The sequence below is a fragment of the Mya arenaria genome, chromosome 9 (assembly GCF_026914265.1).
Source record: "Mya arenaria isolate MELC-2E11 chromosome 9, ASM2691426v1".
Classification (NCBI taxonomy): Eukaryota; Metazoa; Mollusca; class Bivalvia; order Myida; family Myidae; genus Mya; species Mya arenaria.
The window spans coordinates 62,190,536-62,253,396 of record NC_069130.1 but is presented as its reverse complement, the minus strand read 5'-3'; the positions used below and the strand labels follow the sequence as shown (position 1 = coordinate 62,253,396).

At 35.0% G+C, this 62,861-nt stretch overlaps 1 protein-coding gene and 1 long non-coding RNA gene across 2 annotated transcripts; one reads left to right on the top strand and one right to left on the bottom strand.

Moving 5' to 3' along the window:
- Positions 1-32,839: 32,839 nt before the first annotated feature.
- Positions 32,840-40,840, bottom strand: LOC128203245 (uncharacterized). The gene is given in 10 exon segments (XM_052904564.1): positions 32,840-33,557; positions 33,933-34,212; positions 34,215-34,618; positions 34,871-34,919; positions 35,233-35,372; positions 35,596-35,916; positions 36,146-37,691; positions 38,588-38,666; positions 39,077-39,141; positions 40,720-40,840. Coding segments are annotated over 9 exon segments (3,060 nt in total). The 5' UTR covers positions 39,100-39,141; positions 40,720-40,840; the 3' UTR covers positions 32,840-33,339.
- A 2,266-nt stretch (positions 40,841-43,106) lies between these two features.
- LOC128203460 (uncharacterized) lies at positions 43,107-48,406 on the top strand. Its single transcript, XR_008255949.1, has 4 exons — positions 43,107-44,695; positions 45,660-45,726; positions 46,511-46,681; positions 47,983-48,406. It is a non-coding gene; the product is annotated as an uncharacterized LOC128203460 (long non-coding RNA).
- Positions 48,407-62,861: the final 14,455 nt, after the last annotated feature.

Sequence of the window (62,861 nt, the reverse complement as noted above, 5' to 3'; positions counted from 1 at the left end):
GGCGTAAAAAAAAGTTCTTTGTTTCCACTAACCCGACCGACCCTAAATTTTTTCCTCCCGACCATACACTTTTTTGCGTGTTTTGATCGGTATTTTCTGCGCTTTCAGGCAAAATTACGATGAATGCAGCACGTTTCGGTATTTTAGTCGTGTCATTTTCATCTGGGTGAATAGGCGCTTTAAAATATAAGTTGTAAAAAGCGTCTAGTATACAAGCGCTTTAAATACAAGCGTCTATTAACACAGACCTCAAAACAAACGAGGATGGCGTCAGTGTTGGGAATCAAACTTTTTAAAATGTAGACTCGTTCGTTTTAACGTCATATAGTAACTGTACATCGATTACACACATTTTTTTACAAGTTCATCCATGCAAAACGTCCAGTGATAAACAGAAAATTGAAGTGAAAGTGAGAGGTTCGTCCTCGGAAGATGGAGGAGAATTTGAAATTGATTGGCAAGGAGACAGATGAATCTGATCGGCCACCGTTGAAACCTATAGTAGCTTCCACTAGGACAAAAAAATAAGCGACCTCATAGCCCCGACGCTGAGGAAGTGAATGCAACAATTACAGACCAGCATCACAAGGTATGCATTCCCTTAAATTAAGATATGGTAATATTAAATTAAGATTTTTTTTTTTAATTTACAAAAATGTGTGTTAGAACAATCAATTTTAATCACATTTAAATTTCTTGTTCTTATTTCAATATCTTATTTGAATATTATTGATAATGTTTGGTATTGAAACATATTAATTGTTGTTGTGTTAGCTGTGTTTAAGTTTGTTTTTCTTTATATAAAGGATCAAGGCAAAATAGCACAAGATTGTTTACCTTTTTCGTTATTTTGTTTTCAGCGAGCTGAACAACTTGCTATTCCAGATGATGTTGATATTGACCAAGCCAGCAGCAAAAGTGCCACTGACCAACCTGTTCATGACCATGCTGGTGATTTATATGGTAAGAAAATAGCCTACTTTATATTTAATTTCTAAAAATCTGCCTCATTCAACTTAAACAAAAATTAATGCGTAAAGGACGAGGGGAGAGACTAAGAGGGTAGATAGCTTACTCAGATATCACTATTCACTGCAGAGTTATGATCCTCTTGAATTGTTTAAAATTGGCAAATATGGATATAAAGGGTATTTCAAGCATATTGCTTCTTCAGTTGTTTGCGGGGGTTATACTTTAATATTCCGTGTTTCAGAGGTTTCATCTGCTGTGTTGTTGGACAGACCAATCCAGCTGCAGAGGGCTTTACCATACTAGCGGAAGGACCGAGCCAGAGGCAACCAGCTGTAGGACATAGCTTGAGGGAACCAACCTTCTCAATGACATCTCAAACAGCACGAGGACTCGTTCACTGCTGTAAATGTAATAAACCTCGACTCTACTACAGTCGCACCAAGTTGCCCATCCTTCTTACTTGAGTTTAAGAGGTGTAGTATGAAGAAAACTTACTTGTGGCAACCGATAGAAGTTTGTTTCTATGCAAGTAAATTGAGCAACAGAGTGGATATGTGTTGTCATTATGGGGACACTGGCGGTGTGATTGATACCACTTTGAAAGTCAAATTCAAATCTTTGTTACCCATTTGTGAGAACTCCCCGGATAATGGAAAACATCCAATAACCCAACGCCCATATGGAAAATAATTCCTGTTGAACACAATTGGAACATTCATATACATTATATGTGGAAATGACACCGAGAATAGAAATGTGATATTCTTTTCTTTTATTTTCTGTGATAACATTGTTAATTGATTGAAAGAGAAAAACCGATACAAAATCCGACTTCCGTGTGTTTATATCTGAAGAAAAATACGTACTATTTTGAATTTTAAAGAAAGCATTAGACATTTATGTATAATATTGTAACTGATAATTTGTGTTGATGTCTAAAGGAAATATTTGTGCCTAAATAAATGTGAATTTATTCATGTGAACATGTTAAGATTTGACCATTTTATATTCATTTTTTTTTTACAATAGTGATATACTCTGATATAGGTCTTGGGGTTTGGTACAGAATGCCAGTTCTCAAAAAAAAAAAAAAAATAGAATTTTTTTTTATGCCTACCTACCTACCCTATTTCTTTTGGAGATGTTAACGGAAACAAACAATTTTATTTTTTTGGCCTTGGTTAAACCACATGCTAATAGTTTTGCAGCACATTAATTTGGAAAAAAATGCTGAATCGTTTCACCGCAACACAAACAAAATAATTCATGGTAAATTACATTTTCTGATGAAATATTAGATGTTAAAATCAATCGTGTTAATGCCATTATTAAAATGACAACGCAAATAACTAAATTGATTCTTTAAAAGCTACAGACGACAATCATCACAAATTATACAAACATACACGTATAGATTATACTTATGTTACAGTCATTTAAGTATATTTTTTCTACAGCCCCAGTTGAGCATCTTTATGTGTTCATGCTCAAAACCATTATCACGAGCGTCGTCCTCCTTCCATCGACGGCGTCACTGTCGCCATGACCATCGCTGACATCGTCTTGATCCGGAAGCTGCAGGCTAGGTCATACATCTTTGAAACGCTGCAGATTTTAGATCTTCCTTCGTTGACGAATGTCTAGAAAACCTTGATTGAAATGGCTTTGTATTTTGATAATCTGATATGAAAAAAACCTCGTTGCAGTGAATTTTCCTTCAATTAAAAAGGGAAGGAATCTTTCGCGAAGTTACTTTAATGAATTTTTAGAGTTGTCTTTTATCTGATTTATCTTTCGAGCAATTATTATAAATGAGAAAATAGCAAACATCTTAACAATCAAGCAAGGAGCAAATTTGTCGAAAGGTGTCCTTTATACACTTACTGGCGCATATTCTAGTTTGGTGAGCAAAATTATCGATTTCTAAAAAGCATATTTTGCCCATTATTTTACATAAGGCACTATGCAATACCAACGAACATTCAACACTGACATGCTAATGTGATTCATTACTACAATTGAAACCAGCAGACTTTATCGTAGTTATAAATAAGAAAGTAATATCAAAAAGTGCTGAGAATCCCCTATGAAATAATTAAAGGCTTTCTCGAACAGTATGTCATTTAATTAGTATCAATATCAATTCAGTGGGCGCATCGTTGATTCAAGTATAAGTGATTATGCGTACCAGTGCGCTGACATGTTTGCACTTATCATCCTGTATGATATTTATTTAAATTAGACAGTATTATAATGATATCAAATGCAGCATCATTGTCATTGTGTCTTCCTTTAATATTTATAAGAAATACATTGTATAACAATCGAAATGTGGATGTAGGGTTGGAATCCCTAACTTTTTAAATATATGATACTGCGTAATAATCATTTGACTTCATCACATGTTGATATGTCTTCTTGTATATGTAACACTAACCTCGTTTTACCTAGAGTAACATTAAATATCTAGATAAATGAAGTTATCACAGAAGGCAGTTCATTTAACCAGTTTGAAAGTAAAGTGCGCAAAAAGTTATCATCATCATCATCATCATCATCATCATCATCATCATCACCATAGCCATCATGATCATCATGATCATCATGATCATCATCATCATGATCATCATCATCATCATCATCATCATCATCATCATCATCATCATCATCATCATCATCATCATCATCATCATCATCATCATTATCATCATCACCATCATCATCATCATCATCATGGTAATCGACAAATCCCACATATACAAGTTCCCCGTGCAGACGACGCAAAAAACTGCGCGATATGAACTTTTACTTTAAAGTATTAATGGTACTTTCTCTTAATACCTTAATAATAATAAAAGCATGAATCTCGTTTGTTTGGCGGTACAAGGTATTAAAAAGTGCCGCTCATTCCGTCTCTGCAAACCAGATCTTTTAGTGAATAAACATACAACACCCAGTACCACCTGCCGGTCTTACGGCAGAAAGACGTTACCTGAGGATGCACGTGCGCATGTATGAGCGACCAGCTTACTGCTATTCTACGTGTCCCAAAAGACTCTGACAGAATGATTGATTTAAAGGAAAGGTACTTTGTAACGATGACGGGTTGCGCCTGTTTGTAAATAACACTTTTTAATTGATGTTTTATCATGACTTGTTTAGTTTAAGCCGTCGTATGTGATAATGTTAACATTGCAAACGTCATTGCAACGTATTCACACTCGCTTCTCGTCGATGAGTATAAATGAAAAACAATGAGCTTCAAATCTTTATATCTCGCTTGATTTGTCTTTTATTTAAAAAATGGAATGCGTATACGTTTTAAGAATTAATTGCTTTCTAAATCATACAAAAACTCATATATACAAAAAAGTCCGAACGCCGAACATTCCACGTCGCGGCTCATATATTTGTATGAGCTGCGTTATTTCAAGGGAAATAACTGTTAAATGAAGTTGCACTTAAAATATGCAGTGATCTCCCACGATACGAAAATACAATTTAAGGAAATACGCTTGCGCTATTTCCGTTTTTTTCAGCTGAATGCTACTTTCATGACCTTTCATTACCTTCTATTATTTCATGGACAGTTTGACTTTGTTAATTCGGATACAGAGGACTTCGTTTGAAAATGATAAAACGTTATAATTGTGTTTAGAAATATAAAACCATGTCAATATATTTTAGATTATAACCTACATTTTCAGCCAATGAAAGGACAACTTTAAGACCTACCACCTTAAAACGTTACCAAAGTTGACTTAAATGCTTCTTTGGATGAATTGTTTGCTTAAAATGTGAAGCTTGACTTAATGATATTGTGATCTGCAATGATGATATTTAAGCAGATGTCTTCTAAAATGAATTAAAATGTGAAGGTTAAGTTGGATGTTATCTGTTTTGGGTTTCCATCGTCTTCTTTATTAACATTGTGTAGGCTTGGCCATGTCTATAAACGTGCAGAATAGCACGAAATGTACTTTAATGCATTATTTAAGCTAGATAGAAAAATAATTTGTTTACAATTATCTCGTCCTGTTAACATGTTGATGTCATGTAGGTTTAAGCAAGGAAATAAACGTCGTAAATGGTATTTGGCTGATTAAAATCAACAAGGATCAAGGCACAGACGCACATAAGTAAACTGGTGTGCTACAATAAAACTACGCATATTCCATTGCGCAGTAGATTGTTCCGCGGCTTCAGACGCATCAAACATAAGCACCAGAAGGAAACGTATTGACTTTTCCATGCATATGTTGGGAGATATATAGATACATACTTAGTGATTGATCGAGTTCAAGTTTTCCTTCATCGCATGCGTCTTTTATAGAAATAATGAAGCAACACAAATTGTTTAAAGCCATGACCTCCATTAAGTCCATTGAAACGGGATTACTCTCATCTCGCTATATTTGTTTTGTAATAATTGTGGAATTTTTACATTATTGACAGGTTTTGGACAATAAAATGATGTTATCACGATTAGGTAATATTTAAGTGAAATCAAGATTGAAAACGAAATGTGAATTAATTAAATAAGCTACTTAAGCTTTTTTTGTCTTTTGCACTTTCGAGAAATGGGTGCCAGTATGCTGGATGTAAATAATATATTACGAGGATGTCAAACTCGTATAAGTTTAAGGTTCTGACATTGAATAAATGTCCTTCGCACTCATGCCTGTGGTTTATCATTCGTGTCTAGTTTGAACTCATCATGGCTAGCCTCTCGAGCAATACGTAGAAAACACCCAGTCGTTTGAAGTACATACACAACAAGATCAAGTTAAAGCACTTAACAAATCGGTCATTTGTATACGTTGCATTACCAATTGTTTGTCTTTGGTCTAACGTTCAGTTTGCTAATGTTAGCAACTGGTAATCTTAACCAAACCTCGGACTTGTTTACCCGATATCAGAACAATAGCATAACAAATGAGAACTTCTACGAAGCATTCTTAAGTAACACAAACACGCACATTTAGGTTTGGACCTTTTTTGCTTTGTATTACAAAAGAAACAATTCTCCACTTTTGAAATCGTTTCTGTTATTGAAGGTCATGATGTTTAAAGCGGTTTCGAACATTATTCTGTTCATATAGATTCGTTTGTAACATTGCCGTCCTTGTGAACGTTATTAAAAACTTAAAATCTACAATATGATTTTAGATCAATGCAAACTGTACATGTATGGATGTTTTACAGGCGCTGCAAATACAGCCTGTTTTTTCATTCAATCAAATAAAATGGACGCAATCTTTGGTGCGAGTTTTGTTAGTATTCTAGATCCATGCACCCGAACAATAATGCCTCACACAATAGCACATCTAGATATAATAAAGCTAGATCCAAGTATTCTATCAGCATACATTAAAGCATATTGATATGACAGTGCTGTTTGAAGACTTTCATCTACTGTTATTATGCACACGGGACAGTCTGAACTCCCTCATGCCGAGTAAGGAATCTCTATGAAGGGCACTCAAAATAGCCACTTTACGCTTATCATTTTTGACATTTCCGTCAGTGTATATCCTTAAGTTAAATATAAATAGCCGCTTTTGCGTTTTGTACTGGTACTCGCGTTCTTTATATCTACCTGTTTCAAGGCGCATGGTTTTACGATAATCAGTACTAAAGTAAACAAGTCAATAAGTACAAATAGTTCGTTTCGAATTATAAGGTTCTGGAATTTCAGAAAGACACTGCCAAGACATTTATTTATAGTTCTTTAGTTGCGTGTACTATATACTTATTAACTTAAGCACGACTGTTGGACAACTGCACATTGATATGAAATGTCTCTTCCGGCTCGCGGGTAGAAAACTGTACTGTCATGTTTACAGGAGGAAAAATAAAATTCAGCCTGTTTGGTCTCGAAGCCACGACATCATGGGCAAGAGACGAATCTTAACCTTGAAAGTGGTGAACTGCCTTCGTGGAAACATGTTAAGACCAATTGCGATTGGTATTATGCAGGAAAGAACACAACAACAAAAACAATTAATTGATAAATTGGAATTCCGTTAACGTAAAATAATACCACAATTCCACAGCGACAAGCCCGGTAGCCATGCAATTTACGATGACTCTTATGCATGTACATATGTGGTAGACCAACTTGAGTGCATCAATGTTTTAAGCTGAAATCTATTTCGGGTTCCAATAACTGGTTATGTGTCATGTCCACAGCTACGCCCACCTCATGACTTCAAATCTGGTTGAACTCGCTTACAAAAAGAGACACATTGCTTTTTGATAATGAAAAATCTCTTTCTTTAAACACGCAAAGGATTCATCTTTAGAGTCAAAGCATTTTCTTCGATAGTTAATCATAATATAAGATGATGCAGACTAATTTGTTTAATTTTATTGCTTTATCATGTTTAACCTATTTGACTTTAATTATAAAAAAAACACGTATGATTTGTGAACAGGTAAAATATATACAGGAAGCCTTTATAAATCTTTTATTTAAATTATGAGCTACGTGGCCATGTATTCTCTATTCTTTTAAATAAACGACAACATACTGCTATTTAGCCTTAACTATCACAAACACACACAACATGTTTGTCCTCTGTTTTTTGTAACACAAATGCCATAACTCTTCATGCGTTAAAGATAAAAGTTATTGAAGTTCTTGCTGTTTATCTGATGAAGCGATTACCAGTTAAGATTAGGAATAAGGTTGTTAAATTCGGTGAACGCTCAGGGGATTCCCCAAAATGGTAACCGGGTTGTCTAGAAGCCGATTATCCTAACTGATACCATGTTTCAATTGACAGTCAGTTATTGTGTGATAATCTAGTATTCCAAATATCTTTTATATCCATAATGTTAAGATCCCAGCACTTATTCTTCTTAAGTCATTTCACGGTTATCCAATTGTTTATATTTATCCATGACATTGACATTATCATCTAGACCACTGTTACAATAATAGATATGCAGGATAATACTCATGTTGGAATCCCATAGATATTTATATAACATGTGCATGTTTATTTTCCTGCTTGGGTTTCGCGAATTGCTTGCTCCTTACATTTAATTGTAAAACAAGTTTGCTAAAGGTTTATGGCAAACATACAGGTGTGAAACAAATACAACCCAAATACCGACCAGCAAAAGTTATATGGTGTGTATTTGTCGTTGATATTCAGATTTCTAAACATGTGTGTCTTCTGGTGCGTGTTCGTTTTTTTCTTTCAATCCCGTTCGAGTTTACCTGCAAGTATGCTCCTAGAAACTCATGGCTAATTGTCTATTACATACTAAGATTTTACGCCAGTATAAAACATTTTCTTGTCCAAAATCGAGCATAACTTGTTTTGATCATCATTTCGGAAAGTTACTGATCTATTGCGTTATAGATTTTTACACACATGGTAAAATAAATACATGTATTCAAACTACAACCATGGCTGCTCGAAATTTATCTTCATAATATATATTCAACCTTCCCATAGTGTTTTACTCGATATTTAACGACAGGACTGATAAAAGCTTTTGTCCTATTTTTCACATCTAATAGCTTATATTACCTGATTTAATTCACTTTAGCCTGTTATATAGTAAAATGCTTTAATATTGATAAGTTACTTAAGTATTGTTGTTAATATATTGAAGCCTGATTATTGCGAATACATGTTTAGATAACGTGTTGATGGGTTTCGCTAGATGTCTGAGTTTGCTGTAAGAAACTTTACGTGGACATTTAGCCGTATGATGGATACTTTAGCGTTACAACTTTAAGGCACGCTGTACTGTTTCTAATCGGCCAGGCAGAGTAAGGATTCTGTTTAAAGGACGCTCCAAATATCCGCAGGTATTTCCATTTCCGTCTCCGTATTTGCTCTTCATTTGGTTCAAGTGCCGCATTTTATTTTAATTACAATGATGACTAAATATAAATTGCGTCTGCTTCTTGCACTGGTCTTGGTAATCTTTCAATATCCATGTTTTAAGTTGAAGAAAAAGATAAGTATGCATTATTTAGTGTTGAATCAGCTGATAAATGTAATTCAATCAATGCCAAAATAAAACAAAAACATACGGTTATTGGTTTTAGCTGTACTAGTCTTCAGTCCATAAAAAGATTTACATGCTGAGTTAAGCATAGACGATTGATTGAAGAAACGTATCATGTGTGTTTTGATCTGACAAATGGTTTTCATTCATTGCCAAAATACACATTATACGGTATTTGGATTCGTTGTAGGAGGCTTCAGTCCATATAAAGAGTAAAATGCTGATATAAGCATAGACAATTGATCGAAGGAAAGGATCATGTGTCAGGCCTTTACTTCTTTTAAACGTTGTATGAGATCCTCAAAACAAAAACATTATCATTTGAATCAAGGAAAAAAAAAGTCCAACGGAGTCTACAATTATGCTAATATGTATTCTTTACTATCGACAAGGCTTCTTAAACATGACATTGAAACGTTTAGTCCATAAATACTGGTGGAATTCCAATTCAGATATTTAATTCATCATTTCAATAAAACTCCGTAATATTTGAAACTGAAATAACACTGTGTTGTTAATTTAAAATTATTTCAAACAGTAAATACGGGTTTTTATGGTCGCAACTATTTCAATGTCACAAATTTGTGACATTCCATTTTGCTCTTTTGAAAATCGCTACAATTTTGACCGAATTTAATTGAACGATTAGTCTGATTTGCCGTAGAAATGATTGTGAAACCAGAGAACCGATTGATACTTACATGATTGTATTCTTAACGACCCTTTTATCATAAATTTGACTTTATAAGTTTTATAAGGACAGTCATCTTAAATGAGATGTTATCTATATAGACAATTCATAAGTACACAGATAGCGTGAAAATGGACTGTGTAAGCAAAAGATCGGTGCTTTTCTAGAGCCGATCCTTCCTGCAGAAGAGAAATCATCAATTGTAACAATATACATTCGTCGCTATTTCTTTGACGAGTAAATTGCTATAATATATGATATTGACACAAACGGTGCTCATTTGCTTTAAAATGAGTTTATAAATGTATATTTGTTTGTACAATGTATATGTTATATGAAATGCAAGTCTGTGTGTAGCATATCAGTGTAAATTATAATTAGTTGAATATCGTGCCATGTACATAAGTTTCTTTCAAGATTCTCTTATACATGGAGAAATTCTGTCATTCTTTAGATTTTTTGTGCATACAAAGCAAATTATCTTGATGATTATCACGATTAACCTATTTGTATCTAGTTAACCAAGAATTAGTTAGAAATGTGGCTTAATGAATTAAGCAATTCTGGGAATTTGAGGCCAGTATTCTGGACTTAATTAATATGTTATGAGTTGAAAAAAAAGAGTATAAAATTCAGATATTGAATAAATGTCATTGTATACACCCCCACCCCCTGTGGTTTATGATTCACGTCTCTAAGCCTAGCTCGAACGTATCATTGTTAGCCCTTATCTATTTTGGAGCAACACACGAATGAAACCCAGTCGTTTGTATTACATACACAACATGATAAAGTGTTAGTTTAAACCAATTAGTACATAGTAAACGCAGCTTTAAAAGAGAACTCAAAGTCTCTTCCGTGGCGAAATAGTGTTAAGCATTACTAGAACCGTTTAATTCAAAATTGCTTCTGGCATCCTGCGGTACTCGCGCAAACAAAAATGCAAGATTGTTCAAACCAGATGCCATGCTGTATATTCCAGCACACCATATGTTAACTTCGAAACCAAAAGTCGATAACGAGTGATGATGATGATGATGATGATGATGATGATGATGATGATGATGTACATTTAATGATGATGATGATGATGATGATGTACATTTAATGTGATGTCCTGCATTTAACTGCGACATTAAGTATATGTCTACAACTAAATGATTAATACGTGTTTTGGTTGGCTTCTGCGTGAAGCCTATGAATTATTAAAATCATTCTCTTTTGGCAATTGAATAGGTCTATCATCTGAATCTAATTTAAGAATCCAAATCATATGTTTCTATTATGATACTGATAATCCGGTATATCTTAAAAAACATCATGTTATTGCTATTTAATTATTGAACATAAAAACTAATAACTCACAAACACGATCCTGAATACAAATCCCGATATACTAAATAAAACACTTAGTACAAGCCCCGTGTACCAAATATTTACCAAATACAAGTATTGGTACAAGTCCCCATACTCCAAATACAAGTATTGGTACAAGTCACCGTACTCCAAATACAAGTATTGGTATTAGTCCCCGTATACCAAATACAAGTATTGGTACAAGTCCCCGTACTCCAAATACAAGTATTGGTACAAGTCACCGTATACCAAATACAAGTATTGGTACAAGTCCCCGTATTCCAAATACAAGTATGAGTACAAGTCCCCGTATTCAAAATACTACTCTTAGTACAAATCCTCATGTACTTAATGCAGTTCTAAGTAATAGTCCCCGTAAACCAAATACAATCCTTGGTACAAGTTTCCGTACACCAAATACAATCATTGATACAAGTCCCCGTATACCAAATACAAGTATTGGTACAAGTCCCCGTAAACCAAATACAATCCTTGGTACAAGTCCCCGTTTACCTAAAACAATCCTTGGTACAAGTCCCCGTATACCAAATAAAATCATTGGTACAAGTCCCCGTATACCAAATACAAGTATTGGTACAAGTCCCCCCGTATACCAAATACAAGTATTGGTACAAGTCCCCGTATACCAAATACAAGTATTGGTACAAGTCCCCGTATACCAAATACAAGTTTTGGTACAAGTTCCCGTAAACCAAATACAATCCTTGGTACAAGTCCCCGTATACCAAATACAATCCTTGGTACAAGCCCCTTATACCAAATACAATCCTTGGTACAAGCCCCCGTGTACCAAATACAATCCTTTGTACAAGCCCTCAACCCCCCGTATACCAAATACAATCATTGATACAGGTCCCCCCGTATACCAAATACAATCCTTGGTACAAACGTTCGTTTACCAAATACAATCCTTGGTACAAGCCCCCGTTTACCAAATACAATCCTTGGTACAAGCCCCCGTTTACCAAATACAATCCTTGGTACAAGCCCCCGTTTACCAAATACAATCCTTGGTACAAGCCCCCGTTTACCAAAAACAATCCTTGGTACAAGCCCCCGTTTACCAAATACAATCCTTGGTACAAGCCCCCGTGTACGAAATACAATCCTTGGTACAAGCCCCCGTGTACCAAATACAATCCTTGGTACAAGCCCCCAACCCCCCGTATACCAAATACAATCATTGGTACAGGTCCCCCCGTATACCAAATACAATCATTGGTACAAGCGTCCGTTTACCAAATACAATCCTTGGTACAAGCCCCATTTTACCAAATACAATCCTTGGTACAAGCCCCCGTTTACCAAATACAATCCTTGGTACAAGCCCCCGTTTACCAAATACAATCCTTGGTACAAGCCCCCGTTTACCAAATACAATCCTTGGTACAAGCCCCCGTGTACCAAATACAATCCTTGGTACAAGCCCCCGTTTAACAAATACAATCCTTGGTACAAGCCCCCGTTTACCTAATACAATCCTTTGTACAAGCCCCCGTTTACCAAATACAATCCTTGGTACAAGCCCCCGTTTACCTAATACAATCCTTGGTACAAGCCCCCGTTTACCAAATACAATCCTTTGTACAAGCCCCCGTTTACCAAATACAATCCTTGGTACAAGCCCCCGTTTACCTAATACAATCCTTGGACCAAGCCCCCGTTTACCAAATACAATCCTTGGTACAAGCCCCCGTTTACCAAATACAATCCTTTGTACAAGCCCCCGTTTACCAAATACAATCCTTTGTACAATCCCCCGTTTACCTAATACAATCATTTGTACAAGCCCCCGTTTACCTAATACAATCCTTGGCACAAGTCCCCGTATATCAAATACAATCCTTGGACCAAGCCCCCGTTTACCTAATACAATCCTTGGTACAAGCCCCCGTTTACCAAATACAATCCTTGGTACAAGCCCCCGTTTACCTAATACAATCCTTGGTACAAGCCCCCGTTTACCAAATACAATCCTTGGTACAAGCCCCCGTTTACCTAATACAATCCTTTGTACAAGCGTCCGTTTACCTAATACAATCCTTGGTACAAGCGTCCGTTCACCAAATACAATCCTTGGTACAAGCCCCCGTTTACCTTATAAAACCCTTGGTACAAGCGTCCGTTTACCTCATACAATCCTTGGTACAAGCCCCCGTTTACCAAATACAATCCTTGGTACAAGCGTCCGTTTACTTCATACAATCCTTGGTACAAGCCCCCGTTTACCAAATACAATCCTTGGAACAAGCCCCCGTTTACCTAATACAATCCTTGGTACAAGCCCCCGTTTACCAAATACAATCCTTGGTACAAGCCCCATTGTACCAAATACAATCCTTGGTACAAGCCCCCGTTTACCTAATACAATCCTTGGTACAAGCCCCCTTTTACCAAATACAATCCTTGGTACAAGCCCCCGCCGTGTACCAAATACAATCCTTGGTACAAGCGTCCGTTTTCCAAATACAATCCTTGGAACAAGCCCCCGTTTACCAAATACAATACTCGGTACACGCCCCGCGTACCAAATACAATCCTTGGTACAAGCCCCCGTGTACCAAATACAATCCTTGGTACAAGCCCCCGTGTACCAAATACAATCCTTTGTACAAGCCCCCGTTTACCAAATACAATCCTTTGTACAAGCCCCCGTTTACCAAATACAATCCTTGGTACAAGCCCCCGTTTACCAAATACAATCCTTGGTACAAGCCCCCGTTTACCAAATACAATCCTTGGACCAAGCCCCCGTTTACCTAATACAATCCTTGGTACAAGCCCCCGTATACCAAATACAATTTTTGGACCAAGCCCCTATTTACCTTATACAATCCTTGGTACAAGCGTCCGTTTACCTCATACAATCCTTGGTACAAGCCCCCGTTTACCAAATACAATCCTTTGTACAAGCCCCCGTGTACCAAATACAATCCTTGGTACAAGCCCCCGTTTGCCTAATACAATCCTCGATACAAGCGTCCGTTTACCTAATACAATCCTTGGTACAAGCGTCCGTTTACCAAATACAATCCTTGGTACAAGCCCCCGTTTACCTTATAAAATAATTGGTACAAGCGTCCGTTTACCTCATACAATCCTTGGTACAAGCCCCCGTTTACCAAATACAATCCTTGGTACAAGCGTCCGTTTACTTCATACAATCCTTGGTACAAGCCCCCGTTTACCTAATACAATCCTTGGTACAAGCCCCCGTTTACCTTATAAAACCCTTGGTACAAGCGTCCGTTTACCTCATACAATCCTTGGTACAAGCCCCCGTTTACCAAATACAATCCTTGGTACAAGCGTCCGTTTACTTCATACAATCCTTGGTACAAGCCCCCGTTTACCAAATACAATCCTTGGAACAAGCCCCCGTTTACCTAATACAATCCTTGGTGTAAGCCCCCGTTTACCAAATACAATCCTTGGTACAAGCCCCATTGTACCAAATACAATCCTTGGTACAAGCCCCAGTTTACCTAATACAATCCTTGTTACAAGCCCCCTTTTACCAAATACAATCCTTGGTACAAGCCCCCGTGTACCAAATAAATCCTTGGTACAAGCGTCCGTTTACCAAATACAATCCTTGGAACAAGCCGCCGTTTACCAAATACAATACTCGGTACAAGCCCCGCGTACCAAATACAATCCTTGGTACAAGCCCCCGTGTACCAAATACAATCCTTGGTACAAGCCCCCGTTTACCAAATACAATCCTTGGTACAAGCCCCCGTTTACCAAATACAATCCTTGGTACAAGCCCCCGTTTACCAAATACAATCCTTGGACCAAGCCCCCGTTTACCTAATACAATCCTTGGTACAAGCCCCCGTATACAAAATACAATTTTTGGACCAAGCCCCTATTTACCTTATACAATCCTTGGAACAAGCCCCCGTTTACCAAATACAATCCTTGGACCAAGCCCCCGTTTACCTAATACAATCCTTGGTACAAGCCCCCGTTTACCAAATACAATCCTTGGTACAAGCCCCCGTGTACCATATACAATCCTTGGTACAAGCCCCCGTTTACCAAATACAATCCTTGGTACAAGCCCCCGTTTACCTAATACAATCCTTGGTACAAGCCCCCGTGTACCAAATACAATCCTTGGTACAAGCCCCCGTGTACCAAATACAATCCTTTGTTCAAGCCCCCGTTTACCAAATACAATCCTTGGTACAAGCCCCCGTTTACCAAATACAATCCTTGGACCAAGCCCCCGTTTACCTAATACAATCCTTGGTACAAGCCCCCGTATACAAAATACAATTTTTGGACCAAGCCCCTATTTACCATATACAATCCTTGGTACAAGCCCCCGTTTACCAAATACAATCCTTGGACCAAGCCCCCGTTTACCTAATACAATCCTTGGTACAAGCCCCCGTTTACCAAATACAATCCTTGGTACAAGCCCCCGTGTACCAAATACAATCCTTGGTACAAGCCCCCGTTTACCAAATACAATCCTTGGTACAAGCCCACGTTTACCTAATACAATCCTTGGTACAAGCGTCCGTTTACCTAATACAATCCTTGGTACAAGCCCCCGTTTACCAAATACAATCCTTTGTACAAGCCCCCGTGTACCAAATACAATCCTTGGTACAAGCCCCCGTTTGCCTAATACAATCCTCGATACAAGCGTCCGTTTACCTAATACAATCCTTGGTACAAGCGTCCGTTTACCAAATACAATCCTTGGTACAAGCCCCCGTTTACCTTATAAAACCCTTGGTACAAGCGTCCGTTTACCTCATACAATCCTTGGTACAAGCCCCCGTTTACCAAATACAATCCTTGGTACAAGCGTCCGTTTACTTCATACAATCCTTGGTACAAGCCCCCGTTTACCAAATACAATCCTTGGAACAAGCCCCCGTTTACCTAATACAATCCTTGGTACAAGCCCCCGTTTACCAAATACAATCCTTGGTACAAGCCCCATTGTACCAAATACAATCCTTGGTACAAGCCCCCGTTTACATAATACAATCCTTGGTACAAGCCCCCTTTTACCAAATACAATCCTTGGTACAAGCCCCCGTGTACCAAATACAATCCTTGGTACAAGCGTCCGTTTACCAAATACAATCCTTGGAACAAGCCCCCGTTTACCAAATACAATACTTGGTACAAGCCCCCGTGTACCAAATACAATCCTTGGTACAAGCCCCCGTGTACCAAATACAATCCTTGGTACAAGCCCCCGTGTACCAAATACAATCCTTTGTACAAGCCCCCGTGGACCAAAAACAATCCTTTGTACAAGCCCCCGTTTACCAAATACAATCCTTTGTACAAGCCCCCGTTTACCAAATACAATCCTTGGTACAAGCCCCCGTTTACCAAATACAATCCTTGGACCAAGCCCCCGTTTACCTAATACAATCCTTGGTACAAGCCCCCGTATACCAAATACAATTTTTGGACCAAGCCCCTATTTACCTAATACAATCCTTGGTACAAGCCCCCGTTTACCAAATACAATCCTTGGACCAAGCCCCCGTTTACCTAATACAATCCTTGGAACAAGCCCCCGTTTACCAAATACAATCCTTGGTACAAGCCCCCGTTTACCAAATACAATCCTTGGTACAAGCCCCCGTTTACCAAATACAGTCCTTGGACCAAGCCCCCGTTTACCTAATACAATCCTTGGTACAAGCGTCCGTTTACCTCATACAATCCTTGGTACAAGCCCCCGTTTACCAAATACAATCCTTTGTACAAGCCCCCGTGTACCAAATACAATCCTTGGTACAAGCCCCCGTTTGCCTAATACAATCCTCGATACAAGCGTCCGTTTACCTAATACAATCCTTGGTACAAGCGTCCGTTTACCAAATACAATCCTTGGTACAAGCCCCCGTTTACCTTATACAATCCTTGGTACAAGCGTCCGTTTACCTCATACAATCCTTGGTACAAGCCCCCGTTTACCAAATACAATCCTTGGTACAAGCGTCCGTTTACTTCATACAATCCTTGGTACAAGCCCCCGTTTACCAAATACAATCCTTGGAACAAGCCCCCGTTTACCTAATACAATCCTTGGTACAAGCCCCCGTTTACCAAATACAATCCTTGGTACAAGCCCCATTGTACCAAATACAATCCTTGGTACAAGCCCCCGTTTACCTAATACAATCCTTGGTACAAGCCCCCTTTTACCAAATACAATCCTTGGTACAAGCCCCCGTGTACCAAATACAATCCTTGGTACAAGCGTCCGTTTACCAAATACAATCCTTGGTACAAGCCCCCGTTTACCAAATACAATACTTGGTACAAGCCCCCGTTTACCAAATACAATCCTTGGTACAAGCCCCCGTGTACCAAATACAATCCTTGGTACAAGCCCCCGTGTACCAAATACAATCCTTTGTACAAGCCCCCGTGGACCAAAAACAATCCTTTGTACAAGCCCCCGTTTACCAAATACAATCCTTTGTACAAGCCCCCGTTTACCAAATACAATCCTTGGTACAAGCCCCCGTTTACCAAATACAATCCTTGGACCAAGCCCCCGTTTACCTAATACAATCCTTGGTACAAGCCCCCGTATACCAAATACAATTTTTAGACCAAGCCCCTATTTACCTTATACAATCCTTGGTACAAGCCCCCGTTTACCAAATACAATCCTTGGACCAAGCCCCCGTTTACCTAATACAATCCTTGGTACAAGCCCCCGTTTACCAAATACAATCCTTGGTACAAGCCCCCGTTTACCAAATACAATCCTTGGTACAAGCCCCCGTTTACCAAATACAGTCCTTGGACCAAGCCCCCGTTTACCTAATACAATCCTTGGTACAAGCGTCCGTTTACCTAATACAATCCTTGGTACAAGCCCCCGTTTACCAAATACAATCCTTTGTACAAGCCCCCGTGTACCAAATACAATCCTTGGTACAAGCCCCCGTTTGCCTAATACAATCCTCGGTACAAGCGTCCGTTTACCTCATACAATCCTTGGTACAAGCCCCCGTTTACCAAATACAATCCTTGGTACAAGCGTCCGTTTACCTCATACAATCCTTGGTACAAGCCCCCGTGTACCAAATACAATCCTTGGTACAAGCCCCCGTTTACCTCATACAGTCTTTGGTACAAGCCCCAGTGTACCAAATACAATCCTTGGTACAAGCCCCCGTTTACCTAATACAATCCTTGGTACAAGCCCCCGTCTACCAAATACAATCCTTGTTACAAGCCCCCTTGTACCAAATACAATCCTTGGAACAAGCCCCCGTATACCAAATACAATCCTTGGTACAAGCCCCCGTGGACCAAATACAATCCTTGGTACAAGCCCCCGTTAACCTAATACAATCCTTGGTACAAGCCCCCGTGTACCAAATACAATCCTTGGTACAAGCCCCCGTTTACCAAATACAATCCTTGGTACAAGCCCCCGTTTACCTAATACAATCATTTGTACAAGCCCCCGTTTACCAAATACAATCCTTGGTCCAACCCTTCGTGTACCAAAAAAAATTAAAAAGTTGTAAGATTTAGAAAGCGATTTGTAGTTTAAAGAGGTTTACACTTAAACGGCCTTCTAGATTACATGGAATGGGATCCCAACATCTATTATGATTCAGTTATGGGGATTTCTAGCTGGAATTCCAGCTTTTCGAATCAGATCAATGTCGCTAGATGTACAATACCGTTGGTTAAAATCTATAACCCAGTTGATATTAACTTCAAGGACATCGTGTTTATGTAGTGCATAATTAATTTGTTTGTCAGCTAGATTTTGGACAGTGTCGGGTGTTCAAACGGTGTTAAACCTTAGTTTGACATTGATCTTTTATGTAGATACGTGAACATGCAGTTTGGATCGATTGCAGTGTTTAAAACAATTCTTTAAAAATGTTAGATATCAATGATGAAGCGTGTTACCAAGGTAATCATAAATTTATCTGTTGTCACAAACATCTTTCAGCATTGCAGGTTCCTATTCCATTGCAGCTGCAGAACCATATATCGAGGTCCAGAAAAACCCCTGTCAGTCACTGGACGTACTCGCAGCTGAAACAGTTCCTTTATTCCCTTTAGTTTATATATATCCGCATCGTGGGCAACCAAGGCGCATTATTTTGTTACACTTCATCGAACCGTGAGTAAATTGACTGACCAAATCTCGTTTATATGAATATTCTTGAGGCAGGGGAGACAACTCTTCTTTCAATTCTTTCAATGTTACCATTCAATAATACACATGTTAATATAAATAGTACCATTTTACTATAGGAATTGGTTCCCGCAATAATGATTATCGTCTTCGCCCGTGAGATTATCACGGCACGTCAGGGCGATTATGACGTCATTTTCACGAAAATAAAAATGTCTGCCGTATACTTGGTAGGCAAACATTTAAACATTATTAAAAGGTTTAAAGGGATTTAAATGTAATTATCGGTGCAATAATAGAGAAATCAGTTTTACAAATAATGACACCTTCCGTGTTTCAGTAACGAGTACTACCCAAAATCGTACCGGATGTTTACATCCGGTAAAGGTCATAAAGCAGTTAGACAAGGAAATGTTTTGTTGAAACGTTTTGTTTAACTTTATTAGCTGAGAATTGTTAATTATTCCAGCGAAATGGCTAGGGTCATTCAAGCCGAGATTCTAATGAAACTTCTCATAGGCTTGATCGACCCTAGCTGTGTTCACCTATTGATATGAACATCACAATCAGCCGATGTAAAACAGGGAATATTTGAAGAATGGAAACATTGCAGGCTTATTCTGAAAACACGTACAAAAAGGTTTGCTATTTTGATTTCCATGCACTCGATATTTTTCGCAGCTAATTTCATTCAAAACTATTTAGTTATGTATCTAACTAGTAAGACTTTCCGACTACATGCTAATTATATGACATATCCTTCATTATTCCACAAAATCTTGTTTTTAAATCCATTTGAAATCATTGCCAAATGACAAACATATGTATTATACAGGATAATACATGGTTTACCATGGCGTTTGGTTGATAATTGCCCCAGTGAAAATAATTATTCCCTCCACTAGGGCAATTATCAACCAAAAGCCATGGTCAGCAATGTATCATTCTATAAATAATCTTCAATAAACCTATATTGTCAGGTGTCTCTGCAGGCGAGTGGTCTGGTTTAAAATTTGTACTTACCAGGCGGACCGAGTTCAATTCGAGGTTTCGCCAGAACACTTTTTCTACTTAAAATAATAATATGAGTGTTTGTGCATATTTCCACATTGTACCTTGCAGAACCACTGCAGCTGCCTCGTTAATTATTCAAGGGTACGAGCCACGGTACACAACAAAGTATTGCGCAATTGTGTATCGGGGAAGCTGGTGATTATTTATCTGTGACATTTTATATTATCATCTAGGTCATTGTAATTTATATACGGAATAATCTTCCTGTTGGAATCCCTGAGATACTGCGTAATTAGTTGATTTTTATAATATACATGTGTATGTTTATTTTCCTGTTTCGTATCTTGCTGCTTGCTATTGACATCTTATTATGAATCCAATTTGCTAACAGCCTATGCCAAACACACAGGTATGAAACAAATACTATCAAAAAACCGATCAATTAGAATTTGATTTTGTACGTCAGTCATTGATATAAAATATTTGTAAGCAAGGGTGCCTTATTTTGTGAGCTTGTTTTGATTTATGTAATTGTATTTGAAACCCCATTCGATATTACCTGCAAATATACTGCTAGATGCTTCAGTAAGCATAACATAATTATTAAACAGTCGTTTTAGAGAGTGACTGATCAATGGAGATATATATACATCTTTATACATATGGTAACATAGATAAATGTATACAAAATGCATCAATGGCTGATCGAAGTTAATTTTCATAACATATTTTTAACTTTCAGATAGTATCTCACTCAATAGTTTTTAAAAAAGTAATGATGCAAGCACAATTTAGATTTATCACAACTAATAACTAACATTCACTGGTGTTTTTCAATTTATTGCCAATTAAGTGCTTGTTTATTTAAAGACATTCATCTATTGGATTCAATACAACCCGAAAAAGCTGCAATTTCCACCTAAATCAAGCTCAAAGCAGGGATCCAATTATTATAAATGTAAGTGTGCGAATGAATTCAGTTTAAAACGGGTTCACTATTACTTATGTTAACAACTAATCTTATCATCAAAGTGTACATGTCAATCAGTAAATAAAATCACGTTCACAAAGCCATTTTACAGAACACAGTTGTTTAGTTTGTTACCGTACCGATCTTATGAATGTTATTGAAAGCTACGGTTTAAATTGTCGATTCATGTAAAGTCAATGCAAACTTTACGTATTTTTTATGCTTTACGGGGGCATGAGTCCGCCTCTTTAGTACATAGCTCATTGTGATACGTCAACGTGTATGCCCAATCGCCGACGATTGTAGTCGGTTCTCTTTGATGTTGGATTTCGATCGATTGGCTAAAGATGCTGCACTTGATTTGAAGTTAATTTGCAAATAGTAGTAACTTAAACCTGGTTTACCCACATATCGCGTTTAAAGCCAATACTGTTAGTTTTGATATTGTAGTGGGCGGGGTCATACACCAAGTGACGCCCCTCGGCCGTGTGCTTGGATATTATTGTACGTAAAATACAACCAATAGGACATTAACATTGGGTTTAGAGATACTAATAGATGAAATAAACATATTTGAATTTAAAGGTTGTGTTACTTTAAAAATGGAGAAAGCCAGCTGCTTTTTTTTTTAAAGAGTAACATAATTAAGTAACATGTTAATAGGCGGTATAAACATGACGTTGTATGTGTTCTTTAATCTTTAAAACACATGATATACTCAAGTCAAGTTTCCTTTATTCACTCACTCATTTCAATACAAACATGGACACACGAGGTAATATTAAATAATAAATATCACAATGGGGTGGACGAGTGAAATGATAACATTTATATATTTAGGTTCTAACAATACATTATAAATTTTGACTATATATTTTATATATAGAAAATTGTGTAATACTTTCTGTTTAATTCTTCACACATAAATACAAATTCACCTGTAAATAGTTTATGTCTTACCATTACTGCAAGTGAAAGGAGTAAACGAAAAATAATAAAGGTGGTACTGTGAAATGCATTTTTAGGATTGAAGTGAATAAGCATGTAGAAACATGGTAAATACTGAGTATTGTATTAAGGATTGTTTAATTCTTCTACTGAAGTATGTTAGTAACAAAACGATGTTTACTTAGGGTTATAAATAATGACTGATGATGTAAATTTTGAGGATGAGCCTTCGAGGAATCCTCTAAAACGGAGTCAAGTTGCGTAAAATATTTTTTTCGGTCTTAGGCGTAAAAAATATATGTTTGTTTCCAGGTATCATGCCCCCGAAAAAAAGGTCAGGTAAGTAGGTAGAAAAATCTTAAATTTCATTGTTGTATAAAGGCATTTTTATTGAGATCTTTTATGTCAATAAAAGTTATAAATTATACGCTTAAGAACATCTATAGAATCAATATACGAATCACTTGTATTGTTTAAAGCCAAAAATAGTGTTAACGTTTAAAAGAAAATATTTCAAACAAACGATTGAAAGTATTCATTAATGCACCAGACCTGTTTAGGGTTGGGGCAAAAAAGGGTTCGTCAGGAAACCGGAAACAAACAATATTTTTTACGCCTTATCCAACACTTCATACGAAACAAATGGTTTTGTTAAATGTATTATAAGTACATGCCGAACAAAGTCAAGAGGCGTATGATTATAATATGTCTATTTGGGTTTACCAAAACGGCCTATTGGCTAATGTCTAGATGTACGTATCGAGTGAGGAAGTTTAGTAGTGTAAATCCCACTGGTGTAACCGATATTACAAAACATTGAAATGTAAACTGCTGAAGTGGATGAAAAATATGCACGGTTAAATAAAAACTGAAATTGGGAATGAGAAACTTTAGTCACGCGTGCCGGTGCGCATCCCGAGTTATTGTACTATTATGGTGATTTATTATAATTACGAGGGCTTCGATTAAAGTTACTGTTTTGTACCAAATTGTCAAGAGTAACGTTAATTAAAGTAGCGTTTGTGAGTTGCATGCTAAGAATGTATTTTCTTGTGTCCGTTAAAGCAATAAAACGTATAACAACTAATTGATGTCGATTATTATGTTAACCATATTACATAAGAGTCAAAGTGTTTAGCTATGTGTTTAAGGGGCGCCATGGCATCTTCCGTTTTGACGCTAAGCACTGGGCCCAATTTCTCGAAACTTCTTAAGTCCCTTATAAGAGGATTAAGCTAAGCTTTGTATTTCTGTCTTCAATAATTTGCATAAAGTTAACTTCTTTTCAAACTTTTTATACTTTTGATAGGAATTAAATTGATGATTATCACAATAAACCATTTTCCTTTCATAAAAGTTCAATTAAAGTAAGTATTTTGGCTAATTGAAATAAGCTACTCAAGCCCCTTAAGCTTAAGAAGTTTCGAGAAATCGGGGCTAGCTAGAGAATAAAGGCAAACGGAAATTATGGTCCATTCATGCAATTCGAACATCAGAAAATGTAGCTCCACACAGGAATACACTGTGCTGTTTTAAATGTTTACCTTCTGGGCAAAATGTTGATAACTTGCAAAGCTGGTTTGAGTTCAATGTTGAAAAAAGCCAAACTCTGGATTAAGTATACAGTCGAAACCCGTTGGCTCGATATCCAAGGAACCGGACAAAAAACTTCGAGCTTCGCGAATGTCGAGCCAAGCGGGAATGCTTATAAAAGGTAAAACAAAATTGGGGCTTGACATAAAGTTCGAGCCAACGAGGACATCGAGCCAAGCGATTTCGAGCCAACGGGTTTCGGCTGTATACAGAAAGGAGCCTAATTATCTCATAACACATGTACATGTAAATATTGATCTTACGAAAGTGGGTGTCAATTTAGCATAACATGTGATTGTTGAAATATTCTTTAGAATATTGTTATTAAGAAGAATATATTTGTATAAGATAAGTGAAATAGGTTACAAACGCTTGTTACTCTGTTGCGTTATGTTAAGTTATGAGCTGAAGTGTTTATGTATTGAATGAAAATAATATAACATATATTATGATTATTCATAGTATAATAGATAATGATTTTATATGATATGTACATTTATATTGATCAATATGTATGAGTTTTATCAAATAATTTGTTATAATTTACCTCCATCCTTATTGCGTTATATGCAGGGCTTGAATTGTATATATTGAAATTTTTGAATCATGGGTCATATGGACTTTTTTCAAACATATGTATAAACTGATACCAAATAACGTTAGTCTTCTTTCTTTTCTTTTCTTCATATAAAGTAGCAATATAGACTTTGATGATTAATCAGTAAAGTACCTTAAGTTAACAGGGCAACTCACTTGAGTCTACTTAACAAAACAAGATACAATCATAGTTAGACCTCCGCGATGTTTTAAGTGCAAAGTAAGATCGATAAATCCTTGTGTTTATTTAGGGAAATATTTTAAACAGCTCTTATAAATAACTAAACTAAAATTGCCTATTCTGCAATTTGATTGAATAAAACTTTGAGGAAGTAAATATCTAAAATTCATATGAAACACTCGCAAACAAAACAACTTCCTAGTTGAAGCGACACATAAGGTATTTCTAAAAGAGGATAGTCGTTCAAATGAAAAAGGAAAAAGGAAAACGAAAATATTAGTTATTATATTTTTAGATTTCAATTGTAGTTCAATTTAAATAAGACACACGCAGTGTACTATGTGGCCTTTTATCGGTGTGCTTTTATGTTATGCCTTCGTTCTTTAATTCTATAATTGAATGAACGTTCGTAGCATTTACCAACAGACTGCAGCTTTATCACGACATTTTCATGTTTCAATCGTATTAAATATTTAGTGCGTTTCCTAAAATATAACACAACTAAGTAGATAAATTCTTTCAGGAAAAGCAGCGTGTTCCTAAAAAATAAATGTAATTGATTCCTCTTAATTTTATAATTCATTGTTTTATTTGTTAAATAAGTAAACTTGAATGAAACAAAGAATAATTATGAATAAAAGCAAAACACGGAGTTAGAAGATAGAAATATTATAGTCACATACATGCAGAACCTTTGTAAAAAAGAAGTTACAATTGGTGTTGTATGTCTCTCAATTAATGTATAATATTATTATTCCTTCTAATTCTTTTGATTATAAACAGAATCATTTTAGTAGCTTGGCTAATCCCTACAGTTTCGATTGATTTCTTGAAAACAGTATTGAACGTTGACGTCTGTACACAATATGTGTTATTTAGATGTGCGAACGGAAAATTTAAGCTGCTATGCATAGAAGCCTCGTTACCGACGTCCGCGCGTGCCCTCGTCCCGCCCGCATACATGTGGTCGATACATACAGTATCGGCATTTTTCATCTAACTCATTGATACTTTAAACTTATTTACTTGTTGGCGCTACTGCCTGCACCGCTCTCGCATTATATGTTACATTCATTACATGTGTATATACTTACATTAGATGGAGGGATTTACAAGTATATGTTACCATAAATATGTTTAAACATTGGTCTTAATCCTCAACTGATAGCGTTTCTAAAAGAGTATGCGTATTCGAGTTCTTCTTCAAAAGTATCGTACTCAAGTTGCTTCATGCATATTAAATGAGATTTTTTGAACATCACACATAACTTTTCGCCATAGAATATTGATAAAAATAAATCAAACATCGAGGCGGACTGTATTTCCTTTCGCAATATAGACTAAATATTGTGCTCAGTATTATTGTCATACTGGGGCATCTGCAGTTAATTGCATAACACTGGATAAATTAACAAAATGTTATATTTTGGCTTTTTAAGTGCATAAAAGTAGTTTGATTGATCAAAAGAAAATATTAGACACATATCGACCTATCAATAACTATTTTTGCTTACTTTAACCAGAACAAGACCAAATAAATAGTCAGTTTGTTATACACCTATCATAAATCCACACGCAATACATATTGCAAAATACGGTTGTCCGTTTTCCAAGCCAGTGGAATACGACCGTATTCCGTTCCGCTGACGTCACATCATTATCGTATCATTGTGCAATGGTTAAATGAAACAATAAAGTGTATCAATAAAAGACGTTTCTTATGAACATGTGTTTAAGTGATAAAGGGATACCAGATCTGCGTTTTGATCCGACATGTCGTATTCGACTCTCGCGGATTTTCGCAGTTTTTATTACACTCGGCTTACGACTCGTAAAATCCGAATCTGCATGACACCACTTGAGTCGAATACAACCTCCTATATCAAAACTCATTTTGATAACCCTATCTTATACTTTTTGCTGGTGAACATCTATCTGCTTTGTAATGTATAAAAATAGTACACTAAAAGTACCAACACAATAGTGTTTTATTGCGAACTATATGTAATACGCGTTCGTGCCTCCCTTTTGAAAATAATGCCGACAACAATTTATTTATCATAATTTACTTCTTGCTTTCGTTTAATTAAGTATTGAATGCAATGTTGGAATCCCAGTATATTAACCTAAATACAAGTCGGTCAACTTAATTGCAAAGTGTAAATGAACGCCCAAACAATATAATACAAAGGCATTTAAACATAAATAACTCAGAAGAATACTTAATATATTATTGTTTTTTTATGTCTCATTAGCTTATATATTACTTCATTGTAATGATTGTTATATATCTAAGTGAACAAGTTATTTATGTAAATACTGTTTAACCAAATACAGATAAAAACCTGCCTACATAATGAATAATCAATCAAAACAAAATGAAATATCAGTATTCTAAGCTGTTTTAAGCCTTGCCCACAGACAATATAATGATACCGTATCTTTTTAAGCAGAAATAATATAACAATTTATAATAAGTAGCTACTGTTAGTGGTGGACTACAGGGGGATACGTGAATGCAAGATGAATTAAAATGAGGTATGAAGTAGCGCCAGAGAAGCGGGCTATTTGAATGGAAAATGAATGAGAATGAGGATATCAAACAGCTTTTCTTAGTGTTGGGAACTACGTCACAGCGTCACAGGTAAGGGATATGTGAATGGTAAAAACATGATTATGAAGATATTGAGCAACTACTGTTAGTGGTGGCAAATACGTCACAGAGGAGGGATTTATGAATGGAAGGAACATGATAATGATGATATTGAGCAACTACTGTTAGTGGTGTAAACTACGTCACAGCGTAACAGAGGAGACTATATGAATGGAAGTAACATGATAATGAGGATATTGAGCAACTACTGTTAGTGGTGTAAACTACGTCACAGCACCACAGAGGAGAATATATGAATGGAAGTAACATGATAATGAGGATATAAGCAACTACTGTTAATAATGGGAACTACGTCACAGAGGAGACTATATAAATTGAAGGTCTATGATAATGAGGCTATTAAACAGCTATTGTTAGTCGTTGGAAGTACGTCTCAGGGTCTGGTCTTAGAGAATACTATATAAATAATCGGGAACATGATCATGAGGATATTAAGCAACTTCTGTTGGTGGTGGGAACTACGTCATAGCGTCACAGAGGAGACTATATGAATGGAAGTAACATGATAATGAGGATATAAGGCAACTATTGTAAGTGGTGGGAGCTACGTCATAGCGTCACAGAAGGTTGCTATATGAATGTAAGATGAATGAGATTAAGGATATTGAGCAACTGCTGGTGGTGGTTGGAATTACGTCGCAACGTCAAATGGACAGGGAGCGCGGGCTTTGATTGGAATATAAAAGTAAAATGAGGTATTAAACAGCTACTGTTTGTGTAGGGAACAACGTCACAGCGTTACAGAAGAAGGCTATATGAATGGAAAATAAATGAGAATGAGGAATATAAGCATCTACTGTCAGTGGTGTGAACTACAAATAACATCGTAGGGGCACATAAAGGGGCTATATGGAATGTTTTCAATAACATGCGCAAATTCTCTGAATATAAATACTTTTTTATAGTTAATCATTTCAAATAATAATATTTTTTAAGTTTAAATTCTTCCTTATTCTATTTATAATCGAAAAGAGACGATGTTATTCTTTTGAAAGTGTTTTTTGCGTTGTTGAAAATCTGAAAATCACGTCACGTGATGTGACTTTGGTTGGACAACTAGCTTTACCACTTGTTGTTTTTATAAACCTATTTTTGTATCAAAGGTAAGTGAACTATCATGAACTTAAGTTAAGAGTCCTGGAATGTTTTACTTGAAGTGTAAGGATTACTTTGACCATCGCACCTACTGATAGTCCACCAAGTTGAATGTTTTTTTTTTTATGAAATTCCATACAATAATGCTTGTCATTTTCTGCTTTTGTTTGATTATTTAATCATATGCTTATATATTTTGTCATGTTTCTACTCATTTAAATGGACAGGAGTGAATAGTTCAGTGAATGTTGCCCATTTTCCTTAATTATCTTTAAAGTATCTTAAATTTATATGCTTTATTGACCCCGCTCAAGGTCAGGATGCATATAATTTGGCCACCAAATCCAATATGGCCCCGCGTGGTATTAACTACTTCACTTAATTGTCGAGCTGCACATGGGTATGGTTGGCTTTGAATAGACATTCTGGTTGCTAAAATGTGTTCTATTTGGCACTTAAACGGCATAATGTAAGAAACACATAGGGTCATTTGGCTCTGACTGGAAATAATGATTGCAATTACATGGTCGGCACTAGGAAAACTTACTTACAGCTGTGCATGAGTTTGATTGACATTGTATGGGCTGTATGTTTGCCTAAAGTTTATTATTTGGCTCTAAAAAGTTCCAATGTAAGAAGCTTATGGGTTTAATTTGCTGTGCCTGGAATAATTCTTAACGAAATATGGTATATTTACCACTGCATAGGCTCAATGTGAGCTGTACACATATTCGTTTTGCACTAAATGGGGTTTATGGGTGCAAAAATGATTTGTTCTTTATTTATTACGTAGAGCTGCATATGGGTTTGATGGGCTCTGAATGGGCTTTGTAGTTGCCAGAATTGCGAGTTTTGGCTCAGTTAGAGCTGCACATGAATTCTTTTGACTCAAATTGGCTTGATGGTTTTCAAATTGTAGTCCTTTTCGCACTGCTGAGTTGACATAATTAGAGCTGTATATAAGAGGTTTTGATCTCTGTATGGGTTGTATGGCTGTCGTGATGTGATAACTACTACGTAGGCTTAAGTAGTATGTGTGACACTGAAAAGGGTTAATAAGAGTTTGATTTGCTCCGAATATTTCTTTAAGCTGCCAAAATGTGGTATACTGAAAGGACTTTAATATATAATTTAGAAATACACATGAGTGTGTTTTGCTGTCAATAGTTGCCAAAAAGAGCATTATTGTAGTTCTAAATCGATCTAAATGACGAAAAACTGAAATGACCAAAGTATGGACCTCTGTTGATCTATAAATATGCTTGACTGTTACAGTAGTCACAATACGAATTGCCAGACCCATGTTACTAATTGTAATTCTGCTCTGGTATTTGCTTGACACATGATGTACTTAATTGTCGCAACATTTGCACTTATTTGGAACTGTTTTGGATGTAGAAGAGCCCTCCTGTGGGATATTTGACACAATATTTATTTTCGCAGAATTTTGATTAATTTGCCACTAAATTTACATGACAACCTATATAGGAATTCTTTAAACTAAATGACAAAATACTTGCATTTTGAAAGCTTTTGTTTATAACTCATTAGATAGCAGTTCATACAACTCTTTATTTTATATGTCACACAATATGGACTGACGGTTAAGGTTGATATGGATAAGTTTTTTTTGGAAACACAGTGGACGCGAGAAAAATCTGTCTTTAGTGACTGCGTGGCACCTTTGGTTTGGTGGTGGCCAAGATATGTTTTAATGACTATGGTAGAACGTATCTGAGACCTGTTTGATAATGAGTGGGCATGACTGCAATCAAAATGGGGATACAGAATGCTGTTTGGGACCCGTTATGCCTACAAAAGAAAATTGGAAACGCGACATAATGGGACTCTGTCGACTTAAAGAAACATGGTTTGGCTTTCTTATGTTTAAGCGTGTTTGGTTCTAGTATGTTAACACATAAAGTTGCATAAAAACTGAGTGTTGGATGCCATGTTTTGACTTCTCGTTCAACACACTACGTTTTGAATTATTTTGAAATCCTTTCCATATGCTACAGACATTTTAGGAATATAGCATTTCTTTTTAACTTTACCTATGGATTAAAGCCACTCTTAACCTGACTGTCACTCGATAATTTCTTCTAGTCATTTACAATACTATCGATAATATATATTTTGAACATATCTGAGACAACGACACGTAATTTGGTGAAAAATGGATGCCTTCGTAAAAACAAATAACATTCATTGGAAAATAAATATTTTATTTCAAAGAGCTTCTTTCTGATATCCTAACATTAAGTAAATTCTACTTAAGAAATGCATTCACTAAGGTCATGTTACAATTTATTAATATTATTTATTTATAACAGTTCAACTTTATTATATTCGGGATGATGCGACAATTTTGGACTTTGGCAGCCATCTTGGACGAAATTAAGGTGCTTTTCCTTTCTTGAACTTAACATTGATATGTATCACTATGCAAAGTTTCATCAGTTTAACCCAAAGTGAACAATTCGGTACAATCTTGTCATGATGTCATGATGATATTACTTGACTTATTATGATTCTTTGGCGGTTCTTTGCTGTACGGTACCTTTTTTATTTTCAACATTTGCATACATTTTTTGTGTAGTGTACTTTTTATCCCACACATTTAACTTTTCTGTACCTATTATCTCTTTATGTAAGTGCTCGAATTCCTCTACGTATTGTTCACCTGTACTATCTTTCGATAGCTGCTATATCTAGAACAAATGATAGGTGATTTAATCACGAAAAGTATGTAGATCCATTCATACACGTATGTATGAATGATAAACGTGTTATTTGAACACAAACGTTTCCGGTTAGTTTAGAGTAGTCCGGTTCTTGCCTGTACTTAACATCCATGAGTGATTGAATTTTATAATGAAGCGATGTGCGAGATCGAAAGGCAAATCATTTATTCCGCCTCTTTTGACGTAAAAGGAAAGTTATATTTTGCCGCGAAAACTTAATAGCCCACCGCGAAAACTTTATAGCCCACCATTTCATCCGTGTCTGTGGTGGCGTTTAATCGCGATAGTGATTTGTTTCGGTTAAAATAATTTGTTTGTATAAAATAAAAAGGGAATGAAGCTGATGTAAAACAGATTGGGATGTTATTTATTAAGACAGCTTATAGTTGTCCTCTTGATGATAAATGTGTTGAGGCTTTCTTTACTTATCTCTATCGTTTATATCGCTGAAATGGTTCATATTATGAAATGCGTATACATGACAATGTTCTTTTGAATTTTGTTCTGATTGCTATCAAAAAGGTCATACACCAATCTATAGTTACTACTCAATGTCATATGCCTTTTTTTCTTTTTTACTAACATATGACAGTTAATCAAAGTATAATTATATTTAATTGCTTTCGAAGCTGAATGATTTGTAATTTCAAAAACCGCTTGAAAATGCTGGATGAACTTGATGTTCATTTTTTTGTATATATTTTGATCTCATATTTATTTTTGTTCTCTTACCCCGAATATGGTCATCTCATTGAAAACACAGGTTACTTTCGACCAATTCTAATTTTCTTATAAGAAACGTATCATTTTTCTAACGTTGTTGAAAGTTTAGTACACAAGGAAAACTTTCTCTCCATATATGGTGTTTAAGGTCGTGAAGCACTAAAAATCAGTGTTATTTCCCGTGCTAATTGGTCAACTGTCTATAGACTATATGCGTGAATTTTAAGTAGTATTTGACCTCTAACATGAATTAAACAGACATATCATTTTCTAATGACAACTATGCAAAACACATCCTGTTTAGAATGGTGATGATATGATGCACACTGTATACACTGGAATCCAATACCTTGTGGTTTCATAATGAATGTAAGCATGTGCTTTGTTAGGATTTTTTGCGGTTAACAGAAAGATATCCATATATGATGCAAACATTATAAACACGTTATTATCATTCTTTAGTTGTTAAATGGTCGACCAACCTACTCAGTCACGTAGAGTGACATGAAAGAATGCGCAATAATGCTTTTTATGGACACCCCCTCTCATACGGCCCGCTTGTTATAAGTGCCTTAGAGGTGGAAAATAAGAAGACAGCAGATGAACTGAAACGGTTTTGTATTAAAGAAATATTGTATGATTAACCCAATGCGTTTAAAGGGCACTTCCGTGTTTGAGTCATGCGAAATTGAATTTAAACCAATGCTTACGCTTAGATCTTCCCGAAGTGGATCACCGATGCTTATTATACCAAAAACTATGAACGAAACTAACGCTATGTTTCCGTTAAGTCATTTATTGGTTTGAGAGGGGGTTATTTGGCGGTTTGTGCATGCCACGCCCAATTTATGGTATAGTAAAGCAATAATTGACTTCTACTATTTTTCATTTCTTTAATAAGGCGGAGGGGGTGGGAATTATGCATATTAATGCAGAACATATGGCTATGATAATAAAATATATAATATTTGCTATTGTAAACAAGACAATTCTTGAGTGCAACATCAATATTTTAGTTGACAACAATCCAAGCGTTTGAGTGGGCTTAAAATCATTAAAAAAACAACAGTATAACATTTTTACTACATTTTATTACAAGAAACAAAGCAAAACATACAGTTTCCATCTGTAAGCATCAAACGAACAAAAGAAACGATAAAGGTGAGCAATGGTTTCAAAGAATGATATAAGTACAACTTTATTGACATATAAGAAAACCATACAATTTATCACAGATTGTTCATTGAACAATATATTACTGGTAGATTAAACCAATCGCCTAAACTGTTTGAGTGTTTCAAATTGAAACTATCATTTGCAACGGCATTTCGTAATCTCAATATCAGAATGCTTCTATCGGTTTCCTTTTAATAAGAAAGAAAAACAACTTCAAAATTATCCAATATTACGAGCGTTTAAAGATAACCCACTCATTTTCATAGTATGAACAGGGACTTTTCAATACATTGGACAAATGAAAAGTTTTGTTATCAGTATTAATGCTAATGCCTGGATATATACACAAAAATTGCCACTATGGGGCATATGTCTCGACATTCTATGTATCCCCTTTAAGCACGATAAGTACGCACCGTACCGCGAACTCTCTGACCGCATGTCATGCATGTTCTTACAGAACTCCCACACTGTTCGCAGGAAATTAAATGTCCGCAAGGAAGGAATACAATACAGACTTCCTTTTTTGAGCATGACGAGCACATGGTGCTTTCTTTGAGAGCCTTATTTTCATTCAACAAACGCCGCTTGTGTCGATGTTCAACCGTCTTTTCTAAGAAATAAAGAACATGAATTAATAAAATACTTTTTAATGAAATATTAAATCAATTCCATTTTCATCGTCATAAACACCCGCGATTGTCATTTTCTTTAATAAAAAAAATATAGGTAAAACTTTTGTCAATAGTTTGACGTAAACGATCTGATAACAGAAATGATATCTCAAGACGCAAATGTGAAGTGTTGTGTTTCCATGTTTTATGCCAAGATGGCAACAGTGATATTAACTTTAATTTTAAATTTTCTTCTTTTTTTCAAACGAATTTATGTTTTAAACAATTTAAAAATTCCTATTTTTGCAGCGTGATGATTTTGCACTTAACCAATCGTTCTCAAAAACGGATAATATAAATATTTTTCCACTTACTTTCAAGTTCAGCCGATGCACATTGGGACTCCTCTGTTTGGATGCTTGTAGCTGTTTCTTGTCCTGACTTGTTGCCATCAGTGGTATTCTCATTTTTCTGCACAGGTGTACATGTTTCCGTTGATCTTGATGTTATGGTTTGAACTGTTGAGCTGGCCCCGGTAGAATCATTTTTGTTGTTAACAGGTTCATCTTCAATTCGAAAGATTTCTTCCATGATATTCATCCCGTTTAGTTTTTCCTTTCCTGTAATTAAGTTCATGTTCATTTTGCTGTAATAATTTATCAACATTGTGTATTCGAAGTATTTCTTCCATGATATTTATCCCATTTAATGTTACTTGCCTGTAAAATCAAGTAATGCTTTTTTGTAATAAATTTAACTTTATTGTGTATGTACACAGCATATTTGTTAACAGACAAATATTTGATTTGTAATAAAGAAATGACGTAGTCAACATAATTCAAAAACTTAATCTGGTCGGTACATGTTGTGCTAGACGATGTTTCGAAAACATGCTCGAATACATTCAAGTTTGCCTTTCTTTGGACCGGCTTACCTTTAGAAGTGATAATCGCGCGAATTGCAATTCTGATTATATCATCGTTGTATCCCATGTCCCTAACACTTTGTGCAGCGTCTGATGTCATTAAATCTTCTACGTCGTCCTTTGGTCTTCCGGTTTCTAAGGAGACAAATCATTAGATATGTTAACATGGACGTTCAAGGTAACAGTAAAGGTTTCTTTCAAGAAAATATAAATACCCTCCCAATACCATGTGTTTATGAAAGGGAAACATTTTAACTGCAATTTTTAATCATACCTTTACATGCAATTAATGTGCCCGGAAATAATAAAACAAATAAACATCAAATCAATGCTGACTTGACAACAACTAACATAGTGTAACATTCCATTTATGTAACAGAAGCGTACCATGATTTTCTGTTGGCGCTTCTGAAGCTTGAGCTTGCGGGCATTCATCCTGAAGAAGAACACAACGTCTAAATAAGGCACAGAAACTAATGAGGCATTGAACTACATGTATGTGTTTTAAGTATATGCTGAGTACATTTTAGAAGAATGATTATTTGAAAGCAGAAAACAAAAACGAATATGAAATAATAATGCAACAAGGTTGATCTAATTGACAATGTGCAGTGGCTAAAATCCGAAATAATTACATTCAACGATTTCGAGAATATCTTTAAATGACACTTTCTTGTATTTTATACGCTTAAGACGTCGTGGCTAAAAATATGTACCAATAACTTACAAGTAAATGCCTTCATATTTACCTTTTCTTCTGTGAGGTCCAATGCGAGTTTTACTAAATTAATGAACTCCTGACCCTTGTTAATAAGCACGTGATTGCAGTCCAATGAGAATCTGGCATGTTCAGTCCACGGATCGTCTTCGCGTGTCCAATGCCGGAGGCCTGCAATATGAATATTCTCATTTCAGAAAGTTTCAAGATAATGTATATGAAGAATTTTTAGTCGTTTAAACAAAAAACATGAATGAACTGATATTGACAACTGCATGCAAAACGATTACCTAACATACTATCATGATATCTTGCCAAGAAAGAATGCGCATTAAAAGCAATTAGAATTCAAGGATTTCATTGAGACTTCAGAACAATTTAGAGGATTTCTTACCTATGCCGCACCAAAAACATCTGGTACAATCCCCGATTCCGGCGTAATAAAACCCCGCCTCTGCTAGGGTTCTAGGCATAACGTGAATTTCTGGGCACTGGTTGAAACTCGCTATTCTCGAAGAAATGGTCGAGTATTTCGGATGCTTCGGAATTTGCGTGTTAAGGCCTATTCTATTTCTTGCTGTTCGTGTGGAAACAGTGGTTTGCACATTAGAAACAACTGTTTCGTTGGACCTTAGTGTACGTGCCGTGTTTCCGGAACTTTCAGATTGGGTTGACGATTGCTGACGTTGACGTCGTGTTCGTATCCGTGACTGCCCTGTGAATGGAAAACGTTACTCGTTTAGATATAAGTATTGTTAAACTTAAATCAATAAAAATAATTTTTAGCATTTACATTTGTATAACATTTTGTTATAATGTTTTAAAGAAAAAATGTTTTGTTCGCTTTTATACTTTATTAGCATGACTTATAACGCTGCTTTTAAATAATAAGTTCCTGATATGTTCGTTTGCATAAAAAAGATGGATATGGAAGAACACCGTACTATTTGAAGTTCTCTGTCGTGGTCTGTCTTCTTGAGCTGGTTGGTAGGCTTTAGTGTTAATGTTTGCAATTTGACTTTCAAAATCCTTCAGTGGCAAAGTTATTCCTGTCTGAATAGATGGATTTATTCTACTATTCTCTGATATCGGAGCCATTGATGCGAATCCGCCTTGTGGTTCTGGACTGAAGCAATCCTCATCCAGACTTCCAGATGTATTTGTAGGTTCTATTGGTAGACTGGCATAACCACTGTCCTTACCTCGGGAAACAGTGTCTATCACATTGTAGTTCCGTTTCGGAACAAATGATGTTTCTTTTTTGTAGTTCTCAGTTACTAACGGATTTCCATTGTTTAAGTCTTCGTTTTCTTCGTCGTCATCAGTTGCAATATCGTTTTTACTGTCACTTCCGGAATTTTCAGTATCAAATCTCCAAACATTGTTATTCTTGTCTAGGTCGGTGATGATTTTCTGAAGAACATCGTTTGAATTAGAACCCGTATCGCTTGAAACAGGGACGTTTACTTCTCCATTGTTTACAATAAAGCTGCAGTTCGGTGTAATTCTTTTGTGAGCCTGATATGGGTCATCGTCAGGTTTCCAGTTCGAAATGCGTTTAGCGCAACAATAGCATATAACTTCGTCTTTGTTCGAAGCATAATAGAAACCTGCTTTTGCGAATTTGAGTACAGACGGTTTGCCCTCGGCTGGGTAGGAGCGCAAAGTACAGAATCGCATCATTTCGTATCGCATACTCTCTTTTGGATGGACCTTTTCTTTCTTTGCGAGTCTGTCAACTATTGACATCATGGGTGCAAATGCTGGAAAGATTGTATACGTACGGTTGTATTGCAATTGGTCAGGTGGAAGCCATATTTTCTTCCGCAGACTTGAAATTGAATACGTTGATAACGCACTGTTTCTCGATATGAATATTATTGACAATGTCAGAAAGTGTTTAGCCATTAACACAGAAAGAATATGCTGACATAATAAAACGACATTTGCACACATTTTCAGCTTAGTTTGAATGTAAGTAGCACATATACACAACAATTGAACATCAGTTATGTTTGTGACAACATTGATATTAGATTGAGGGGAAAACCTGCACATTACAGTCTGTGCTGAAGTTCTTTTAGTGATAGTAGAACGAAGTCTTAGAGTACAAATTTCATCTCTAAAATTTTCAAGTTTTTGCGTTTGATACTGGGCTAAAATTAACTTGCGTCTCACCATATAAAAAAGAAATATATAAACTGATTCTTGCCGAAGGCGTTTCGGAGCATTCTCTATGATCCGTTTCCTTTTTTCGATTTTAATTGATGATTCCTTTCGTACAAGTTCAAGCTTTTCATCAATGCTTTGAAATGGCAGGAATGGATCACAATTAATGAAAACTTTACACATGAAGCACACCAGTGTATCAAACTGAAAACGTGTTTTTCCCCATTTCTGTGATTGTTTTCGCAGAAGAGATCGTCCCAAAACCTCCAATACTAATCGTATATAGTGGAAGTAATCATTGTCAACGTCTAGTTTATAGCCCTGAAACGAGGTAGTACACAAAATTATTTTTTTCCAATTGTAATTCCTATCAATCCATTAATTGAAATGAGACTTGTTTCTGAAATAACATAATTAAAAAAAATGAATTGGTAAACCAATACTTAACACTTGTTGACTTTGCCCGAAACATAAGATATAGATATATTGTGTCCTTTACTATTATATATTTACACCATAAGTTCCATTCCTTAACTGAACTGCCTTTCGGAAAATGCGATTATTTGCTGATGAACACAACACCTTCGCATATGTTCTTAACGCAAATTATCGCGTTTTAATATAAATTGAAAATTGTTTATCATGTTTAACTTATCGATTGTGTCAGCAGGCCACCAAAAAACTTAAATCACAATGTTGAAGATGTGTATTTAGTAAATTGAATTGTTGTTATTTTCGATTCAATTCAACGTTAAAAGTGTTTTGCAATGATTATTTTTACAACGTTATTATGAGGTCATATGATAAACTGTTAACGGTTTAGGTACGGTCGATCTATTAACAGAATTGATGAAAACGAATTACTTTTAGGTTTTCTTTATTAAACTTTTAACTTTTAACAAATCCGGAAAGAAATAAGAAACTATTGGTGTAAATTTAAGTAATGAATTGCGTAATTGATGTTATTATTGAGGATATGAATGCAGTTATGCTGGTTAAAGTATGCGTAGAGTCCTTCGGACTTTACACCCTTTAACTCGAGCAACTGCGTTCATATCCCGATTATGACACCGATCACACAAGTCATTCCTTAAATAATAATTCACTGAAATCGATACAAATTAAATAGAGAAATCATTCTCATTGACGTGTCACTTTAGCTTATCCATCCCGTCATAAAAAGTTTACCAATGCAAAGCTTTAATACTGTGACTTACGAAAGATATCTTTCTGTCACTAATTGAAGCGTCTTCTACCCAGAATACTTCCAAAGACTCAGTTGTTGACTGCGTGATCCTGTTTTACAAAAATAATAAAACGTGCTGATAATGGAGTGAAATTAATATAACTCTAAATAAAGTAATTTTACATATTATCAAAAAAAGATAAAACATTCTGATATTGGAGTGAAGTGAATGTAAGGCTAAATAAAGATTTTTTTGTTTAAATAATAATAAAACATGCTCATATTGGAGTGAAGTGAACGCAAGGCTAAATGAAGACATTTTTCATATTATTAAAAACAAAATATCTGAAATTGGAATGAAGTGAATGTAAGGCTAAATTAAGCATAAACATAATATTTAATAAGTTTTAATAAAACGTGCTGATATTGGAGTGGAGTGAATATCAGGCTAAATAAAGACATTTTTATATTGTATTGAAAATATATGTTTCAAGATTTTCTATATTTTAATACGACGTACCTGGTATAACGAGCTTCCGACATGGTTCCGATTGTCTGTTTTCTGTTTTGTGGAAAATATTTCACCTACAATATATATATATATGCAATTTCATACATTAAATAACACATACATATTCAAACAATTTCGACAATTGAATCATTACAACATGGTAATATATAACAATACTAAACAATAGCATATCATTATCAAAAACAATGGTGATAAAGTCAGGTATTGATTTGATAAATGTAGTGCGAGAACTGATCATGTATATTTAAACATTTTATAACCATTTATTCGTAAATGAAATATTTTTGTTATATATTTAACGTCACATAAATAAACGTTTGATGACAATGATTATTACTGTAAATAAATAATCTTTACAGATATTTAATTTCGAATATGTTTTTGAATCATGCGTTGGAGTTCATAACTTTAGGTTACATGTAAATGCGCGCTTTGACAGACACTTACTAAAAGTTTAAAGCAACATGTGTAAAGGTAAATTAAGATGCATGTTTCCCTAATTGAATGCAGACTGATACGGACTTTTCTTTAGAAATTACATAAACTTGTTATATGTTGTTTGTTATGAAAATATTGCTCTTACGCATGTATACATATTAGTGTGCAACTGATAGCGTAAGTATTATCAAGTGTATTTGCAAAATAAAAAATGTAAATAAATTTAATCAGATTACTGTATGTATCGAAAGACGGTGTTTACATAATTGTTTTTTATCAAAATAACTGAATGCTACGTTATAAATAGCACTGCGATATCTATAAATGCATTGATATTGGGAAATTCCGTGACGTGTCTCTATTCGTGTTAGATAGTGGGAACCCAATAATATCATTTTTAGTTTAGAGGTCAAGTAAACGAGCTTTTATCACGTATCCTTCACATGTTTATGAAATTCGGTTAATGCAGATTTGGCAATATCAAAATTAGAACTTTTTGTATAACTAGAAATTGAAAGATAGTCAATGTTTTGTTATGTAGGTTTGGTTTGTGCACGTTGTCATGTCTTACTTGTAGTGTACTCGCTCTAAATAAAATACATTTATTGTAAATTAGTTCTAAACAAATGGCTCAAACATAATATCACTATCAAGTAAAACATGAATCACCAAATTAATCAGACAATCAATAAATCAACCAATAAATGAAAATGTAAAATATTAATGAAGAGAACATATTGAATGTGAATACATAAATATAAATAAATGACTAAAATAAATAAATAACACTTTAATAATATAACAAAAAACTAAATAATATACTAATAATACTTAACCAATGTTTATAAAAAAAATAAATACAAATAACTCGACATTTAAAGTATTTGATTTCTGTCATACCTAAATCGTACGTATACAAATTCGTTATTAACGTATTTACAGTATAACTAGATTTTCACCAGTATTTGCATATACTGACTTGTTTATATATGATCAAATTAGGTTTTATTCATAACTATATTTGTTTCCATATAGTGTATTATGGTTTTACAAATTCACCTTTTTAAATACTGTCAACTAGTTAGTAAGTTATATGAAAACCTTGAATATCTGAATTCATGCATAAGCAAATAATGCGTAAATAAGTGAAAACTTAACAATGGTTTATCAATAGAAAGTAATAAATGACTCACTGAAACTAGCGCACCGACACGAACCTGTCAGGTTTCAGTATCACTATGAAACGTTTGCAATCAGTTTGTATGTTTAAACACATAAACACATGAAAAATATATTCACTGGGATCCCAGATATTGGCTAGTGATAACGTATTCGATCGTATCGGCTCTTAACGTTCTATGTTACTAGCTGGTCATACCGAAGTCATTGATTGAACATAATAACACAAGGAGACAGTCATTCCTTTATTGTAATTAGGCGAACCCTACTAAATTGAACTGCCTTCCACACAGACGTAGCAGACAGCTAAATCGTGACACCATTCGTAATGAATTAAACAATATCGCTTGTGAATATGGACGGATTGGTTTAAGTTATTTAAGCAACCTGATGTGGTGTGCACACAATGAAGTATTCAATGGTTTGAAGACAGTCTGATGCATTTAATACGGATAATAAGAGGAATACTTTTATCGTTTCGAACATTAAGCATTATTTCAAAAGTTGTTCAATGCTCCCTTAACGTTGCAATCTACTACAACAATTATCTTCCCTAGCCCAACACCACCGGACCCATTACAACTACTGCGTGAATAATGACGTTGTCTGCGCGATTAAGCACGGTATTTTCGTAGCAATACCGTAATATACTAACGTACATTCACATTTTGCACGATTCATTATTCTTATGGATCCTATGACAATTTAGATTCGGTCAGTATCGTAGAAGCAACACTAACACATGCATGCAGAGTTAATGATCGAAACAAACAGTCGATCCTGTATTGTCTGTTCAAGATAAATACCGTAGTGGATTAAACTGGAGTCGCATCTTAAACGCATCTTAAGCGTTAAGCTTGAAGCGTAGCAATAAGTACCAAAACCTTGTTTCCCCCCAATTATTCATACTACAAACTGGCTAAGAGTCTAGATGGCTCAAGACCACAGTTATCTGCCCCCCCCCCCCACCCCGTTGACCAAGATCCGGATGTTAATACAGAAAAAAGAGTGCTTGTGTTCAAGTATCAATATTTTATTAAAATTGAATGAAAAAGAAGCAAAAAATGTTCTTTTTGCAGAGAACTTGACTGAATTTGACACTCTATTGCAGAAATTGATAGTTTTCAGTGTAAATATTGGAAAAAATCATAGCTTGTGGAAGTCTGAAAATAAGTTGTTTATAGCCGATTAACTCCTTGGCGGAAGGGTTCTGTATTTGAACTCAATTTTGACAGTCGGGTCAATGGTCAACATGGTGTTTTCTTGTGATTATATTTTGTGTCTTGAATTGTTCTAGAGATGCCATGTCCTTGTTTTAAATTGGGATGTGTATAAAGTCAAAAGCCAGGTTAGTGTCTATATGAAACATATAGTAAAAATAACTGTGGTCTCACGCCAGATAGTACAATTTACGGGAGCGAGACAAATCGGCCTCTTACCAAATCGGCCTACTACCAAATCGGCCTCTAAAACGTTTCGGCCGTGGCATTTCGTCCCCTGAATTTAATTGACTCGAGACGTTTGGGCCCCTTACTGAATTTTTAATATAAAAATTAAAAAAATATAAGAAAATATTTTGTTAAAACTGTTTGATATAAATTAATCAATACAAATTTAAAAGAAAAATTGTCTTTGATCAATGCATTCGTTGCCAGGCAAACTGTTGGTGTTGTATGTGTGAAAAAGACGTTCAAAGACGTGTGAGTGTGAATGAATAAGTGTCTTTTATTTCTGAATGTTTTGTGTTTTGGACTTTTGATAATACTAGTAATATCTGTTTCGGAGTTGTGTATTGAGTGTGATAAGGTTGTGAGGCCGCTGCAACATGCCATCACTTGCTATGAATGAGACCGATGGCAGCACCGAGTCTGCGATACAGGTAAGTGTTAGCTATATTAACGTTTTGTAGACACCCCCAAAATGTATAATTAATCTTTCAAGATATGGCTATGTATGCAACAGCGAGTTATCCCGTAATTCATGTTATTTAAAATAAAATGCATACTTTACCAAATTATATCAAAGATGTCGTCATTGACACTGGACTGGTAAAATATGTGTTAAAATGTTTATAACTCATATTGGCACGTGGGTATTTGTGGACATTATAAAACACACGCGTGTCTGACGTGGTATTATCAACATTTAAAGATCTATTTTATATAATCGGGGTTCTTTCGTGTCCAGCTTAGTTGATGTCGAGTTGAAAATTCTTGTGAAAAAAGTATCAATTAATCTAAGATAATGCATTATTAAATTAAAAGCTACGTGGCCACAAATTCAATCGTTTAAAGGCGACAAAATAAAGCTAATATGGCATATACCTTTTTACGTTTCAACCATTAATTTATTATGTATGAAGACTTATTTGTGGTATACTTTTTATCTCAATAATTATTATCATAGAAATATACCCTTATTTCAATATTTTCATTGCATTCAATACATATTAAAGTTTGACGCTGTGCCTAGAATAAAAGAAAAAAAACATTATTTAATAGTTGTAAAAACTAGGCTTTTTAAAATCGTCTAGTTTAGTTAAAAGAAGTATGTACCCTACTAATTTAAAATATAAAAATGCACACTTGTTCATGATGACGTTTAGTTGCTGTGTACTTTTTGTGATTTTGGTGACCTGAGTGTAGACGAATAAACTTGTAAACTGTTAAGTGTTACAAATTCCGACGCCTGACACCTGTGTGGAATGTGACAAATCGCCTGTCTCGAAAATCGAAAAAATAACATCTTAAAACTATCAACTTTCTTTTTTCAATAATTATTATCCATCTAAAATGTATAAACTGTGGTGAATCTTGGATTTTGATGCAGGAAAACATATATCAAAATGACAAAATAGACATAGTCACAATATACATGCATCATGGTAAAATTAAAAATGATCATATAAAATATGTAAAGAGATGGATTTTTGTTATTTAATCTTTATTTCCTCTAATATATGAAGAGTCAAACATAAATTTACATAGTTATGATATATATCTCTCAAACGTTTATGGTATAATTATGCAACTCCGCCTTTTCCTCGTCTGGGCTATTATATATATATCAAATAAACTATCGTCACAAACGGAATAAGCAATGTAGTCAGAAGACAAACTGTTAAAAAAATGCACATTATCAGGGTACAACCAATGTTCAGAAATGCCACATACATCTATGATAATCAGCGTATCAGTAAGATATGACACACTAGAGAAAACTTCAGTGACATTCCACGTCAAAATGGTAAAAGTCATAAACAGAAAATATGTATATATGAGTATCATTGCAATCATGTATTTTTCAATAGTTATATTCAAAGTCATTTAAGTATCGCAGATGCTTGAATCTATTTCCATTCCGATCATATTGGCCATCCTCTGGTTGCAGGTTGACGCCACTTCCGCGATTGCCACTGGTGTGTTGTACATCAAATCGCCCGCCGTGTCAGCCACGTCAGCTCGGGTTTTGTAGATTGCGCCTTCCGGCTCCGTTCTGGAAACGAGGCTGGAGATATTTTGCCCGACATTGGCGCTGGTTTCTCGTATAGGTCCGGGACTGCCAAAGTTTACAGTTCACAAAGTCAGGCCATAAATCGTCACGTAGAACATGATTGGGCATGTTGTCTCAATGAACGTTTAAGCGAACTATGATTTTATCCGGATATCTCCGCATGAGGAATATACGGATGTTCGAAACAGTCGGCCCATGTTCATTCACATAGGCCGCCAACTCAGCGGCTGTCATGGTCTTGCTGTAACCACCAGCAATAAAGTGTTTTGTCGAGCGTTTAAAAGGAGGCTCGAACCCCATGTCATCGGCATGTGCTTCGTTTTCATTCCTAACGTCGTGCAGCTGTGTAACCCGTACAGGAATCGTATGTGAATCAGGCGTACGCGCCTGATGTTCACGATCATGACGCTCAAGATGCAACGGCCAGTGCAGTTCCGTGTAGGTACCTCGCATATATCATCAGGAGATGAGCTTCCGGTACGTACATCCGCTGGCCCAAATTCGGCTATGAAGAAGTAATAGTGTAATGTAACCACAACATGTAAGCTATTTTTTAAATTTAAATATTATTTCACAAGTAAAGGCTTTTGTATTCCTGTATTATCAAAAGGTAATGAATGAAATAGGAATGAGGTTGACTGTATTATTAAATATAATATTATAAAAAATAGACTGTTTTTTTAAGTTGTGGATCGGAACCTTGTGTTTAGATTTTATTTGGGATACTTTCAGAAACTTGATCAAATTTCTTTAACTAGATGCATGATCAGGTGAGAATACTGGTTGAAATTGAAAGATTGAAGACTTATCTGCATGTTGGCTGCATGTTTTTGTTGCAACTTTTCGTTCGGGTGCTTTTCTTGGCATGTTTTTCGTACTCATCACATTTCGATGAAATTAAAGTTTCGAGATTTTCTGACTTTGTTAAAGTGCAGTAATTCATAGTTATTTTATGCTAGATAGTTGGTAGGGGTGACCCCTTTAATGAATCTGAAGAAAAAAAATAATTTCAGGTTAAATGTCACTAAATTTTGTACAGGTCAAATGACACCAAAGCAGGAGCTCATTCCCACCAAATCACTGTGGAAATCGACCTGTCTTCAAGCAAAACAGACAGGGGCCGTATCCAATAACTATCTGAGATTTTTTCATAGATTCAACGTTATCTTAATTTGAAATCTTAAATCGGTCCTTAGATTGAAAATATGAACTTAGATCGAAATCTAAGTCTTATTCTAAGATTCTCTCTTAGAACCACTCTCAGATTCGTCACCAAGCGCGCGGTTCTATAAATAGATATCTGTAGTTTCCCAGCGCTAAAAATAGTATCAAAAATGAGCGGACGTTGTAGAAGTTATGCAGACGATGCAAACAAAGATGGACGCAAATAACGAAGAGAAACCCATAATTCTCAAAATAAGAATGTTTATTAATTTGCAAGCTCACGGGGGCGGAAAGTGGCCACAGAATGTGAAAGCAGGACATATACAAGAAAGGCTATACATCAAGTAGGTACTTCTTGTTATTTGCCAAATTATTGAAAACTATCGATAAAATTATCACTGAAATGAAGAAAATATATGCAATTCATATTCATAATCAATGTCACGTTTTTCCCATGGATATTCATATCACTTTGAATATATTATTAATAAAAGAGAACGATAGATTCAGTTTATACATGCATATCATTTATTTTGAACAAAAATCATCCCTAGTAGTAGAAATCCAGTGGCGGATTTCCCGTGCGACCCCCTCCCCCTTCCTCCCAAAACCCAACAAACACAAACACTGTTGCCCGGAAATTATTGGTGTCTTAAGTTTATTCCTGTGTCAATCTTGTGTCAATATATTGGAAAATAAAAAGTAGATAATCATGCAACACTTAATCATTTTATGCTGCTGAAACTTCCTCCTTCTCCCCCAGTTATGGATTCCTGGTCATGACACTGATTATCACTAATTTAGCAAACATTTGATTTAATGCGCTAGCATTATATCTTCAATAAGTTTAAACCGATTAAAAAATATTGTTTTTTACTTGGGAATAAATTGTGTGGTTCAATAGAGTTGTTCTTAATTTTAATGGAAGGTAAGAAGTTTGTGTACATGACATGAATTTTTTTTATTAAATTTATGCCGACACATGCAAGGCAATTTATGCTATTTCGAAAGCTTGATATATATTATTTAATTAATTAGTTTTTATTATTTATTTAATAATTATAAATGTAAAATTACGAAATATCATGTATGTATATTCATTTCTTAATAAAACAAATTACCCTTAAGGAATCACCTCAGAGACGAAAAGAAAAATGTGGAAGGCTGTTGAAAGAATCTTTAATGCCCAGTCTACAGGAATTCATAGAACTGTAGACCTGCTAACCAAGAAGGAGGACAAACTAACTCAAGTCCACCGCCCTAAGTTCATGGATTATAAAAGACAGCTTCAGCTGACAGGTTCATGATTAATCTCATTTTACATACATTTCTGAAATTTAATGTTAAGTAAAATCAATAAAAGTTATTTATTATATTAAGGACCGGTTCAAAAGGATTGCCACTGTACTTGCAGTTTCAGTATTAATTATCAAATTATAACTGTAAACTGATTCCCTTTCTTAGACATATTAATACATTTTTAAAAGTGAAATTTGACACTATCACGTACTAATGTATATATGTGTTTTGTTTATGAGTTCTTGATTCTACAAGTAGAAAATTGCTGTAGAAGACAACAAAAAGGCTCGCTTTAAATCGATCCATAGCAATGTACAATTAGTGTTCATTCGGAACTCCTCGGACATTTTATCGAAAACAACCTCGGATGTATTTGGACGGTTTACATACTCAAAATGTGGTACGTTTAAGTCCACTGCAAATAGGTCGCGTAGTAATCTTATTTAGTAGTTGGGTAAGTAACTCTTGGGAATCTTAATTGTGTTTGCAATAATACACTTCACTGGCAATCAATTTAAACTGAGAGCAATGAATACAACTCTTAAACACTACATTTAATTAATGATATTATTCAAAAATTTACGGACTACTTCAACTGATGTACCGGCATACATCCGAGGTTGTTTTTGAAAATAATGGCCGAGGAGCTCCGAATGAGTAAGTGTTTTGTGAGGGGGCGAAATTGGCAGTTTCAGTACTGACACATGGAAATTTTAATCAGCCTAGGTTTTTTGTATTACATATATATAATGCAAACATGGATGAGTTCACCAATCGTATTCAAATAATGCAGGACATCTTTCGAGCTTTATTTTACTTAAAGACAGATTTTGAGTAATATACATAGAAAAGTTTTGTAATGAGAACTTTGTTTGAAAAAAAAGCTGCATTTTGTGTATTTTGAAGTGCTGAAATTAGAACGAATATGCACTATAAATGACTATAAGGCTAACTTGTTCTAGTCATGTTAGTCAGGACACAATGTAAAATGGGGCGAAATGAATTGAGAAATAAAAGGTGGCACTTTTATTCAAATTTGAAATTGAAACAATATAAATGCAAGTTAAAAAAAGAAGTGACTAGAAATGACTGTAGCCTGATATTCAGAATGCAATCAACAATATATGGTATTGAAACACAGATGTGTCCTTCAAGTATGAAATATACAACATGTAATACACAGTTTCATAACATATACAGGTACTTATAAAAAACTGAGAAATAGCAAACTTAAAGTCTTAAATGAATAGTTTGAAATGGGATAAATGGATGTTAACATAGTGTCTATTTATACCATTCAGACGATAGCGCTTGTTGTCGGTGCGAACGACATTGGCCGAAGATCAGCAGCTGCAATTGAAGAGGGGGAAAATGGAGAGCCAGGAGAAAACCCACTTGTCAGACCTGGTGATCGTTCAGTACTCACATGCCGTCATTTTACAACAAATAGACGAAACAAGTACAAACGTTGCTGCAAGATGCAGCAATTGGATGTTAGCGCGGGCCAACTATTGGTTATGCAAGTCTATATGTAGGGTCAGAACGAAGTAAATAAAGTAAGGGCTAACATTGATTGTAGATGTCAGCGAAATGAAGTTACTTAAAAGATGACAGAATTGGGCTGTTGTTTTGAAAATAAAATAAAACGTAACACAATAACATTTGTACAAGTGATGGTATATCTATGACAGAAACCATAATTGTATCAAATAACTTTATTCATGAACTGTATCAATATACACACATAAAATACAACATGGCCACAGGGGTGGTTTTCTTTTGGAGTGGCTGATATAATAGCTGAAATGTTAAATATGCCAAAATGATTTGGTAAATTCTGGGCAAAGTTCGAAACGTTGAGAATTTGAAGTACTTTGGTGAAATGTTGACTTTAAACAAGAGTAGCACCAAAGTTTTATCCAAACAAGAGGCCCAAAAGGGCCTATGCTCTACTGACATGGCTCTTGTGGTCATTTTTAATCCAGAGCATATATGTATGGGTAAAAGGCAACAGACATATAGTTAACATTTTGTGTTTGGGTTACCTGAAAACATTGCACGTTCAACATCTGAGCCCAGAAAGTATCGTAAGCAGATTAGTTGCATGAACTATTTTAATATGTGCCAAGTAAAAGTCATCTGACAAAAAAATGCTTTTAAAACTGTACTCATGGTAAAAATGTCTGTAGTTTTTTTTTTTTAAAGTTGGTCAAAAGGTCTTAGTCAAGGGCATCCGAGGACAACATTGATCAATTTGAACAAACATTCACAAGCAATTGTGAGTTGCTGGGTTGTGAGATGGATGCACAAACACACTAAAAGATTTTCAAACCTTTCCCAATTTAAGTTTACCAAATCTGTTAACTCTGGGCGTGGCCAGTAATGACCCCAGGTGCATTTAACTTGAACAGACATTCACAACCAATTTTGTTAAGATGAATGCGCAAACTACAGACACTTAGAGCTAAAAAAATGGCCTTTGGGCTTTCAACAAGAACAAGGCAGAGTAATTCACAAAATCAACTGCAGTACCAAAATGCAAATTGTCTCCCTTAATCCTAGACTTGAATTTACATGTACATGTAAACTTGGCTAAAAATAGAATTCGCTCATGCAGACCTGCATGGCTAAAAATAAGTTAACTAAAAATTGCATTTCTTTAAAACTTTTAAGGCCCATAATCTAGGCATGCATGGGCGGATATGGCTGGTTTTCGAAAGGAACCAAGCTCTAATTGATATCTAAATACTGAACAAGTTTCATCGAGATACAATCAAAACTGAAGACTGTATCGCGTTAACAAGAAATTGTTTACAGACGCACGGACTCACGGACGCACATACTACGTACACATTACCATCGCATAAGCTCTTCTGGCCTTTGGCCAGTAGAGCTAAAAACTAATTAAGGACATCTGCTTAAAACAATGTTTACTTTTGGCTAACAATACGCGAAACAAGTTGACTGTTATAATTAAGTGTTACAAAGCCATTGTTTCTAACTAAAAAAACCCACATAAAACTGTTTGCTTATGTAACAGATTTTAACACAATTAAAAAAATAAATTTAACATAAACTAAAAGAAGTTGGTTATCCATGAGCTGAAAGAAAGAAGTGTGATCATCATTATTAATGTCATTTTCCTTGTTCTGTGGCGTAGATGATTTATAGGCATGCAGGATGGAACAAGAAAGCTGTTTCAAGAAATATGCGAAGTGTACATGGTACTAAGTGTGAAAACCCCCCCACCTTGGTCCTGAAATGAACATGCTCTTCAAGTCCAAACATAAGAATAAAATAAGTATGAACATTTTAAAACAAAAGAAAGGCAATGACACAATAGGAATACAAAGTTTTCCAAAGGAAACAAGTTTTGCATATAATGACACTTATAGGTAATAACATTATGTAATCAACATCCATTATGCACTTTTTAAGCATAAGATATAAGCAGATGATGAGCAGAATGTGATGAAGGTTGATAGTGGTATGACTAGGAAGTTGATCACTTAATGTGTATGGAAATATAATGACGCAAAAGATTTATGAAGAAAGTGCTGAAAATTATAGGTTACAATGTAATGAAGTGAGGAATATGTTTTAATACATGAAAAGTGAAGCATTTGTACAAAGTTTTGTGGAAATGTATTAATGTTATTTCGCCTGTAGAACTTCTCAATTCTTTAAAATATGACATTGAAATACAAGAATAAATACTGCATTGAGTATTACTGAAATGTGAACATATTTACAAATAAGAAAGAACATGAGCAATATGTCATTTTATATACATTTTGTATACAACAAAGAGTAACAAGCATGATAACAAAAATATACAGAGTTAGTATGTATGCTGGGAATGGTAGAGTTGTACTAAAATGTAATAAACAATAGAAAGAATATTTGTTATAATTTGGTGTTAGTGCGACATAAACATTATGACCAATACTTGGAATAAGAATGCACACAGACAAATTAATACAATAGTAAAATACATGCCGCCACTATTTCACTGAAGTATTCACATTGTTGAATGTCAATAGAAGAAGACATAAGCAATGAAATAGACAGGTATGAAAGAAAGGAATATCAATGAAAATACATGAAAACCTAGTAATATGTACCTAGTATGCAAATGCACAGTATTTGAATGAAACTATTAATAGGGTGATAAATATCTTTTAAATGGGGGGGGGGGGGGGCGCTAAACAAGACTCAGTTTCAGTTGTTATGTTGGAATGAATTGGGTTGAAAATAGGTGTATTTGTTAAATGATAAACTAACTTAAAAGTTGAAAGTTGTCAGACCCAAAACTATAAATGATATGCCTGGAGTTTTATATTATCAGTATAAGCATTGCTGATATGGTTGATAGCCAAAAGGCCCTTATTTTTTAAAGTTTTAAAAGCCATAAATCACGAAAATGAAAAACAACAACACACAATAGAATGGTTAAGGGTCATGCCAAAAAAGCAGGGTAAGTTGAGAAGTTCAAACAGGCATACTTTTTTAAGCATTATGAATTCTAATGTTTGTAAATGGAGAGTCAGTGCCTATAAAAGAGACATTAAATGATATATTCATCAAAGTTAAAGCAGCACTCTCACAGATAAAGTTTTGACAACTTTTTTATTTTTTGACTTGGAATGAGCCATATTTTGTGAAAATCCATTGAAACCAGTTATATAAGACTGCTAACAGAAAAAAGATTGCAGATTTTTATACTTAAGTTCAAAAATTGATGTTTTATGCAATTTTCTTAAACTGTTAGTAACAGCTTAAGCCATAAGACATTAATTTTCAAATGGAAATATAAAAATCTGTGATTTGATCTTTTGTCAGTAATCTTAAATTATTTGTTTGGGGATATTTACACAAAATTTGCGCTTTCCAAGACAAAAAATAAAAAAGGTTGTAAAAATGGTAAATCTGTGAGAGTGCAGCTTTAATCATAACAGGTAGTAAAGAAGGGTGACATGGCAAAATGACATAGTGATATAAATACAAGTATTTCTTGCAAATTAACATTTTGTACCTGTTTAAGTGATATGTTGAAAAACAGAACATAAATATATGTACATATAAGATTTGTTTTAAACATTAATGGGAATTAAACTTAGCAAAAGCATAGTGATATCTACAGAGCATTATGTCAACATCAGTGTTCAGATAGACAAAACCTTGAATGAGAAGTCTTATAATACTGTCAAATGTCTCTGATTTTAGGAACGTGTTTTCTAAATAATTATTGAAACTGCAGAACATTTAAGAAAACAATAGGAAGATAAGTAATCATTATGATTAGGTTATTAAATAATGTTACGATTCTGTAAAGTCATATATGGTGACTGTAAGATATTGGCACAACTGTAACTTAACATATTGACATAATGGTAAAACACAACAATGGCAAAAATGGAAGTACACTATTTTATAAATATCAAATCTCAAATCCACCGCCACGGGGTGGGGGGGGGATTATAGAAACACTTCGTCAGTCTGTCTGTCCGTCTGGCTGTAACATTTCGTGTCCGTGCTATAACTTACTTATGAATTGATGGATTACCGTATTACTTGGTACAAATGTTGTCCTCATTGAGACGATGAGCAGTGATATTGACCAGGGTCCATAACTCAAAGATCAAGGTCACACGAGATATTTAAATGTCAGAGTACACATACTCGTGTCCGCGCTATAAACTCTTCCTACATATATCAAATTTGGTCACAGTATGTCAGCCTTAACTGAAACAGTAATCTATTCTTAGTAACAGTGACCTCGACACTAGGGGGCCAAAAAGCATCCATTAAAGCTCTGCATAAACTTGTCCTATATACCAAGTTTGGTCACACTATGTCAACCCTTACTTGAGTTATTCAGTACTTACCGTATTTCTATTTTGACTTTGACATAGACCATAACTCTCGGGGCCAAAAACACAATCTCAGGAAAGGTCTCTATAAACTCTTTCTATATACCAAATTTGGTACCAATATGAAGACCCTTACTTAAGTTATTCAAAACCAACCCTTTTTCTATTAATATTAACCTTGACCTTGATCATAGGGGCCTCAAACGCATTCCCATAAAAGGTCTCCATAAACTCTTTGCATATTCCAACTTTGGTCTCTTTATGAGAAACCTAGCTAAATATTCGATACATAAGTTGACTTTGACGCTGCCCTAACACCAGCCCGCCCGAACAATGACACAGGTCATTCAAATAACTTGTTTTCCCTTTATGAAAATGTGGTTAGGAATATAAAAATGTGCCTTTCAAAAGAAATTAAAAGAAGAGTTAAAAAGAAAAAAAAACATTCAAGGGCAATAATTTGTATTTAGGGCTAACATGAAGTTATGTTCCTTGTTGTAAGATAGTCGTCAATAATTCTGGGAAGTATTAAGTGCATTGAATGAAGGTATAGAGGTTTTTTTTATTAAAATCCCAACTTGCCCTAAAACTTTAACTTGCCCTAAAACTTTAATCTAAGTCAATCAGAGGCCATAACTTGTATTAAAGATAATACGGATTTATGTAACCTAATTGTGTGATGGTCCTGAACAATTCTGTGAAGTATTAAGTCAATTAAATGAAGGGTATAGAAGTTATCAATAAATATCCCAACCTGCCCTAAAATTTTAACCTAAGTTCCATAGTCAATCAGGGGCCATTATTTGTATAAAATATGATATGGAGTTATCTTACCTTATTATGAGATGGCACTGAACAACTGTGTAAAGTATTAAGTCAATTGAATGAAGGGTATTGGACTTATAAGTGAAAATCCCAACTTGCCCTAAAACTTTAACCGGACGCTGACGCCAGGGCGAATAGTATAGCCCACCTTATTTTTCAAATAGTCGAGCTAAAAAAACACAAATGTGATAATATATTTATAACATGTGTTTTCTCTTCAAAAACAGTAAAACAATGTTATGACATCACCACAAAATATATGTATCACTTTATCGAAAATACTTAAGGCTTGCTATTTCATCGATCTTATGAATCAAGACTCATTTTCCTTCTTTTTTTAGCCAAAATAACCTTGACATTGATCTTACCTACACTACACACAAAAACAAATTGCCTTGTGTTGACTTGATGTAGTGTCAGCTAAAGCATAGAGGCAGGTTGTTTCGTTAAGAATCAGTTGGTCTTTTCACGCTTGCAATGACAAGTTTTCCATTTTCAAACTTTCCTCTTTTTCTTTCTGCGTTTATAGGGAAGAGTAGAAGTGAAGTGCAGGATCGTCACCGATTGTTTTCAGTTCAGGTATTGTGATGAGGAGTAACTCAACTGTTGAGGATCAAGTTGGAACAGTTTCCGCATTTTATACCTACTGCTGCGTTTGATAACAACATCAGCTGTGCAAAAGTAGGCCACTTGTGTAAGGGACTGGCTCTAACATAGAGGACATTTGTCAAGGTCCATTTACTTGTTGCCACACTCTAAAAAGATATGAAAGGAGTTTGTTATGATATCACGATAAGTGAATGTAGCACTGAAGACCTGATAACATGAAACATGAGAAATAAAATAACTCAAAGCATTAAACTGAGGTGAAGTTGTTAGGTTTCAAGGTTGATTTCATAAGCTTTATTCGAAATGTGAATTGACAGGTAATTTGCAATTTGATGTCAATCTGAATCAGGTTATACAAATCAAAGATTGATGCATGAATTGCAGAATAATAATTAAGATTAAGTATTTATATACAATTAATGATTTCATTCATTTATTCCGCCATTGAGCAATTTTGTAAGAAAAAGTGAAAAAAATGTTATTAATATTTAGGAAGGCTTGTTTATAGGTCATGTATTTTGTGCAAAAAAAATATCAAAATGATGTCTAAAAAAAGATTATATTGTGAAATAATGTAAGCTTGTAGAGTTTTATTTTTAAAATATATGAAATTGTGAATAATTGTAAATACATTCAATGATTTATTGAAAGCATCGAGACATCCATATGTTTTTGTTTTATTAAAGGTTGAATGTTAATACCAAAAGCAATGCTATTTAAAGCTGCAGTCAAAAACTTAGCAAAAGATTTGCCTAGCTATAGTTGTGTTACATAACAACACAAAATGCAGAAGGTTTTGGATTTAATGTTTAATATGAATGCTGGCTATTGTTCTGAAACCATAAAGTTAACAGGAAATTAAGAAAGAGAACAAACCTGGTTTTGGGCAGCGGGGCAGCACTGATATTTGTGGGCTGAAGAATACTCATTTCTTGGAACTCCTCAGTCCTGGCCCATTATTGTTGATGCTGTTGTTTGCAGTTTTCATCTTGAAGATGAAGCCCTATCTGTTCAATATATAACAAATCTTGTGGTAGAAACTGGAATGTAGGATGATAAATATAAATATACATTTTATTGAGACAGAATCTCGTAAAACATGTTTATTATTATAAACTAATGCACCAGTCAATTGTAACCACGGCACCCAAGGTCCGGGGGTATACCGGGGATAGCCGGGGAAATGGACCATGTTTTTAACTTTCAGGTGGCCCTACAGTGCCGGGTGAATGGGATGGTTATGTCTTCGCTTGAAATATAGCGGGGAATGGGCCTTACCTAGGGTCCCTTGGGTGCGGGGGCATTTGGCGAGATTTAACCATCTGTTCATCCCTGCAGGACGGGATTTTAGCCGGGGTTGACTGGACCTATTGTATTCCCCGAACCGGGGGGGGGGGGGGGCGTGGTTTCAATTGACTGATGCATTAGTCTAAAATAATAACTGGTGCATAATGAAAACGATGCAAAAGTTTAATGACTACGAACAAATCACCTAAAACTCGTTACATACAGACTGACATGCAAACTTTGCGCATGCATTACAAAGAGGGGCTTGAAATATCATCCCTACCATTGTGACTCATTGAGTTAGACGCGTAAATGTCCAAATCGAACGTTTTTTGTTGCGGTTTTTCACTTCGAATCACCCTCTCGCAATTTTGACCTCGACCGCACACTCGCCTATGTCTGAACTGCAAGAAGCGTTTTCATTGGACGGCTATCATCCCTGGTTTTAATGACGCAATTTGGAAAAGCCTTCAAATGTTGTCCAAAATGAAAGTAGAAATACCCCAAAAAAACGTGCTACTGTTTAAATCGAAAGACACGAAACCTGCTTTTAAAATGATAAATATAAAATAACAATAGTTTTTCACTACGTAAACAGAAAATGAAAATACCTTTCCCCAACCGCCAGCGTGTTTACCACGATATCCCTAGTCTACTGGACGCTTGCATCTGACCCGTGTCATAACCGGGTAATCAGATAATAGACTGGTTCACCGATTTTCTAAGATTATTGTAAAATACATTCTTTGCATTCGTGGTTTGTTCTTTTATGTAAAAATATTTAAATAAAAAAGAGAAGTTTTCTCAACAACTGTGCATTTATGATAGTTTTTCTCTAAAAGAGTTATTAAAAAAATCTCTGGTTTTAATTTGCCTTATATTTTCAAAGCTTCACATATTAGAAGATTACCAATCTTAATCTTCTATTGCAAAATCGAACAGGAACTAGTATAATGGCGAACTGCTTCGGAATTATCCGAGAGCGGAGGTTAAGAAACGGCGCATGCACGATCAAGACAATTAAAACGCCGCATGCGCAAGCCCATTGCACCAGGGACACTTCTAAAACCATCAATATATGCGCCGGGCGCCGATGCGCCCGCGCAACAACGCAATAACTCAATCCGTAAAAGAAAGCATTAATTACATACCCGTCTTTGTTTCAGCTTCTTCGATCAGAATGTAAAATCCTGACCAACTAAAATCTCCGAACTGTTACAGAAATCGTTCGGTTTACCTAATTTCCGGACCAAATTAAAGTACGCATTGCTATGTTTCATATATATCTTATTTATTAATTAATATCTTTTATTATGTAAGGTTACAATAATAATAATAATAATAATAATAATAATAATAATAATAATAATAATAATAATAATAATACAGACAGACAGACGCACAAACAGACAGACATACATACATACATACATACAGACAGACATTCATACAGACGCACAGATAGTTTCACAGACAATCAAACATACGGACATACATACATACGGACGCACATACAGATGCACAGACAGCCGCGCAGACAGACATACATACAGACAGACAGACATATTTACAGGCGCACAGACAGCCGCACATACAGATGCACGTACAGACGCACATACAGACATACATACAGACAGACACACAGACAGACATAATAAAATATATTTTATAATAGATTCAATATCTATAAAACATTGCAATGCGTATTTTAACTTGGTCCGGTCCGGCCAGTCTTTTATACCAATACAAAATTAGGAAAATTCCGAACGATTTCCGTAACAGTTCGGAAATTTCCGTTGGTCCGGATTTAGTCCGGTCCGGCCAGTCTTTTATACCCAGCCATTCTTTGCGCATGCTCAAAATTTGAAAAGAGTTATTGACCTCCGGGCCTTTGTTTATACGCCTCGAAATCGACAAATTACATTATTTCGTGACACCTTTTGCCAATTAGGTAAAAGAAAAACATTTTTTCTGTGCATTCATTTACAATCGAAAGGCTAAAATCAATCATTTCCGTCTCCAGTACGATCTCATAAACTAATCGCTAAAAATGGCTCGCTCTGTGGAGCGAGCCTTATAAAGAATTAATGGAATTGAAAAGTATTGACTCAACTCAACTCATCTTTATTTCCACCACACGTGGTGATATTCATATTATATACAAATAGTACTTAATAATAGAAATGACTATACTGTACAAAAGTCACAAATGATGTATCAAAAGTTATGGAAGCATGACATTATTTTCTTCAGGAAATGGTCAAAATACAGCCTCCTTGTCAAAGTTGACAAATGCTGTCATCGATGTAATTGGCAGGGATGGCTGTGCCATGGATGGTATCGGTGGAGCAGAACTACTGGAGTCAACATGTAAACATGGTAAGGTATTTTTTTTTAAAATAATTCTTTAAACTTTAAAATAGACAAAGATTGAAGTAATTCATTGTTAACATACAATACTGTGAAGCACAGTTTTGTTCATTTCCTTGGCTAGAAACATGCTGCCTGGTACATGTCAAAAACACGTTTGTTTTCAATAGATGGAAAGTGTTACAAACCAAATTTGAGATCTTCATTCAAGTTTACAATAATGTGTGTTGACAATGAATTTCACCTTGCTAAGTTGTCATTGAAATAAATCACAAAATGGGCAAATAGGTGAACATAGGTTTACTGATTAGATGGTGGAAAATGATATCTTATATGGCTTATAAGTTTCCCACCCTACCATATACAGAAATGAGTTGATGTGTGAATTTTCTCAAATAAATGAACATTACTTTAAGCTCTATTTTATTCCAGCCAAATCAGATCGGATGTTGATCTCCATACACAGTCTGTATATCAGTTTGTTGATGATTACACGTCATTCGGAATTCCTCGGCCATTTTTTCAAAAACAACCTCGGATGTATGCCGGTACATCTGTTGAAGTAGTCCGTACTTTTTTTTAATAAAAGCGTTAATTAAATGTAGTGTTTAAGAGTTGTATTCATTGCTCTCAGTTTAAATTGATTGCCAGTGAAGTGTATTATTGCAAACATAATTACGATTCCCAAGAGTTAAGTCATAAATTTTAACTACTAAATAAGATTACTACGCGATCTATTTGCAGCGGACTTAAACGTACCACTTTTTAAGTATGTTAACCGTCCATATACATCCGAGGTTGTTTTTGAAAAAATGGCCGAGGAACTCCGAATGGATTACACGTAAGTATCTCACACAGTCACTTGTTGTATAAAATTTTCAATATGCTGTCGAGTTGTTGATGTCATCTTTGTTATAAGAAATTATTCTTAACCATTACCAGCATATTCATATAACATTCTTATCAATAACATTTGAATGCAACCAATACAGTAAAAAAAAAATATTCATATCACTTACACATTCGCATGACTTACACATTCATATCACTAAGACATTTATATTAATAAGGCATTCATATCACCGTCAGTTTCACATAACTAACACATCCATGTCACTAAGACATCATATCACTAAGACATTCATATCACTAAGACAACAATATCACTAAGACAATCATATCACTAAGGCAATCATATCACTAATACCACTACGACAATCATATCACTAAGACATTCATGTCACTAAGACAATCATAACACTAAGACATTTATATCACTAAGACATTCATATCACTAAGACAATCATACCACTAAGACATTCATAACACTAAGACACTCATATCACTAAGACAATCATACCACTAAGACATTCATAACACTAAGACACTCATATCACTAATAACACTAAGACAATCATATCACTATGACATCCATATCACTGAGTCATTCATATCACTAAGACAATAATATCACTAAGACATTCATAACATTAAGACAATCATATAACAAATACCACAAATACAATTATATCACTAAGACATCCATACCACTAAGACATTCATATCACAAGACAATCATATCACTAAGACATTCATATCACTAAGACCATTGTAACACTAAGACATCCATAACACTAATACAATCATATTACTAATATCACTAAGACAATCATATCAAGAAGACATCAATATCACTAAGACAATCATATCACTAAGACATTCATATCACTAAGACATTCATATCACTAAGACAATCATATCACTAAGACATTCATAACACTAAGACAATTATTTCACTAAGACATTCATATCACTAAGACATTCATAACACTAAGACAATCACATCACTAAGACAATCATATCACAATGACATTTATATTATTAAGACCATTGTACCACTAAGACAATCATACCACTAAGACATTTATATTGAACAGGGAACACTGCAATGCACAAAGTGATATAAAAAACATGTACACAGACATGATTTCATATGTATATCGACATGTACATGTAAACATCTCAGGACTTAAGTAAAACATAGTACACATACAGTGATTTTTTAGTGCAATTTACTGCCTTCTTAGGGCTGTTTCCCCTTGCGAAAAAGTGTTCAATTTCCCCATAAAATGATATTTCCTAAAATAATTAATGAATAATTCTTTGAATAAATAAAAAAAGCAATTAATTTCTTAAAAAATATATAACAACATCTTGATAAGACTAGCCGTTTTATAGCGCATGCATAAACAAGTAAAAATATGTCTATTTGATATAACACTGGCTATTTGAGCATAACTTTGTGTATTTTTCCCAAAGTCGAAAAAATCCCAATTTGGTAGCAGGCGGTGAAAATAATTCCAAAATAAATCACTGACATTCTCGTGTATAATTAAGTTTGGAAAAGTATGTAATAATGACTCATACATTCTGAACAACATAGTGACTTTCTCGCAAAATTTAACAATAACATGATAGCACATTTTAGTATTAGAGTTTGTAATTCCAGGACATATCAGCCAGTGTTGGAGGCAGAGGAGGTTTCTGCCATGTTTCACCTTTACAGACCTGAGGCTAGCACGACTTACAAAGCTTTCACAACCGCGACATCATGTTATCAATGATGCTGTCTGGAATGTAAAGCGATCAGGCAGCTGCAAAAAAGAAAATTAGAAGAGGCTATTTTAACAAAGCAATTAAAAAAAAGAACGATAAAGATCAATATGTACTTAGAATGCTGATGCCAAATTTCATTGAAATTACATACAAATATTAATTCTGTGGCATTGAGAGTTTAAATTTGGAAAAATTCACATTAAAGGACCTATCTACATTCTAAATATCCGATGTATGTCTGTTGAAAATTATCAGCATATGTTTTGGGCACTTTTATTATAGAACATATTAATGTATGTTGGTACTAATCTTTGATTAAAACTAATGTAAACTTGCACGTACCGGGTATTTGGTACTACACCTTGTTTTGCATTGATGGAATTTCAGAAATTATGCAACTTGTGTTTTGCACCACAGTGTTTTATCCCATACCTAAGTTCATGTTTCAAGAGTAAGGCTCCCAATTTGATTAGTCTATGTACAGTTTACTTAAGGGATATCTATTTTATATTTATAACCCCAGGCTGGAGGATTATTTCCCTATGAAGAATGCCAAATTTACTCTTCAAATGACCTATCCCTCTCTCAACCAAAGCTCGAGTGACTTTGTGGCTCCTGCAATACATATTCTTGATGAAACAGCCTTTGTGTGTATAAAACAGAAATTGAGCTGCTAATGTAAATTTATCTAAAAGTTGCATAATTTTTTGTCTTGATTCCAATTACATCCAGGAGATCAGATAACAGAACAAAATAATTTGCACTGCATGTGTACGGCATTCCGTCTGAATTCTTCAATACTACTTGGAAACTCAATAAATTGCCTTATCAACGCAGGTGATGACAAAGCATTAATAACTTCTGTCAACACATGTGACACTGTTGGCTGACTGACGCCATGTATGTCCACACCATTTAACTGTATTAGGTCAGTTGCTAAATATCGTAATGTAATCGAGATTTTTTGTTCAGCATTCAAGGCGTTATTTCTAGCTGCTTTAGGTAAAATGTTAGTCCCGATCAGCTGTGATAAATAATTTATTCCAGCTCTGTCAAATCTGTATCTATTTATAATATCCATTTCCATTTCCAGTAGAGTATTTTCAAGTTTCGGGGCACGATCCATGATCTGAAATAATAGTCTGACATGTTATTTATTCATAATTTTAAACAGAAGATAATATCATGACAAGTACTTTGAAAATATATCAATTTTGGCCGATAGTTTGCATTAAACTTAGCTTTTTAGGAGTAATCATATTACCTGGTTGCAGCTGCACGTTTTTACGAGAAGTATTAACAATCATGAACAGACCGAAGAAATAATTTTCAAAATTAAATATAATGGCTTCTCAAATTATTTTTTTACACAATTTTATAGATTTCTTATCTAAGCTTTCGAAAAAAAATGATGGGGGCAACATATGACAAGACTTGGATTATGATTATAATTGCACCGAACAAACAAGACCCGCGTAAAATAATCCCCTTCAAACTGGAAACCCAATAAAGGTAATTGTTTGATAGTATATATATGCTATCTAAGTTCACATGAATGATTTCCTTTCAATTTATAAGAGATGTATACTTACAAATCCAAAGCATTGATGTTTTCACTATCATTACTTACAGTTGACAAGTTGACTGTATTTCAGTAATATTTTCAACATCGTTTCTTTCTGTTCTGAGATTAAACATTGAAGAACCAGAATAAATTGAAGGGGGTAACATATGACAAGACTGGGATTATGATATAAGCAACATAAAACAAGACCCTCTTAAAATCACCCCCTTCACATTGGAATCCCATCTGTTATTTCCAAAAAATGTTCATTTTCTTCGCAAACTTTGAGAAAACATTCTCAATCTATAAACATGTCTGAAATTTGAACGAATTTTATCACTGACATTGATTTAACAGTTTTACACAGTAAGTTAGTAACACACAAGTCACAACAAATAAATTGGCATAATTGTTCATTTCCAAATTAAATTTACATGTTTCTTAGGTGAAAACATAACAACTTCCATGTTGCGAATGCAGAAAATGTTCATTGACATTACATAAAAACTGGCTACAATGTTGAGCAATCAGGGATATTTTTTTGTTAATTTGACATTTCTTATGTATCCCTGCAATGCTACAACTCTCTACCATTTTACACCGGGCGAAAGAATATATTGTAATATTATGCCTCGATGTTGAAAACATAACAACTTCCATGTTGCGAATGCAGAAAATGTTCATTGACATTACATAAAAACTGGCTACAATGTTGAGCAATCAGGGATATTTTTTTGTTAATTTGACATTTCTTATGTATCCCTGCAATGCTACAACTCTCTACCATTTTACACCGGGCGAAAGAATATATTGTAATATTATGCCTCGATGTTGAATAATAATGACAACATTGTTCAGTATATACCCGACAGTAATCTAAACTGGATTGATTTTGTCATTAGAGTCATTAGAGTCGTTATTTTCATATAAATATATTCTGGGTCACGAATACCCTTTCATACATGTACACAGCCTGTTATATTTGTCCCTGCTGTACAGATGTCTTGCTTCATTAATTTTGTCTTGATATTTTTTT